This window comes from Ctenocephalides felis, unplaced genomic scaffold (assembly GCF_003426905.1).
Source record: "Ctenocephalides felis isolate EL2017-DRISC unplaced genomic scaffold, ASM342690v1 CF-g0.4_SCAFFOLD_01604, whole genome shotgun sequence".
NCBI classification, from domain to species: Eukaryota; Metazoa; Arthropoda; class Insecta; order Siphonaptera; family Pulicidae; genus Ctenocephalides; species Ctenocephalides felis.
Window position 1 is genome coordinate 42,815,358 of NW_020537758.1, and position 62,712 is coordinate 42,878,069.

Sequence of the window (62,712 nt, forward strand, 5' to 3'; positions counted from 1 at the left end):
GACCAACATTTAAATCTAGCAATGTAATTAATGAATAACCATGCTCTCACCTTACTCTATAAATGGCCAAAAGACTTACTAAAATAATTAAGACTCAGTTATAGTAATGGACCAAGAATAGAAAATATTTTTTCTGCATAACATTCTGAACGTTTTGGCATACCTTAGAAGAATTGGATGTGTGTGTACAATTGCATGTATGGATACAATTTTTTGTCGACGTTTTCGGGAGCAACCGGTTTGAATTATTCAAAAACCACTCGATTCCCTTTGATAAGGAGACGTGTTGATAAGTTTTTGACTGAAGTTGGTCCAGCCGTTTCGAATATACAATGCAAAGAGTGCAGAAAATTGAAATCAAGTTTTTGAGAGTACGGAGCGTCCAAGTTGAATGATTCAAAAAACCTTTTGCTTTTATTGACGAAACGATTATTTTTTGGAGAAGCATTTTTTTTTAATTTTCAAACATTTTTTTGAATATAGAAAATAATTTGGATTTTAATTTCAATTTTAACTAAAATTCCAAAGCTCACATATATTCTTGAGATAAATAGTTTAAACTTTGCAATTCAGTTTATATAATTCTTGAAAAAATTAGATAAGGTCCTTCATTCTAACTCCGCTTGATTAAGTTTTGTTTATTCAATTTTTATATAATCTTATAAAAACGTCCTCAATTATAAGCTCTTCTACACAATATAAAATAAAATACAAATAATGAAACTTACAGAATTTATAGTAATATATTTGAAAACATTTGATATTCTTCTAATATTTCATTACGGTAGGGAAAGTTTTAGCAATTTGCCTTAAGAAGGCACGGTGCCATACACCATTGATTTGTGTTTTTTTACTAATGCCAATTTTATCTACAGGAGCATCTACTCAATAAGTAAAATCGAAGATGCAAACTGCACGAAAAAAATTATTAGTTTGATATGAATTTTTTACAGTTAAATGAAAGCTCCGGCAAGTCTAAGAATGAATCCTTCTGCAGACTAAATATTTGAAACATAAATCAAGAAATTATAAAAATTGTTTTTTAATGGCAGTATTTCAAACAATTGAGTAAACATGCGATGCAGCATGCAATAATAAAATTCGTATGTAAATGCACTTAACATGCATTACCTCTCAGAATTCATAAATCGTATTTTAATTATGGCGGTATATTGTGTGTTTAAGAACAAGAAAAATGTTTATTTTCTGTTTAGAAAAAGATCAAATTAAATTCATTTTTGCAGTCGACAAACATAACATGAGAGTACAATATGCAGTACGCGTTTTATTTAATAACCAGTACGCACGAGTACTTGACATTGCAGGAGTTTATACTTTATAGTGTGTTTTGTGTAAACATTAGCGGGAGCGCGTGCTCGGAGCGGTTGCATGCTATATTATATTTTTCTATTTTACTAGCATGAGTTATTGCACCAGCTAGGAGTCCAAGAAATGTAAATTCATCTTAATCATATACTACGACCCAAGTGCTACGAGTTTTCCAAGGCCCTAATTCAATTTCATGTAAAGCACGAGTGCCATCTATGCTGATTTGAAATATATCCCAATTGGAAGTCCCAACTCATAGAAAACTCTAGATATCAATTGGGCCAACAGGCAAATAATATTAGCTCATATGGGGAAAGCTACCAAATTATGGACATTAAGTATATGCATCCATATTTTATATTTTTGTCGACTTTTACTTTGGGAAGAAGCGGACAACTACATTGATAATGATTTATACAGTCCCAGCATCATGTAGCTGATCTAGTTTTGTGTTTGTCTCAATGTACCTAGTATCAATCAGAGATTCTTTGCAGTTAATGTTGATTTGTCGTCTAGAGGTATTCTTGTATTGCACCATACTAAGGAACTCGTCTTTGCATCAAACTGCAGAAGAATATACTGTCTCTTGCTTCTTGAAATGCTTTTAGAAATAGACAAAAATCGTCTTAAAAAAGGCAGACAAAAATTGATCAATATTTGGATTCTTTCATTTTATTTAACTTAACATCTTGTTATTAGACTGCAATTAACTATATCAATTTATCAGAGTCATAAATTCTACAGAACATCGATATTAATTACCTACAAAATTAAGAGGAAACACCCTACTGGGCATAATCTAGAAAATAAAATTAAATTGCATCGGGTCCATGTTCAGGGTTAAAAGAATGACTTTTCCACAACGTCATAGGAAATAGAATAACGTGGCAAAATGGACTAGGATGCATAAGGATTTTAAAGATGATCGATGACTTAGCGCTAAAAGAAAAAAATTGAAGAAAACTGGGTGTCCAGGAACAGAATCCAAAAGTTCGAAAGCAAAAGTTTGAAAGTTAAATATAGGTAAGCATAGGAGAACTATAATCAAGCGAGAATTACCATACCATAGACCTGCTTTCGAGTTAAACACCAATAACAATAATAAAAAATGAATTATCAAAGTTATACTCATACATAAAAATCATAAAACACAAGAATGTAAAAATAATGTAAAGATTTGAAGTCGTTGGGCATTCCTAAAGATTGGTGTCTAGGGTTCCAATTCGAAACCCTTCTCAGACACCCTAATGGCAAGATAATTTTATTAAAAGTTATTAGGCATCCCTGAGGGTTAGTCATTAGTATTCCAAATTGACACCATTCTTGGAGAATCTGATTGCAAGCTGTCGTGACAATGAAAATATAGATCCACTTTTAAATATAGATTGAAATTTATTTGCAGGTAAAAATAGCTCTTTATCGTGTATATTGTACGCTGATTTAAATTCAAAATCATCACTATTAGAGGAATTATAATAATAAAAAAGTGTCAAATATAATTAGGCAAACCGTTTTGTTGTTGAAAACAAGTATATAACGTTTCATAGAAATTTTAAGTTCTGCAGTGCATTTTTTTGAATGTGTTTCCATAATCAGCACTTGGTTTTACCTGCTGTGCCTGCAGTCTTTTATTATAAATATTTAATCTATTACCAAATATCTTCACTAAGACAGATAATAATTTAAATGGGAAATGAAAAAAATATTATGGATATTCTTTATGATTGTCTCTTTGTTCTTAATTCAACAGTATCACGTCTATACTACAATCGAAGTCATCATCATCAGGGGAGCAACGAGTGAATTGGGCTAATTTTCTAATTTGTAATTATGATTAGTGAGTGTGTTTAATATATGTAAAGCCTTTAATATATAGCATAATCAAATCATCATGAAGAGTTGTATTGCTCACGTACCAAGGTGAACCTTTCATCATTCTAACTAGTTTTGATTGGGCTCGTTGCACCAATGCCACATTAGATTTGCTAGAGAAGGCCCCAAAGCTCTATTCCGTATGTCCAGATAGAAATTATTATCGTTATATAAAATATAAATTATATATTTTTGAGTGTTAATTTTGAATTATGTTAAATAAGTCAATACATGTACCTAACTCTGGATTTTGTTGTGATGTGGTGTTTTTATGATAGTCTGCAGTTTAGATGAATATCTAGGAATTTAACCTAATTAGCACTTGATATTACCTGCTATGCAATTAAATCAGTATTTTCTCATTGATATTTTTTACAAGTGTCTCTCCGACCATAACCCTTCATCATCATTTATATCTCACACCAAATATCGAATCCATCAATACATTACCCACAGTTTGAATGCATCTGATGCCCTCTTCTCAGCGGGTTCCTTTTGGTCGCGTGCGCATACGTTTGTCGGTCTGTAAACAAACGCTACTACTATTCCCAAGTTCAGGGGTCAAGGAGAGGCCACGCGGTATAAATAACGAAGCGACCTACCACAATATTATATACTACAGACATAATACCGCAAAGAACAAGAGAACCACGGATCACGGATGGTACGTGGCGCACGCATAATGTTCATGAAGATAACAATTATTGGAGAATAATAGTGTGATGATAATTAGTTGTCTGCCCAAAGGATAAGTCTATGATCTGAGCTCACTACAAATTAAATTATTCCCCGTCCTACTATCTAGAAAAGAAAATGAAACGGGATTGGACTCATGTTGGAGATTGTTCTTTTTTACTATAACTATTTTATTCCTACGATTTTTACACAATTTTTACACGTATTTTGTTCCAAACTTATGCTTCCATATTTCCTGGTTCAGCTTTCAGTTACCTGTATTTTCTGTCCTTGCTTATGTTATCAATCATTTACATTCTTCTTATGCTAAATTTACCTTTGGTGATGCTAATACTTTATCTTAATTACAATGTTTTTTACTTATAATATTTGCATATATTTGTATTTGCTTTTAACTTATTCTTATTCTAATATTATTCAACTATGCGAAAAGATTGATGAATGTGGTTATTTATCAATTTACCATATATAGCTGGACTTGAAACCAACAGCCAAATAACTAGTCAAAATCACAATTTTTAACAAGGAGGAGATTTAGCAAGGTATCACGCGTGTTTATTGATTTTTTAAAAAAATATATGCTTTTTGCAAGGTACTAAAAATGCACGTGACATAGTTTGGTAGGGGAAAGGGTATTTTGAATATCGCCATGTATTACCAAGGAGGAGGAGGTGAAGCATTTCAAGAGTCGATCACATGATTATTGAACGGCCCCTTTTTGCTTAGAGTAAAAAATTACCCTGTCATTTTGATGTATGAAAATTCTACAAGAGGGCTTAGTCAAATACCTGGGCAAAAGTTAAATTGGAAAATACACATAAAGCCAAAAATGAAAGTCAACTCAACTCAGCTTGAGTAATCGGTATCAGCTTTTAGGAACAAGAATTATTTTTTCAATTTTTGAAAATTTTAAATTTTAAATACTACGTAGACATACTATATCTCAGGGCTTCTTAAACTTTTTTATATAGCGACCCTCTTCAAGCCTAGGAAATTTTAAACGACCCCCTCCTCCATATAATAAAATATATATTAACCGTAGATGTAGATGTAATATCGCACTATTTTACAATGTCAATAAAATGAGGTTTAAAGAATACGTACCCAATCATTTCATACATATATAATTGGAAACGTTGACGGGATATCGGTCGTAATAAAACACAATAAATAGAATGACAAAACTATATATATATTTATTTACTCAATAGAAAAAATAAACTTTTGTAACAATTTTTTTGTAAGAAAACATAAAACTGTATCTATATATTCAATGTAAAAAATAAACTTTTGTAACAATTTTTTTAATAAAAACATATTATTAACTTCAAACAATATTAATATGATGGATATGATTGTTTAATTTCACACAAATAATCAAATTTAGGCTCAATTTGAGTTAGTGCAGATCGTAATAAATTTTCAACGTTTATTAAAATTGAACGGTATTTTAATTTTATGTAAGTTAATGTGGAAAAGGCTGATTCAAATAAATATGTTGTATAAAATGGCAGTAATTTGTTTATTGGCAGTTATTTGTATATTTATAAAAATTATATATATATATAATGATTGAAAAGTATCTGATCTTTGCGACCCTTCTACAGTAAGCCCACAGTTTAAGAAGCCCTGCTTTATTCAATTCTGGGTTTGCTTTAGTAAAACATATTACAAATATTTCAAAGTAAAATATTAAATATCTGTCTGACAATGCCTGAATATATCCCTAAAAAAACATATCCACTAGAATTCTGCTACGTAAAAAGATACTTAGTACTTTCATCTATTTTCTGATTGTTTATTCAGAAGTTGGAAGTTAACTTGCTGCGTTAAAATTAAGGTGTACCTAACATGAGCTCTGAGGTAAAAAGTTAGGAAGTCATTATTCTCCTCTCGTATATTCTTCATGATAATAAATAAAGTAAAATAAGATTGCAAAGCGAGAAGCACGAAAGATCAACGGTGCGCGGTCAAAGTATCAGAGGTTAATGACGTTATTTCAATCTAATCTCACCAGCGGTTTTCTTTGTTCTCGATATTTATGTAAGCACCATGTGGTTCATCCAAAGGTTTTCAATTTCTTTCATTTTTTTACCAACGATACATAATATAAAATCTTCTTCACTATCATAATAGTTATAGACCATATAACTGTTATATGTCTATTAATTAAAATGCAATGAATAAAAAAGAAACAAATCTTTGCCTCTAGAAATCTCACGATACATGCCACCAAAATTGCATTGAAATATTTTAATGGTTTTAATATAACTCTAATAACAAACTGTGTATTCATTGATAAATATTTAAACAAAAATATTACTTCAATATTTCAATTCATCGACACCATCCTCACATCAATTCCAATATTTGATATTGCATTATTGGAAATTTCATACAATCTTTTAAGTATAATTTTGTTTGTAAGTTTATAAAACAAAAGTAAATTTCTTTTTACTACAAAATGGTATTTTTAAATTTGCTACTGCAATTTACCCTTCTCACTCGTATGCCTCCCCGCTCCGGCAACATAGTACGTATTACTTTTCCAATGTGCGAGTGGAAAAGGTTAATATCAAGAAAGTGCTCTTTTGATTTTATTCAAGTATGCTCACATTGTCTTAAATTTCTGCAATAAAACAAAAACTGAAACCGTTTGATATATCAAAGATTCAAGCGCGGTGTATTATTATAAATTTGTTAGTGCAATTAACTCCTCCCTATGCCGCCGCTGCGGCGACATAGTATGTATTACTTTTGCAATGTGCGAGTGGAAAGGGTTAATATCAAGAAAGTGCTCTTTTGCCTTTATTGAAGTATGCTCACATTGTCTGAAATTCCTGCAATAAAACAAAAACTGAAACTGTTTGATATATCAAAGATTCAAGCACGGTGTATTATATATAAAACGACGTGGCCGTGTTGTCAGTCATTGCCAAGTCAGTGGAGAACCGAGTTCGTATTTTCTTTCCGGCTAATGTATAATCAACAGTCATTAATTTATATGTTCGCGCCATTATCTCGGAAGAAGACGGGAACAAAACAACGATTCTGAGGAAAGGCGCGCATAATATACCTCTGAAGTGAGAGAACAAAGAATTTGGACTGTTTTTTTTACAAAATATCGAAGAAAATGATAAGAAATAAGTTTTCTTTAATTGAAATTCATTGTGCTTTTTAGAAGAAATTTTCTAGTAGAATTTACCTCAAATGATAAGGCGAATGGATAGTAAACAAATCCAACTTTCAAAAATCGAATTTAGAGGGTCCAAACTCCTAATAAGTCTCCAGAATCATTCAATACAAGAGGATGAACCTTTTCATATCAATACCACCAGTTCGTTAATAGAAATTAACCATTAAATTTGTTTCTATATTTCGTATCGAAGGCATATTTGAGTTTTAAATATATGAGAAACTAATAATAACTAAAATTATGCTCAAGCTAATTGCACGACAAGAATTGTGGCCACTGATTTAACATAAATAACAGATAATGGCAATGGACCTTTCTACTCACTTTCCTTTAAACCCTCCGCAATATCCTATAATAATTAATTCTACAAATAATTCAATTGCTATATTGAATAGATGACCTATCAAAAATTTAGAAAAATGAGGCGGGTTCCAAAAATTTCCTGAAGTTTTGCATGAGCGCTTATATCTTCTAGACAAAAACTTGAGCTCCTCATCAAGTGCAAATTTTCTGAATATTCAATCATTGCTACAAATATTTTAATATAATAATATATATATATATATATATATATATATATATATCGATGATGCAAATAAACAATCCAATTGCATTATGAGGTGACTCATCAAAAATCTATCAACATGAGATGGATCCTACATATTTCCTAAAACATTGCATGAAAGCTTATATCTTCTAGACAAAAACTAAAGCTCCTCACCAAATGCCAATGTCCTCAAAATTCTTATACTAGTTTTGATCAAATAAAGCACACGATGTGCGCCTGTTTTAACGAGAAAATAAAAACTTGTAGCTTTTTCCGACGTGAAATGTGATCAATGAATGGAGGCGAGAGTTAAGGCAAAAATCTTTCATTTATTTGCCACTTGCCAGTCAGTCAGTCAGTCAAGTCTTCGGTCAAGTCATTAATTAGGCAAACGATAAGCGGCAGTTTCCTCCGAGATCGATTAGCAAATTTACACCTTGGAAATAAACTACTTTTGTCAAGACATTGTATTACTTAAAGGAATGTTGACTAAAGAGAATGAGATACATTAAACCACAAGTTACAATCTTAAGAAAAATACATTTATTATCAGGAATATTAAATTTTGAACATTCTTTTTTAATTTTAATAATTTTTATTTTTCTAATTTTCAACCTATAACACCTCCTACATTATGCTCCGAATAGAATCTATAAATAAAATTATAAAAGGAGTAAAATTAAATATTTTTCAAAAAGAAAATTTAATCTTATAGTTCTGAACAGAAACCATAATTTTTCTTATTTTTTATGATAATGGTTTTTTTCAGCATAAGAAATACGCGACTTGAACGATTAGGTCAATCTCATTTAGATTTCTAATATAAAAACAAAAACAAGTTGATGTAGCATTGAGGCAAGTTCTGAAAACTTTCCGATAAGTGTAAAGAATCAATTTAATCAAAATAAATTTTCTGGTTTATCTAAGAACTACTGGTCTACCTGTCTACCTGTCTACCTGTCTATCTATCTACCAATCTTCTTGTCTGCCTATTTCCGTATACCAGTTTATCTGTCTCTCACGACATGTTCTACTTTTCTACCTATTTGCCAATCTAATTGTTTAACTGGCAACTTGTTTAGTTTTGTCTGCCTGTTTACATGTTTATCAGTCTACCTGTCGACATGTTTACCTGCCAACCCATCTACGTGTCTAGTAGTCTAGAAGTCTAGTAGTCTAGAAGTCTATATGTCTACCTTCCTATCATTCTACCAATTGATCTAATTTTTTACCTGTTTACCTGCCTACTTGTATGTATACCTGTCTATTGATTCTATTTATATATTTGGAGTAAGAATGACTAAGTTAATTGTAGATGATACTTCTTATACCTTAATGTAAAAAATAAGAAGTAAAACTACATTTCCACATACAGTTACAGGTATGTGCCCCAATTTTCAAAAAAGCTCTTAAAAACAAATGACAAAATCATCACATAAATCATACCGTTGACATGAGCACAACTTGTTGTTCCTGTATAATTTTCGATGCGAAACAAGTCCACTAAAAATTATACAACAATTTTCGCTGAATAATAATAATGAATATTTTTGTCATTACACCGTCGATTTAACGCCGGTTAAAAAATCACAATTTTAGTTTTATTTTTGCCGTTATACAGAAGTACTGGCTTATTAACGGAGTGAACCAAATTAAAACGTATTTTATGCTTAACGAGCAGGCGTGTCCATTTTCGCTCGTTTTGCGCGAACGCAATTGTTGCCTTCATCAGGAAGTGTTTAGCATTTCAACAATGATGAAAAGAAGATTTGAACGGGATAATGGAAATAAAATTAGAATAGGACAACCATATAAAGTTATTGTCTAAAATCATAATTTTTTTTTGTTATATTGTTATTATTAATTCAATCTGTGCGAATCAAAGACACGGACTCTAAGAAAAGCTGGCCAAAACAATCTAGAAAACCTATAGAATGGACTGGCCAAAACTATCTGGAGAACTTATAAAATGGACATTCAAGATAACCAATGAAGAAGTGCTGAGAAAAGTGGATGAAGACAGAAATCTATTAAGCATGAATCTGAAAAAAATAGGAAACAGGTTTGGATCCATTCTGTAAAAAGAATGATTTCTGCAAGAGGTCGTCGAAGGAAAATTAGAAGGACTAATGTTAATAATGCAAATTATTAACCTGATAGGGACTTGAAAACCAACCAAGTCCAGAAAGCATGGAAGAAAAAGTTTGAAAAAAAAATTGATGAAAAAGTGATTATTTATAATAATATTGTGTGGGGAATAATCATCAAGAAAAATGGAAAGGAAATCATTGATTTGCGGTGCTCTCACACTATGAAATTGCCTTCGGGCAAGCTACTATTTGTGATCATTATTAAAATATGATTGAGCAATTATAGATAAAAAATTATTGAATAAATGGCAATTTTTTTCCTATAAAAAAGATAATTTAATAAAATGGAAACACGTCAGATACTAAATAATAATTAGTGAAAGTGAGGCGTATTATGAAGCAAAAATATTCAATAAAGAAAACCGGAATGATATTCTTAAAAGTTTTATCCTTTATTTACTTTTTGTTAAATTTTTAATAATATTAAAACGTTTTCAATTCAAAATAAATAAAAAAAATCTATTTAATGTTATCTGAAAAGCCTAAATATTATGAACTAAAAAAGAGCGTTCAATTTAACTTGATTCAAGTTACTTATAAAAATTCTAATATAGTAACTAACTTTTATTACTAATCTTATGTTTTATGCATTTTATTTAAAAGATTTTTTTAGATTGGCATACCATTCAAAATTTAAGCGACATAACATATTCTAAGGAAACGAAGAGCTTTTCATCCGTCCAGAATATTTCTCTAAAATTGATTAGTAATATCACCAAATTCCACGTTTACTTAGAATATGTTAAGTCCCTTGAATAAATGAATTTGAATGGTATATCAATCAAAAAAAAAATCATTTAAATTACACAAATCATAAGTTTAGTGATAAAAATCAGTTACTACATAAGAATTTTTATATGTTATTAAAATCAAGTTAAATTAAACGTTTTTTAGTCCATAATATTTAGGTTTTTCAGATAGACCTAATTAAAAGCATTTTTTTATTCATGCATTTTGAAGTGAAAAGTTTTTAATATAAATAACGTTAACAAAAAACAAATTAATAATTATTATTGAAATGATAATATTAATAATTATAAACAAATTAATAATTATTATTGAAATGATAATATTACCCACAATTATTACATTTCAAAAAATAATTTTGTAATTATAAATAAAAAGTATTTCAGCGTTATTTCTTCCGTCTTTTGGTAATTTCAAAATAAGCACCAGAATAATCTAATTGAGCTTTTTCCATCTTGGCGTGCTGCCTCAAAATACCGTACTTGATTATTTTCGGTTTTTATCACAATTATTTAAATGTTTGAATGAGAGAAATATTTTTTTCATTCAAAGAAACATATTTACTTTTTAAGCTAAAAGTTACACAGGGCTGGGTAAGTGAAGATTATGAGAAATAAGTCCAAGGAAATATACTCATAGGCCTAATTTTTCAGTTGATTTTATATGTTTTTTCTAAACTAAAAGCTTGAATGTTCTAATTTTTTATGATAATGTTTGTTTCAAGCTTGAGAAATCTACGATTAATTTTATTACGCAATATAATTCTCTTCTCATAAAAATCTCAAAAACCTATAAATATATAATAGGTGCGATTTGGTTAAATATTTACCTAATTATATTTGTATATTTTACCCAGTAATTAGTATATTATACTAATTACTGGGTAAAATATACAAATATAATTAGGTAAATATTTAACCAAATCGCTCATATTATATATTTATAGGTTTTTGAGATTTTTATGAGAAGAGAATTATATTGCGTGAATAAAATTAAGGGGAATTTAATAAATAAGTGGCACAGAATGCTTTATGCTTTAAAGAGTGTCAAAAACTTTGGAGTCACAAAATTTTGCATATTTCAATTTTAACGAAAAGTGTAACAGCGTTTATAATATAACTAATAATTTAGAAATAAACCTACTAAAATTCTTAAAAAAATAGTAATAAAGGGAGCTACTCCATTATATTTATCCCTATTAGGTCATCTTAAATAAATGAAATCAAACAATTGTAGTTGAACATGGAACCAACAGATACAAATTCCATGTCAATTCTACAATGAATATGTAATTTATATTGAATAATTATTCTTGTTTTTCATTATGTAAAATTTTATATAGCTCTAACTATAACTGTTTTTAAAAATATTTCCATCAAGTTCAAGCCCTTGTCTCCGATATAATTCTCATGGCAGAAATGCATTTTTAATTGTTTCCCATAATTACACCCGATACTCTGCTTCACATCAAAATGTTTTATATAAAACAGAATAAAAATAACATTTGATGTTCAAGTGCAATGTTTTTAATGTGTTTTTGTTTTTTTGTCGGTGCACGCGCTTCTTTAAGCTTTTTTTGAGCGCGAAATTCAGGAACGAAAGCCTTTAGCGAAGATTTATCCGGGATTAAGGTTTCAGGGTTAAATGTAAATTATTCGCGATTTGTTTGATTAATATATCCGTATTAACAAACGACATGTTTTCGTCTCGTCTTTGGTTTATTTACTTAAAGATTTGCGAAGTAATCGTACATGTGATTATAATAATATTAAACCACAAACAGAAGATCTTTTATTTAGGCGAGAAGTATTGTCATCAGGCTTTTGCAAAGATAAAGATAGTTTGAAGATTTGTTATAAATAAATTGAAACTACAAACATATACAGCCAACCAGCCCTAAATTTTCACACTCCTACCTCAAACCCATACTTCATAATAGAAAATTTCAGAAATCAAATAATTTTTTATTATGCCTTCAGTCAGTGTATGTTTTGTACTGAATTCTAATTCTGATTTATTTGAGCTCATGGAAAATCTATATATAATTAAATATATATTAAGAGAAAACGAACATTATATAAAAAATAGTTGTATATATGGTCAAATCCAAAGATATTGCTTAAGATTATTAAAGAATTTAATGTAATTAAAATAAAGCAACACTCGACTTATGATTTTGTTTAATATAAATACCTGCATACAATTAATATTGAAATAATAATTTTTCAATTGCAAATAATTTTATTATCTTATTAAATTTTCTCTCTTATGGTGATATAATTTGCAATTTAAGGCAATACAATTGACATTTTTAATCATCGCACGCAACGTTTATAAAATTAAATGTGCATAAATATTTTAAAATCAATAAAAATATTTATAGGTCCTTCAAGCAAAAATATTAATTTGAATTCGGCTAATTATTTCTACCTAATAATCTTTCCACGACGCTTTTTCTGATAATAATGAGAAGCGCGACAGGTAATTAGAAGTATGCTGAGAAATATATGAAAGCTATAAAAAAATTTAATAATTTTTATGGTTTTAATTTCGACAAATTATTTCGTGAAAATTTAAAATCAATATTAAATTAGATATAATTTATTTTAGATATGTGAATGATGAACAACTTATTCAAAGTGGAATAAAAAAGTGTAATTTTTAAATGGTACAGTTTCTCATAAATACTTTAAACCAGTCATTGCTCACTAATATTATAGAAATTTAAAAAATTAATAAAAAAATTACGATTATGAATGTTTTTTCTGAGAACATATATAGCTCAGCATATTTTATATATTGTTCTGGCATATTTATATTTCTATTTTCTCTTATAATATTTTTACTATCCTTACTGAGAGTAATAAAAAAGCACAAACAAAAAAAGACCAGAAGCGTAAAAATTGCATTAAGAAATTAAATTAAACAAACACGAGTTAGAAAAAAAATCACAATGCTTATGCTTTAATAATACCTTTAAGTAAAAAACATGTCTCAGAAAAATATTAAAAATAAGCAAAATGAAATGAAAAATAAATATGTTATATATGTACTTTATATATGCAGTGGTAAAATTTTAATACAATTTCCGTATTATAGTAATGACGCAAAAATCAAAAATTTGTTGCATTTTTTCACGTTTCAAAGACTTCAGAACATTTTGGCATATCTCACTCAGAAAAAATGGATGTGTGTGTGTATGTATGTGTGGATACAATTTTTCGTCGACGTTTTCGGGAGTATCGCTCAACCGATTTGAATGATTGCATTAATTCTGATTAGTTTTTGGCAAAGGATAATCTAACCGTTTCGAAGATAAGAGGCAAAAGTGCCACAAGTAATTATTTTAATTCATTTTAAATATTTAGCTCGTCGATTTGAGTAAATTTCTTCCAAACTCCTGTCGAATAGTAATTAAAAATTCTTATACGACCCGGCGCTTCTCATGACACTACTGCTCACATTAAACCAAGCGAAATTATTTATTAAATATGATTTTATTGCTATGATAATTATTATTCGGTCGCACGAGGAATATAATGCTTGGTAGTGCATTTTGCGTGAAATGAAACGATTTTTATTATGATTTCTGCAATAAATATGATGTTTTATAAGGCGCCTATAAAATTAGCGGCTCTTATCGGTTTGCAAAATGTAAAAAATATGGTATTAATATCGCGAATGAGTTCGGTGTTTGCAACAAAGTTGCGAATCCATTGTTATAGTAAGAAGTAACATGATTTTTAATTTTAATCAACTAACTGGTTGTTCCACATATTGAATATAGTGAGTTTATTTATTGATTCAATAAACGTTTTCTCCTGTGACCTAACAAATATCATTATGACTTCACACAAAATGTGATCCAAGGATAAGTAATTTAGTAAGAAAAAAATATGTATATTGTTATAATTTATAATACCAATGTTCCTGTTAACTATCGATTAATAACTATTTTATATATGTAATGATTAGGAATTGCAATACCGATAATAAACATTTAATCATTATTAATTCGATTATATTTACTTAGACATGAAAGCAATCAATATTCAGTTTAATTACGAGTCCAGATAATATTTTGACATGTTTATACTATAGAACCACTGAATATACCACTAAAAGATATATCTGTTTATGCGATTTTGAAATTCAAATATAAATTAGTTCTGAAAAATTTAAACTCGAGTTTAATATGTATCAACCAGTGCTTATTTAAAAATTACGAAAATTTTGGTATTTTTAGGGTAAATACCGGTATTTCAGTATACCGGTATACTGGTATTGCATTCCCTGTAATTACTAATGGCATAAAATTTTAGTTTGCTAAAGTCTTTTACACTTAGATGTCTTAAATTCCGTAATTTTACTTTCTATGTATTTTACTATTCAATGTTGATCTGTAGAGTCTACTCTACATATTAAATAGATTAGTATTGAATAGACTCTACTAATAGATTGCAATAGCAATCTAATAAGAAATATATTTTATAAAATTGCTGTTGCAAACTATTTGTAGAAACTATTTAATACTAATCTGTTATAGAGCAATCTCTACAGAGTTTGTAGAGATTGCATGTCTTGAGTTCATATTATTATAAAATCTTTGATATAAAATTTCTAAATTTCCAATTAATTATTATATGTGATACTCTTTATTTATAGTATTATTATATTTCAATAAAAAATGCATACTATTTTTGCAACAATAAGCAGATTTTCTTGACTGAATGCACTTCTTCGTCTAGTCTACATATTAAATAGATTAGAATTAAATAGACGTTAGAAATAGATTGCAATAGCAATCAGATAAAAAGTATATTTTTATAAGACTGGTATTGCATTCTATTTGTAGAATTTATTAAATACTAATCTATTTAATATGTGAGGAGCTTCTATAGATTTATTTGTATTGCAATCCATTTTTTTTTTAATTACAATATTTATTATAACTGTTAAATAATATAACATCTAGCAATAATGATAATAATAATAACATAAATTTAAATAAATAAGAGTACAAAGGATAGAATTTACATTAAAATGATATCCGTAGTATGATGATCTACTATTATTATTACTAATGATTTCTACTAATAAGTTCATAATTCACTATATAAGGTTCAAAAAATTAATTATTGATTAAATATTCAAATAATTTTAAGCAAAAAATGCTAATAATACCCTTCAAAGCGTAACACATATTTTAACACTCCATGTAATTGAACTAAAAAATAAAAAAAAACATTAAAAAAGCAATTTGCAAATTGAAGCGTAACATCTATTGAATTAAGCAATTTACATACATAATAAGTCATCGTACATAATTTTTGGAAATTGGAATACACCGTTAAAATTGTTTCAATAGCATACTCAGCATTTTTTTTTCAAAACTTATTTTTAATTTTCAAACCAGAAATCCGATCTGGTCAAAATTACAAGTCGATAATTTGAAGTGTTAATAATTTTATGTGTGCGCGTGTTGTTGTTGTTCTTAACGCTGTTCGTTTTTTAGCAAAGTTTTTGCTAAATCGAATTATTTTTGTTTCTTGAGTAATTTTCAACAAGAAACGTGGAATTAAGTGAAATTACGAAAGGCGGAAGAGCATGCGTGTTTTTTAAATCAGGAAAATTGAGATAAAGATTAAAAATTATATAGGTCATCTTAATAATGAGATGGGAATGCGAGTTAAAATTAAATCAAACCAGTTGCATATTGAGTCTAATGCATAAAAAAACAGTCTTGAAAAATTTTGTGGCAAGTTTAAAGATAAAGGGTAAAATAAAAATTCAAAAAAAAAATTCATAAAAAATATGGTTTTTCTGAGATTCCAAAAATTTTGCCCTATACAATATTTTTGAACTATAATAACAAACTTATTAGTGCATTATTTATTCTATTGAAAACATTTCAAAATTCTATTTTCATAGCATAAGAAAAACAAGTAGATACGTAATAAGAAAAATCTATCACTATTTTTTTTAAAGAAGTACTAATTTCAAATAAACCTCTACAAAATTAGATGAGACGACTGATATGAATGGTAAAAAACTCATGTTTACTTATATGAAATTTTTTTTTATCTTAATTAACATCTCGTGGGGTAAGTTATAGTAATGAGCCAAAAATCGAAAATGAAATATTTTGCATATCTTCACGTTTTGAAGGTTTCTGAACATTATGGAGTACCTCAGAAAAAATGGCTGTGTGTGTATGTGTGTATGTATGTGTGGATACAATTGTTCGTCGACATTTTTGGGGGTACCAAAACCAGGTCTAGCCATTTCGAAGATAAGGAGCTAAATGTGAAAAAATGCAGTTTTTGAGAGAACTAAACATCCGATTTGAATGATTCAAAAAACTTTCTGCTTGTGTTGACGAAGCAACTGCTTTTCAATGAAAAACTTTTTTTTATTTCAGAATTATTTTTTTTACAAAATTTTTTTTTTGAATATCGAAAACAATTCGGATTTTAAGTTAAATTTTAGCTAAAGTTCTAAAGCTCAGCTCTATTTGGAAACATTTAATATATTTCTCGAATATTTTGTTACAGTACGGGAAGTTCCAGCAATTTGCTTTATGGCACGATGTCATATACATCTAGTTATTTATTATTTCATGGGAACAATTCAGGTTTGCATAAAATGTACTACATATTTAATACATGAAGAAAACAATTAGTGAAAAACTTTATTGGATTTTTTGTGTGCATCATGTTGGTATAACAAAATATTTTATTATTTTTTTCTTATCCCAATTAGCAAAACTTTTAATAAGTCTGTTTTTAAGCCCGGCAGTCAAATATGTTTTATATCGATCGATAATCATTATTGCTTTTGATATTAAATCGAAGAAGATTTCTTACTTCCTTCTCTTTTGTCTGCAAGATCAATTCGTTCAATTTATAAAAAACGGTTCGCATGGTAAGAATTTAGACAAAAATACTATATGATGAACTAAAAAATAGAGATACTAAGAAGTAATAAACTTGAAATGCTTTTATTAATGATATACAATCTATCATAAAATCGATCATACTTATATATATTTTTTTGTTATATTATGATTCAGTGATTTCATATCAAAGCCAAATCTATTTTGCAATTTTGCGCATTTTTATAGTTATTTTACTTTAATTATCAGAAGTTCATACAGATATCTATGAGCTATATTGATATAATTATAAAATAATTAATTTTTAAAAGAGCGATATCTAAGAAGAACTCCAGTAGGATCTCCTTAGTTTGTTAATCGATATAATGAATTAAAAATGAAGCTAAGCTATAAGGCTAAGTCTAAAAGGCAATGTCATTTCAATCTCCAAATTTTTCAAAATCTAATTATCAGTATTTATTATTACAAACAACCTGATATCAATCAATAAACTTTATTCACTTTTATTAAAAAATATGAATCAAAATAAATTTCTAAATAAAAACAGCTCATCTCAGCAATGTTGCAGAAAGTTTAAAATATATCATCAATACGGCTGACAATTGTATATTCCCCAAATTTACTAAATGTTCTTAACTAGACAGTTGTAAATAAAATAGAGAATACAAAAAAATATTTGAAAAAAAAATGCAATAATAAGTTGCCATTTAACAAATAGACAGAACAACCACAAGGTCACCTTCTAAAATCCAAATATTAAGAAGAAGTATTGGCACAACAGCTTTTATATAAAATTGGATTTAAAAATTTCGAATGTGTGGACTCGCCTTAGAATTAAACCGTTATCCAATGCTTCCGATTCGATTAATTATTGTTATTAATTTTTTTATTTTTATAGGGTTATTATTCTATATACAACATTATATACTCTTTTAATCTCTTCTTAAAATACATCGATTCATTAAAATCATTTTTATAAAAATAATTGCAGTTTTTATAATAAATTAATAGTTTGATACAAAGTTGCTGCGTTGTTTTCGTTAATAACCAGCACTGTCATTTTTTATATTTTTGTTTAAAAGAGTTCAGAAAGAGCTTTCAAAACAGATATGTTTTAATTTTTCATCTAAGTTATTTTACAATAACTTAGATTATAATATTGCATCCAAATTATTTCCATCCAATTTATAATAATATTGCAAAAGATGAGCACCAATGTAAAGACTGTAATAATATATAACCGAATGTACTGTGTATAATTTGCTATGAACAATAAACCAAAAAAAAAAGATATTTAGGATTTTCACATCAAAATACGAAAAGTTCCAAACTTTTTGAAGCTTTTACTTTTAAAGCTCAAAAAGCCTTATGCAACTTTGAATATTAACACCTTGTACAAAATATTCCTACATATATTACATGGAATATTAAAAATTATGGAAAGGAATATAATGTAAACTATATAAAACTAAATGTATTAAAAAAATTATATAAATTATAGATAAAATATGATAATCTACAATTGTGAAAAAAGTGGAATAATCAGCAAAGAACATTTCTTTTTCTGTATTATTCCGAATGAGATACAGTTAAAAGCTTATTACAGATTTTATTATTATTTATTTTTTGAGTACGTTCTTGAAAGAAACTTTATATTTGTGTTTAGCCCCGAAATTGTAACACCGGGCCCGACTTTTATGTGTGTAAGGGCAGGTGCTTATTTTACTTGTATTTTTCATTGGTCCAGAACACGCGCGCGTTTCGAGCAAATACATATAAACAATGATATATATATATATATATATATATATATATATATATTCTAATGGCACTTTGCTGATATATCAAACTAATCTATGTACTGTCTTTAGCTGTATGTTATTAATAAACTAGTTAAGTTATATTACACATCATCTAAGTAACCATAAATTACATAGTTGTATCGTTCGATTACTTGAAGTAAATAGCTTTTATTAGATCTTTGAATATGTTATTTTCGATATCAAGTAGTATTTTGTTTGTAGAATTTTTACTACTCACTTGTTATGTTTTTTTATACAGCTAGTTAAAGGATCTAGTAAAATATGTTAGTTATATAATATTTTCTATCTTTGATATTGCTACCATTTTCCAGAAGAAATATAAACTATTTTAAAACAAAAATGAGGACAAACTGAGATGTAAGGATTCATAATTGAAAAAAAACTCAAAATACCATGCCCCATTATCCTCATAATATCGAGCTATAATATCATCAAATTTTACATGTTTCAATAATTTGTGGCTATTTTGTAAAATTACTAATTCAATTTAATATAATATTGAAGAATTCTTTATTCTCAAAAAATTAAATAAACCGGGCAAATACTCAGTTTAGTCAAAAATAAAAATTGAGGAGAGCACTAAAGAATCCTTTGGTTGTGATTATTTAATACGGATTTTTACCAATTTGTCAATCATTAATAATATGTATTATTTATCAACCAATCTACAATTTGTCAAAAAAATTGTTACGTTTTTCTACCAAATTTTTGTGAACATTTTATACAAATTTTATATATTGTATATAACCTTGATCTGCAATTTCGAAAAAAATATTCATCACAGGCTGTCGAATAACTATTAATTGAATTTATCTCTTGCAAAATTACTTTATTTTAACTTAATTTATATTTTCATTTACTATTTCTCATTCTTGTTACCTTTGCCAATGTTAAGGTTTAGTTGATCTTTCTTACCTCACCCACAGGTAACCTTCTATATGAAAAATTGTTGAATCTAACGTAAAAACTAGGTGTGCATGGCATTGTGCCTTAAGGCAAATTGCTGGAGCTTCCCGTAACGTAACGAAAAATATTCGAGAAATATTAATTGTTTTCATATATAGATTATTATTCTACTCTTTGCTCCGTATCTCCGAAACGGCTGGACCTGCATTTGCCAAAAACTAATCAGCACATCTCCCTATCAATAGGAATCGAATGTTTTTTGAACCATTCAAATCGGTTAATCCGTGCGCCTGAAAACATGGACGGAAAATTGTATCCATACGTACATACATAAACACACATCCACTTTTTTAGAGGTACGCCAAAATGTTCAGAAACATTCAAAACGTGAAATAATGTAAAAAAAGTCAATTTCGATTTTTGGACGATTACAATAACTTACCCTACGGGAAGTTAATAACAATACTTCTTACTAAACAAATAAATAATGTATACTTAAAAAATATATTCAAGTATTATAAACTAAACACCAGAAAACTAACTAAAGAAGTACCAACAAAAAAAAATACTTTTGGTATAAATATTGTCAAATTTCTGGCCGGTTGCACATATTTGGCCTTCTACTTTAAAATAGTATTTATAAAAGAAATTATTTTGCTCGGTTTTGAGATTATGGTGGACTTTTTTACCCAGGGACCATTAAGCTCCGATGTACCCAATTAGTTCTAATTCATCTATCTGAAGAAAATGAATTGAAAGTTTCCTTTCTTATTCTTTTTAATTACTTTCATCTGCCGTTACACATAAAACATTATTTGTACAAAATCCCATATTCGTCGGTGACTTTGAAATGACAGACAGTGAAAATGTACAGTTTCGAATCCGCGATTAAAAAGCTGCGAAAATGACATAATGTAGAAGTAAAGCGCCGCTTATTTCAACATCGTTTTAATTCTTCGATGTGGGATACCAGAATTATAATGACAGGCTGTTGCTGTTATACATTTGCCGCATAAGACGATCAACAGAGTTTTTTCAATAATCCAAGACATATTTGGAACACCAAAATAATCGACATTTAGACACGCGACATATTGTAAAAGCTGTTAACAAGCTAAGTTTATATTGGCAAAAATAAATGATCCTTTGAATAAATCAGGTAGGAGAGGCACGAGCTTATTGTAATAGGGGTAAATAGTAACAGGCGTTATGCAATAGTATCTTAAACGATAATAACATATTTTTTATCCCGATTGATCATAAAAACTCCCATACTGTCCCGTAGATCAACGTAGTGTACAGAAGTGTGCAGGTACGTCATTTTTAACATGTAATATAAAGTTGTATATAAACTATCAAAAAATTACGGTAAATCCTATTATAATGGACTAATTTTAAATTTTATTTATCATACTTAATCTTTAATCATATGCAACAATGTTTGAGATTGCTAAATTGCTTAAATAGTTATCTTAAATAATGTAAAAAAATCCACTCCTAGGGTTAGTTGAAGCAAAACCTTGTGGTTATTTATATCATGCAAAAATGGTATTGCTGGTATGTGGTGAAGCCTGCATAAATTCAAGTAATAAAAATATCTATTACAAGAGACACTATATCGAAATTGAAAATTTTTGTATATCTTCATGTTTTGAAGGTTTCTGAACGTTTTGGCATACCTTAGAGATAATGGATATATGTGAGTGTGTGTGCGTGTATGTATGTATGGATACCATTTTTCGTCCACGATTTCGGGCGCTAGGATCAACCTATTTTAATGGTCGATTCCTATTGTTAGGGAGATGTGCTGATTAGTTTTTGGCAAAGGTTGGTCCAGCCGTTTTGGAGTTACGGAGCAAAGGCAGCAGAAAATAAGAATCGAGTTTTTGAGAAAACAAAGCACCCGATGTGAATGGTCCAAAAAACATTCAATCCGTAATGATGGGGAGAAGTGGTGATTACTTTTTGGCAAAGATCCAGTCGTTTCGAAGATACGGAGCTAAATGTGCAAAAAATTGCAGTTTTTGGGAGAAATAAGCATTTGATTTTGAACAAAAACTTTATGCTTGTGTTGACAAAATGATTGTTTTTGAAAAAAGAATTTTTTTTTTAAATTTGACAACGATTTTCACTTGGAAATGTAGTTAGCAATATGTTTCTAAGTGAAAATAGCCCTTAATCCTGCATTTCTGCACGAATTAAAAGTCAGCCCTATTAGATAAATTGTAATGATAAAATCATCAAACATGGATGGATTAATCATTAGGTTACCATCTAAAAATACGAAGTAAGAAGAAGTTTTAGCCCAACAGTTCATAGGACATAAGGTTCTGATTGCTATTAAGATATAAGAAAAATAAAAGTCGATTTATTATAATATCTTAATTAGCAATTGTATATTAACATTTCCAGTTTTGCTATCAATTTTATGATTTTTTGTAATTTTAATGATGGAAGAAATGTGGACATGATGTAAAAACTCACTTCAGTTTAAGAAATATTTTAAAAAAATATTATGAATTGAAAAAAATGATTGAATATGTTGACTAGTCATCAGAAACAAACTTATATGAATCCACGTAGACGTGAATTATTTATTTGATGGCCAATAATTGGCAATAAAGTTGTAAAACCATTGGAAGTCTTGAAATTGAAGAATTGCGTTTGTGCGTTGTTAACGGATAGATCAGATACAAAAAATAACATATCCAAAGGATAATTTTCTCATACTAGCATAAACACGTATATTTAAAGGTTCTTAATATAATTATAGCGATCGCAAGCGCTTCGCTTCACTTTAATATTTCACAATTTATCCGATGCAAAACGGTAGCTCATGTAATTCGTATGTACGATAATGCATCAAGTTCATCTCGACATGGAGTTAAGTAGTTAAATTATGTCAAACGGGTCGGTTTTTGTTTTATTTCTGCAATACTAAATATATATGAAAGTCATTGACGGAAGATATATTCTTATTTGCAGAACTGGTTGCCTGTAATGAGCGAAATCGCGTTTTCAAAATAATACAAAAAGCGGTTTTCATTAATAATTCATAAGCCGAAAACGAGGCGAGTAATAAGCGTGGACAAAAGTCTCTGTACTGAAGAAATTGTGTCGGATTAACAAATCATCCAGAACCATAAAACCTACTGTACATTTTGGAATAGCTTAGAAAAATAAATGTGTGTATGTTCGGATACAATTTTTTGTCCTCGATTTCTAGACTAATTTGAATAATTCAAAAATCAGTCGACTCCTATTGCAAGACTGGTAAAGGCAAGTCTAGTAATTTTGGAGATACAAAGCAATGAATGCAGTTTTTGAGAGGACAAAGCATTCAACTACAATAATTCAAATAGCAAGTCAAATAATAGTTTTTGGCAAAGGCAAGTTCAGCCGTTTTGGGGATACAGAGCAAAAAGAACGAAAAATAGGAATTTTAGGGAGAACATTGAATTCTAATAATTCTTTAAAGATTATTTTTCTTCCTCGAATATTTAATTACGGTACGCGAGGTTAATTTGAATCTCTTTGTTTTTTTAATTTTAGATGATTTAGTTCAGAGATAGAATTATCACAGAAAAACGTGTTTTTTGAGAGGTGCTTCCAAATATCTCCTATAACTTTTTTTAAAATAAATATTTTTGCTTACAATTATTTTTAAAATATAACTAAAAGATGCCTTTATGTGTGTAAAATTTTTTGCTTCAATAGATGGAATAGTTTTCCAGAAAAAAATATCAAAAAATCGCTTTTTTGGTCTAGTTACTGTATATAACACCTTGAGGCACAATGCCATGCACAACTAGTTGATAATATTATGGACAATGTGAATATATCATACATTCATTTCAAATCACAAATGACACACGATGATTATTATACAACGCAATTATTTTAAGATGGTAATCTACTCTAATTCGGAATGTGACATCGCTGCTTCCCGATGCCATCCACACCGAATACAAGTAAATTATGCTATTTCGATAGATTTGAAACATATTGCTTGAAATTGATACTAATTCGATGATCTAATCGCATTGATCTACAAGAAGAAATGTTAGAACTGGTTTAATATGAATTAGAAATTAAATGTATAAATCTAACTTCCTTGATTCATTTATCAAGGCATCATATATATATATATATATATATATATATATTATAAATTTTAAATAAATATACAGCATATTAATATAAATTGTGTATAAATTTCATCTCGAAACGCCCTTTAATTAATCTCTGAAGTCTTTTAATCAGCATGCATCAAAATCAAACAAAACTCGTCTTGAGAAATGATATTTATGAAACTGAAAGTGTCAGGCAGAATTAATGAAAAGTCAACAATATTTATATGTAAATAAGCTCTTGCAGAGGATTGATATGGGAGAAGAGGACCTTCGTAATTGACATAAAAGGTTTTTCAATAAAACTTTTTCTTACATTTTTTCCTAAATGATTTAATGTTCAACTAATGTTCAAATTTCAGAATGCCATATAAATTCACAGCTTACGAATAAAATTACTACTTTTGTAAATGAATAATTCGCTGCAGACTTGCTCATTAATGACGCCGATCCGAGAAGGCTCGCAATTTACAGCATTCTTCCTATAGACATCTCAGTTATGTCTTGATCATTTACCGAATGAAATTCAGAATGCTTTGAATATTCACAACCTAATTGATTATATTGAATTAAAATCACATTACTACCGTTCGAGTGAAGCAATACAATTCACGCAATCGGTATCAAACAAAACACTTCGGAGGCGACTCTTGTCGCGTTTAAAAGCTTTCTTATCTCGCACTCGGATGCTGAGGTACCGAATTTATCAATTCGATCTTATTTGCTTCTTTACATTATATTATGTTATGCACATTAACTTGCATTTTTTCTCAGCATTTGTGCTTCTAATTATCGCAGAAAAATTGAGAATCTGAAAATATTTTTGAATTCTTGGCCAATTAAGACTTACGCCGCGACACTATTCACTTAGAAGGGATTCTAACAAAGATATTACATAGGAGAAAGTCTCCAAGTGCCGGACACCTGAGGTTATTTATGAATAAACCAAAAAATATTTTACGAAATGTTTATTAAATTATGACTTATGTTAAATAACAAAGTTAGAAATCAAACTAAATTAACAAAAACGCAACCTTTGCTAAAAAAATAATTAATACTATCAATCAAACTTTGGTAACAAGAAATATGATTTTACTCACAAAATGGCACCTAGCACCGGACATTTCAAAATAACCAGCATTAAACACATATGTATCTCCACACTTTGGAGTGTTTGCACATTATCCTGCACGTGATCCTGATCCTGTATCCTGTATTTTGATTTAAAAAGATTTATACACGCTTAAATAGCACGTGTTAAATAGTGTCCGGCATTAGGTGCCGTCCGGCGTTACAGGACTTCCCCTATATTTTTAAGACGCATCATATATTTTAAGGCATTCAATATATTTTAATTCATGCCATATATTTTTCAAGTAAAATGCATATGAATTAGTACGAATCCAAAGCAAAATAGCTAATTATTCAAGTTGGTGCTAAATTCAAGATCAGAAAAAAGTAACAAACATTAGTTAACTATTTAGTTTTATAGAAAGTATATATTTTCGAAAAATATTCAAACATGATTGTCTATTAAGTATTATTTTGCCTTTGCAGTAATTTGGTTAATTGAAAAATTCTTCTCTATAATAACTTTATTGAAAATCATCATAAAAGATGGTATAAGAATTTTATTCACTAGTGCAAATAATCTTCTAAAATTTATTTAAAATTAGATTATTCCATTTGAATAACAAAAAATGTTAATTCAAATAAGTAACGTATAATTAAAATAATTAAATATAATTAATTAATTAAAGTATAATTAAAATTAATCAATATAATAGTATTAATATAATAATGATATTAATTTAATACCAGTGATACCTATTAATACTATTAATAGAAATAGTAAAATTTCAAGCTTTACAGTATTAAATATTAGAATTCAAACGTAGATTATTTGTCACATAACATTATTTTTGTATGGTAAAAGATGGTAAAATAATAAGTACTGAAGCCGATACTTCCTAGTACAGCTAATTTTAAATCTGTTTTCTTCATAAAGATTTTCTAAATAATCCCAATAAATTAATATGAATTGTAATGTATTAGAGATGTAAAATATCCCACTTTTGCATACGATATTGAAAAGAACACTGAATTTTTATATTCAATATTAAATTCTTTGTTGATAATTTAATAAAATAAATACTAATTGAAAAGACAATATTGCACAATGCCAAAAATTAAAAAATAATTTAATAGTGCATAAATTAAAAGTTCATAAATTATAAATTTTACATAGTTGACAGGTATAGATAGTTGATTATTGTAAATATTATTTTTTTTAAAAAATTCAATAAAACGAATGCTATCGGAAAGACAATACTGCAAATTGCATTACAAATATTTTAAATTGTAGGTATATAACTATGTGAGCTTTAAAACTTTAGCTAAAATTATTAAAATTAAAATTCAAATTATTTTCAGTATTAAAAATAAAAGAAAAATTGGAAAGACAAAATTAAAAAAAAAATTCGTTTTGTCAACTCGAGCAGAAATTTTACCTCTAAAATTTTATCATCAATACTAATTTTAGAAATAATATTTTCATGCGAATTTTTTTCATTCAGATCATTTAATTAAATATTTTTATGTTGATACTTATTTTGCATAACGCCATTTATCAGATTATACTTCTTCAAATAATCATAATTTTGCAGCTAATTACTATTTTATTTAGCTTCAGATGACGCTTGCGATGCCATGCAATTTATTCATAATATGCAAAGTTTTTGTGATTCCTTAATACGTTTTAAGCAATTATAAACCTTAATGGACGAGCTCAGAAATAACAAGATATTAATAAAGAAGAGTCTCTGCGATCAGCTCCGCTTTTAATTACGTTAGGACAAGTTCTTATGCACTTGTATAAATATTCAGATATTATCTGCTGGATTTAAAGCTCTAAATTCGTTCAGAATAAATTTTATTCTCGACGTAATTGAATACTAAAACTTACGATCTCGAAACTAATATTTACTACTTGCGAGTTAATGTAATTAATAAATGCAAGTTGATACTGGCTTTATAACTGCTTTGGATGTGTTTAAATGAACCGAGATGTTAACTAGTGGTGCATGGCATCGTGCCTTAAGGAATTTGCAGTAACTTCCCGTACCTTAATTTAAAATGTTTGAAAAAGCTCAGAAATGAAAAACTAGAGTTTTTTGAGAATTGTTAATTTTTTGAACATTTGAAAAACTGCGATATCTAATACGAAATCTTTTGAAAAATGACAAGAAACACAAATCCTAATTCACCAAACAAACAAGTCAGAACCTAGTATTGCGAAAATTGTGCTCCAAATAAATTTCCGCAACTTCCACAAACACTTTTCATAAATATTATGGATATATAGAACTATACATGATATATATATTGCATAACATAACATATGGTAACATCATGAAATAAAAGTAGATATAATAATCATCAAAATATTTTTTTTGCTTCTATCAATATACAGTTGAAAATATATGAAATTATAAAAATGTGGCTTTCAAAGTAGAAATATTATGTAATGATATAAGATAAAAAATGTGTAAAAAAGATCTACTTTATGTAATATCTACTTTATATAATAGAATATGTGTTTTTGAACTTGATCTTACAAAGTAGAAAATAGAAGCAGAAAATAATATTTGAGATTATTAAATCTATAGTAAAAATTAAAACCACTTACTACTTATGAAGTTCAAACAGCAAATGAAAAAATCTTGAGATCACGATTACACTATCACTTACACTATCACTATCTGTAAAAAAATATGGTTAGTAAATTAAAATATTTTGCAGGTATTAGAAAATAGCATTAAAGTTTATCCAATTTACAAATATCGAAATTAAGTATTGTAACTTTATTTACTTTAATGATGTGAATTAAAAATCAATAAAAATTTTAAAGCATTTAAGCCAAAATATTGATCATTAGTATTTCAGTAATTACCTTTGATAAAAATCATATTGTAGAATAAAATTTGTAACAGCATGTTAATCAGCAACAGCAAAATTTTCTTTATAATATCTGAAAAAAACGCAAAATATTAATACAAAAGATATTAGAAATTATTGAATATTTAAAATAATTCAAATCAGAATATAGATCATTAGTATTTTATGTAGCAATTACCTTTGATAAAAATCAATCATGAATTAAGTCTGCTATAACGAAATAATCAGCATCAGCTAAAATTTTCTTCAAAATATCTGAAAATAAACAAAATGTTAATAAAAAATTCAATTTTTGCAAAAATAAATATTCAAAAAATACTTTGTTTATAGTAATTTACCTTTGATGAAAATCTAAAGTGTGGCGCGCATAGCTCACTAGGTAGCGTGTCTGACTCACACGACAGAGATCTTCGGATCGAATCCTGCCATTATCATATAATTGAAAAAAATATAGTAAATTTGAAATCAAATAGAATTTGATAGGAAGAGAATTTGAAAAAATGGAATAAAATATAATAAATAAAATATCGCAATAAGAAATCGGTTGTAAAAAGAAAAGAAAATGGATAGAAAAGGATATATGTATAATATATAAACAAGATAGTATAGAATATACGGAGATAGAATAAAATATCAAAATTAAAAGTTTTAGGAGACTAAATAAACTTTGCAAGCAAGGTCAATAAAGAGTAATAAATAAGTAAAAAATGTTGACTCAAACTTGCAACACCATGGAAATCAGCACAAGTCACATCATGGTAGTTTTCTTTGTATCTGAAAATACACAAAATATTGTTAGTAAAAAAATATACAATTATAGTATTCACTTTCATAAGTAAATGATACACAATTTTCATAATAAAATCAAATTAAAGATCATAAAAACTTACAAATGCGTACCAAACAATCAGCTATGAGCTATAGATCTATTTTAAATAATTTAAGTTTAAAATTTAAATATGATAATATTTTATGAAAGTATAAATAAAATTTCATTAATATTTTTGTCCATATATCATAATAATATCTAATTTGTATTAATAGAGTAATATTTAATTATTATTGTAGTAGTAGTACTAGTGTTGATATGAAATAATTCAAAGAAAATAAGAAATAAGTTTTGTCAGATAAATATAGTACCTGGCATGAAAACTGATTGAATCGTAATAGATTGTATATTACTATTGTACCAAATAATGAATTGTGATACTAGTAAGAACAAACTGTATATATAAACGATGTGAAGTAATATAAATAGTCTTAGGTGGATAAATAATCAAATATCAGTAGTTACACTATTGAGCAACTTATGCAAATTCATTGGCACGGATGAGTTTATTGGAGAGGGGAGATCGCACCGAAATATTGCGATTTCTGCCCTTTGATACGCACAGGTGGGTGCTATCGGAATAATTCGGCACAATTCGTAAATTTGCGTACGTGTTACATGCGAAACCTGTCGTAACTTGCACAAAAGTGTGATCTATCAAAATGCATAAAATTATTCAATATTACATCTAACAAAAAACTTCATATTTTAATTGATAATTATGCTGATTTTATCTATACCATATAATGTATTATTAATGTATATTATCTATATATCAAATGCTCAATATGATGCATTTTTAAAATACATGAATTTTGAACGTACCTTGTATTATAATTTCAATTATCCGAATATTCTTTATTAATTCTCGAGCGTCCTTGTCTTGTCCTTGGAGAATCAAATCACATCAAAAAGTCTTTTGCGGCACGTGCTGGATTTTAAAGAATATTTTGTCCATGAAATAAAATGAAATTCATATTTGTCACTGTATTATTATTAAAATCGATTGCTATAGTCATTCCTATAAATTAAAAATTATATGTACCTTTTAGGAGAATCAAATCGCATGAAAGTCTCTTGGGGCTCGTGTCGGATCCTGATGTGTATTCCTAATTTCGTTTCAGTACCACATGAAATAAAATATAAAAGCATTAAAAGATAATATGTTAATAATAAAAACGATTGCTATATATATTAACATATTCTTATATACAGAAATATAAGTTTCTTTAAAAAAATTCAAATCACATTAAATACTTTTGGAGCACGTGCGGGATTCTTCATGTATATTTCTTACACCAATAAATGCAATTTTTTGCCTAAAATACAGTGTTAATATTAAAACCTATTCTAATATTTGTTCTAAGTTGCACAACATTCCAAAAAATTACCAAGAGTATCGCCGATGCACGTGGATTTCTTTGCAAAATTCAAAAAATAAAATTACCAAGAGTATCGCCGATGCACGTGGATTTCTTTGCAAAATTCAAAAAATAATGTCTTGGACACAAAACTGGGTATTAAATTTAATAATAATTGCACAAAGTATTGCATCATCTTTATCCTCGAAGCCGATGGATTAAGATTTAACTTACATAAAGTACATACCACGAGGCGTGAAATTAAAAAAAAATGCAATTTTTATAATAAATGTAATTTGGTACCTTGTAATAGAATCATCAAAACTGATGGTAGAAGTCTTATACGGCACACGTGCAGGAGCATGATGATCTTCCTTTGTACTTGCAACACCACATGGAATAAAATAAAAAAGCGATTTTTTTCATAAAATATTATGGTAATATTAAAAGCGCTTATTATATTTGTTATAAGTTGCACAAGGTTCCAAGGAATTACCAAGAGTATCGCCGATGCATATGGATTACCTTGCATCCGGCATCCGGTGCCTCATGGATCGAAAAACGCACTAAAATATCCCAAATATTAAAATTTGGGTTAAAATGTTAAATCACTATCGATGCACTGTTAAATATTAGTTCTTTAACACAAATAAAACTATATAATTGACCGATGACTTTAATACATCGGGGTGCACAATTACTATAACTATTAAATTCAATTAGATGTTTACTCAACCAGACGCAGCCATCAAATGACCGACTTTCTTCTCGTGATCTTTAACACCCCCTCCCCTTTATTGAGTCCTTCGAAAGATAGATGCGAATTTGTTAACAACAAATTTAGATAGTAGCGCTGCTGCGAATAATTTGACCACGTACGAAAATTTACGAATTGTCCCGAATTGTTCCGATAGCACCCACCTGTGCGTATTAAAGGGCAGAAATCGCAATTTTTCGGGGCGAACTCCCCTCTCCAATAAACTCGTCCGTGCCAATGAATTTGCATAAGTTGCTCAATAGTATAACATAACTACTGATATTTGATTTTTATCCATCTAAGACTATCTATATTACTTCACATGGTTTATATATACAGTTTGTTCTTACCAGTATCACAATACATTATTTGGTACAATAGTAATATACAATATATTACGATTCAATCTATATTCATACCAGATCCTATATTTATTTGGCGAAACAAATTACTTAATTTTTTTTAAGTATTCCGTATCGAGATTACTACAATACTACTGTATACCAGTGCCAATCAAATTATATAAATGCTGATAAATAAATAGATAGCAATAATTTTGTTTTTTTTTTCAAAAAGTGGGCACATAGTTCATTCCTTGATAAGTTTTTTTTGAACTTTATATAATCCTTAGATTGTTCATTAATATTGTTATATGTATATGAAAATTGTTGTTCAATAGAAAATATTTGATGATGGAACATATTTATTTCCGAAACGTGGTTATAAACACTTCACAAAAAAATTATTTTTTTCGTAAATTCAGAAGGAGAAATTTGTTTTTGTGAATTTTAGGTTTTCTGGACTTTTCAAGTCATTCTGAATCGAATGAAATAAAATTTGGAAAATACGAAGGAGATACAAAGCAAAGATTCTTAACTTTACTGATTTTTTAGATAATGGTGGTGGACCTTCAATCCCCCTATGGATTATTAACTTCCCGTAGGGCGAGTTATAGTAATCGCAAAAAAATCGAAAATAATTTTTTTTACAGATCTTTACGTTTCAAAACCTTCTGAACATTTTGGCATACCTTAGAAAAAATGGATGTATGTGTGTGTGTGTATGCGTGTATGTATGTATGTTCGTATACAAATTTTCGTCACCGATTTCGGGAACACGGATCAACCGATTTGAAAAATTCAGAAAACATTCGATTCGTATTGATAAGGAAACGTGCTGATTAGTTTTTGGCGAAGGCAAGTCTAGCCGTTCCGAAGATACGAAGCAAAAAGTGCCGAAAACGGTAACTCAGTTTTTAAGAGAACGGAGCGTTCGATTTGAATAATTCAAAAATCATTTTATTTGTATTGACTAAATGAAGAACTGTTCAAATGTTTGGAAAGACAGGTCCAACGACTTTGCAGATATTGAGGAAAAAGTAAAAAAAATGAGCCATTTGACGGTAAAAAATGAACATTAGACATATGCACATCAAATTATCAGATATTTTATAGAGATTTTAACAATAATTATAAATTTTGTTTACATTCCTATGGGTTCCGTACCAATGTTTATCCATTACACGGCGACGCGGCGCTTACGCGCTTTGATATTTCGTCTTTATGCAGTTAAAGCAGTAGGATTGCTTTGAAAAAAGGTTCATAATTTCTAAAATATCTCAAAATAAATGATTTAAGACAGAATGATTTAATATGGTTCGAAATTCTATTAAAAGTTTCAAATCTTTGATCAACTTTTATTGATTATTATTATTGATTTTTTTTAATTACTCGAATTTTGAATTGCGGTACGGGAAGTTTCAGCAATTTGCCTTAAGGCAAGATGCCCTAATTGCTTTAAGACAGAATTCTACTTACAGCTAGTTTTAATAAATATGATTGCATCATTATGATGAATCAATACAAAGTTTTGAAGCCATCTTTGTCCCGAATCCAAAAATTACAACCACAATTCGTTATAACAATGCCAGTCCAAAAAAGCATAAGAATACAAAAATATAACTGCGAGATTTTCTTGGTATTTCTGCGTATCTCGGTGGCTGTCTTCTCCGGATTATCAAAGTGTCTGAATCTAATTATTTATCCTGGGTGTTCCATTAATAATGTCTTTATATCCTTTTACGCATATACATTAGCTGGTTTCTTTCGCCATGTCCTTTCGACAAAAGTAATTTATTCAAAAACAAACAATGGGCGCCGGTCTTAATCACGTACGAATTTTTAAATACGTGAACTAAGGTAAACATTTTTTTTAAACAAAATTTTGGGTAAAGGGATTGTGTAACAAAGGAAGTTATAAGGGTTTTATGAGTAGAATTTTATTAAGATATCATGATCTACGGGGTGGTTTTGGTATTATAAGGTAAGAATCTTTTAAAAAAATTGTTCAAGACAAAACTAAACAAATTGACTAATATTAATTCAAATTATCTTCTTTTATTATAAAATTACCATATTTGATAGCTTGATTTTGAATGCAAAGAATTTTTCGAACATACTTAAATAAAATTAATTATGAAGAATCATAAGCTTAATTAAACATTTGCTTCATAAACAGATTATATATGAATATATAGAATGCAAGGTAATGAAAAATTATTTAAATAATCTGCAAATGTATGCATTTAGAAAAAATACGAGATTCATATTCAAATAATTATGAGTAATGTAATGAGTAAATTAATGAGATTTATGAGTTTTATGCTATAATTTATATTTCAAATATTTTGAACATATTTAAGGGTGTGTAAGTTGCATTTGTTACCTTCATAGTTAGAACTATTTCATATACAAGAAAGCTAGGAGCTTATTGTAACAGGGGTAAGTTAAAACACAATCTTGAGGCTAGTTGTAAAGCCCATACCTATACCCAGCCTATATTTTGTGAAAGTAACTGAAAACAAGATATGCTGTTTATTTTGGCAATTTCAAGTTTCATACTCATTTTTATTTATTAGATAAAGTTATCATACAAAATTATGTTATTACTTTCTATATGTCCTGAGATAGAAAATTGATATTTTATTTCGAAATTGTGAAAATAGATAATCAGAATAGTAAACGTAGTTTAAGATAGGCAAAAATGGTAAATGTTAATATTCTTGTACTTAAAATTGCAAAGTCAAGACAATTTTTTAAATGACCATGACTTCTAATATATTGTATTTAAAGTTAAGGGCGCATAGATTAAGGGTGAAGAAAAACTTTGGCTCTTCTTTAAAGAAAGTAAAAAATTACAATGGTAAACGTAGAATCTTAAATTACAACATTAATACAATTTTCTAAAACTTTGCGTCTTTAAAAATCTTTTATGTAAGTTTAAGGACGCTTAGGTTAAGGGTAAAAAACTTTTCGTGTCGCAAAGTATAAAATTAATGTAAATGCTTTGACTCTCCTTTAAAGAAAGTAGAAAATTAGAATAGTAAATGTCGATTCTTAAATTACTATATTAACACAATTTTTTTAAATTTTTATGTCTTTAAAGATCTTACAGTTTAATTTAAGAGAGCTTAGGTTTAGGGTTAAGGGAAACTTTTCATGTCTTAGCATCATTAAAATAAATTGCTGTTCTTTAAAAAAAGTAGAAAATCAGAATGTAAACGTAGTTTTTTAAATTGCGACATTAACACAATTTTCTAAATTTTTACGTCTTTGGAGATCGTTTATTTAAATTTAAGGGCGCTTAGGTTAAGGGTAAAAAAACTTTTTGTATCGCAAAGTATAAAATCAATCAAATGCTCTGTATTTTCTTTAGAGAAAGTAGAAAATCAGAATGGCAAACGTAGATTCTTAAATTATAACATAAACAAAATTTTGTAACATTTCACATCTTCAAAGATCTTGTATCTAAATTTAAGGGCTCTTAAGGAAAGCGTAAAGGAAAACTTTTTATATCGTTTAGTATAAAATCAATGTAAATTCTTTGACTCTATTTGACTGAAAATAATGACGAACTAGTTACTAGATGATCTAAATTTTCTGAATCGTCGTGTCTTTAAAGTAATTAGTAATTAAAGTTAAGAGCGCTTGAGTTAAGGGTAAAGAAAAATTTTCATGTCGCTTGAGGTGAAGTAGGAAATTATTATAAATGCTTCAACTCTTCTACGATAATTGATCAAAACCAATCACAAAAACAACTCATTGATTAGGAAGAAATTCAATCTCCTTCATTAGTCATTCATAAACCGTTTATCTATCTACCATAACCTTGGATTTCATAAGAAGGCTTTATCTATCACTTGTCTAGCTTATGTATGTCTAGACTTCAGTAGATCTGATTTACCAGTCTCCGTTAAGTACACATGAACATGATACACGTGAACGTGAATGAAAGCAAAACATGAATGGAATATCTACGCGGACGTAAGATGCGAGATAATAAGAAAACATAAAAAATTTACGGCCGACGAAGATTCCGTATGATCACGCGCGCACGCGCTCGTACTTCGCAGAAGACACGTGAAATACGGATTAACATCCAACCGAAAGTATCACCTTCGATTGTAATGAATAATATGAAAGTTTGGTTAATATAAAGTAAAAATCTACTTACCTAATTTTCTGCTGGCTCGGATTTTCTGCTCACATTTTGATCAACAGATGTTCTATATTACACTATATTACAAGTAGCTGGAGAGTTGACTCTTAGCATCATTCGATTGAATCTGAAATGTAAATATGTAATTGTAAGTATTCTGAAATGTAAATATGTTCAAAATATCTAATAATTTGATGTACGAGGTCTGTTCAAAAAGTTTTCGTAATTTTCGTTTTTTCAAAAAAATATTTATTTATTCGTCTACATTAATGTGGTCCCCTTCAAAGTAGTCCCCCCCAGATATAATACACTTATGCCAGCGTTTTTTCCAATTTTCGAAGCACCCTTGATATTCACTTTTTGATATGTCCTTGAGCACTCTCGGCGATTTTCTTCAATCGAGGAAAACCGCCGTCCTTTCATGGGTCTCTTCAACTTTGGGAATAGGAAAAAGTCACACGGAGCCATATCTGGTGAATTTTTGCACTTTGCAACACTTTATTTCATTTTTTACGCAAAATTTAATACAAATTCTTTGACTTTTTCAATTCTTCCATTGTAAAAATCGCCGAGCTCAGAAAAACACGTCGAACCTTAGCAACTACCACAGACAAAGTAAACAGTGAATATAGCTGAAAATTTCATCATACTTTAGGGGCATGTATACCAACACAATAAAAAAAAATTTTGACAATCAGACACTCCAGACCCGCGAAATTTAATTATTAGTAATTCCGGGTACTTTTTGAACAGACCATGTACATCTGTCCAATAAACATTTTTGTACGCCAAATGACATTTTTTTAACTTATTTTTTTTGAGGGTCCATAACCGCTGGACCTGCCTTCCCAAAAATTGTATCAGTTCTGCATCTTGTCAATACAAGTAAACTGTTTTTTAAATTGTTAAAATCGGACGCTCCGTTCTTTTAAAAACCAAGTTTTTGTTTTTGGCACTTTTTGCCCCGTATCTTTGAAACAGCTAGACCTGCCTTTGCCAAAAACTAATCAGCACGTCTCCTCATCAATACGAATCAAATGTTTTTTGAAATATTCAAATCGGTTGATCGGTGTTCCCGAAATCGTCGACGAAAATTTGTATCCGCACACACACGCAAACACACACATATACATCAACTTTTATTTTCGATTTTTCGCTATTACTGTTACTGCTATTACCCTACGGGAAGTTAATTATAGCAAATTCAGGAGCCGATTCTGCCGTAAATTGGACCAAAGTTATGGCAAGGCTATGTTTTGTACCAGTTTTCATACAAAATAGTACTAAATACTGCCTGTAATACAGAATAATACTAAAATGTCCTGTATTTGCTGTGCAATTAGACGTTTTACACATAAAATGCAATTTTACTCATATGTTATCAAGCCCTATCTCAAATATGGAGTTATCATAACACCGTTTTTTTTATATTTGTTATATCTAGGTTAGGTTATCTAAAACGCTTGAATTTTGGCTGATTTTGTATGAAAACGGTGACATAACATAGCCTTGCCTTAACCATAAAATTGATCTATTTTAACGCAGAATAGGCTTAACTTAATTTCATTGAATAATAATCATGTTAACGTTTAACAATCAACATTTTATTTCTAATATTTCTAAACTACTACTGCTTCGGTGGAGCAACTAGGGCGGATGCTGAGCACGCCATTATGGAGTGCAAAAGATAGGAAAGGGGTAGACAAGAACTATTGAGGAAGATAGTAAAAAATAAAAAAAACCTCCCAACCAATCTTATAGCATTTACATAAGAAAAACAAGCCAGAACTTAAACGTTTTCAACAACATAAAAACAATTAAAAAAATCCGAAACAATTTAAAACTATGATTGCGTAGCATATTTATACTTTAAAACACAATATGGACTTTTCTAACAAAATTTATTCAATCGAAGAATTATAGAAGAATTTTTTTAAACTATTTATAACAATAAAACAACAAATAAACAAAATGAACTTAATACGCTGTGCGCTTAGATAGTATTTCCAAATTTCTCACTAAACAATAAAAACGTCGCAAATAATTCGCAATTCTTTCCACACATGTGTAGAATCTTGGTAAAAATATTTTTTAAAAAGTCTTTTCTCCTTATATCCTTATATCTATTTGTGATTTTTTAAATTAGTATTTTGTGAAAATATTGTGTAATTACAAGTACATATTCTGATACTATGAATTATTAAAATCTTCCAATTTAACACTAAGATTAACTAATTGTACTATTAACTTCTTTTTTTCACTCTAATTCAATTGATTTAGTTTTCAATTTTATTTTTAGTTTCCACTGAATGAAGGCTAGGATTATAGCCGAAACGTATGGATTTAAAATAAATTTTTGAAAGAAATTCATGTTTTTTATTGATGTTTTTCCCAATTACTAGACTTTGTTAATATATATATATATATATATATATATATATATATACCGAACTTTAAAAATTATTAAGTGATCCACCGGCCCCTAACGATCACCATGTATGTGGTCTAAATTATTTTGAAAGTTCGCCTCTCATTATCAACCATCGGACGGCTGCTGGTGAATATTATTAAAAACGCATTTAGTGCTGTTTTTTAAATTTTTTTTTAATTTCAAGTATAGAGAAAGTGTTAAATGCAACCGTTATTATATTTACGTTTTGATCATGATATAAGTGGTGTTAATGTTATAATTATGTGAAATAAAATTTAATGTATGTCAGGGAGGTAGTTGTAATACTGACAACTTATTGCTGACTGATTTTTTTTCACAGCACATTCAAATACTTGGAACATATTACTAATTAATTAATTAATAGATAGATATGTTAAATAAATACCCATTAATAATATCTCGAAGGCGTTCAGCCGAACTTCAAACGCCAAATTGTCATATACCGCATAGCTAATAATTTTTATTTTATTGTTACATTTATATCTTTTACGACAATCAAAATTCTAATTTAGAATCCGACTTAAGATCTTTTTTGCTCTCCCATCAGTTAGATGCAACTCTTTATTCCAGTATGGACAGAACAGCAATAACTCGATAAGTATCGATAAAATTTTAATACGTTTTTAAATAAAAAATAACTACCCGCAATATCATAATCTGATTCTTCCATATCGACATTCTCGAATCTTATCGAAAGTAATTGATTCGGTTTCATTTTAATTGCTTCGCAAGATAGTTACGTGATCGATAATGGAATTTTATTGAGATCAGTCTGTGAGATACTGCAGAAGGGATATTTTGATCTTTTTTGTGAAGGACGTTCTAAAGAAATGCTACAGTTTTATTTTAAACTTTTTAACTTCCTGTAGGATAAGTTATAGTCATCGCAAAAAAATTAAAAATGAAAGTGAAGTGAAGAAAAAAACTAAATACTCCACTAGTAAACTCTAAAATAATGGCACACCACGAAATATTTAAAACACAATGAATTAAAACTTTGTTGTATTCGATGCCAATATTTTTGGCTGTTTTGATTCATGTCCATATGGAGTAAAAATAACCAGGTGACGAATTTAAAAAAAAAAACTGGCAAAAAAACATAATTTTATAGTTGGCTGGGAGATTTAGTGAACATAGTCATATAGTTTTTTGTTCGACATGTGGTTATGAAATTTGTTTTGTTTTCATGCTCAAAATCAATTTGGAGCTTTGTGTCTTAGCCCCTCCCCCCCTTACTCTTATCGAATTTATAAAAATTCAAGCTGTGTATATTCCCAAAATTCTCATAAAGTTTATTTCAAAATTGTTCATGGTCTTACCAATATAACTTATTCAATAATTAAATTGAGATTGTTGAACTTTAAAATTTTAATTCGTCTAATATATTTAAAAAATATTTTATACTTAAAGAAAAATAAATTTTCTCAAGCTACAAATGCATATGCAAGTAGTTCCAAATAAATGATTAGTTTTGTATGTCAAGATTCAAATTTGCTAATAGTTTTGTATATCAAGAATATTTATATTAAGATCATTTGTCAGAGCCTCTGTCTTACCTGAAATTACAATTAATTTTTTTATTTTGATATCATTTCTTGCAAGGTCTCTTAATACATGTGGTGACTGGCGATTGTTTGTAAATTATTTTTACGAAAGATTAAATATAGCATTAATCAAACCCTCAGTAAAACGTTTTTTAATTATCTCACTTTGCATGCATGATATGAAAAGAATAATTCATTCTGAAAGGTCGAGGAATATTAATAAAAATTTTAGTTATTATACAAATTATTACTTATATCTAAATGAATAAATGTCATGTCATTTTGATATGTTTCGTAACTCAGAACTTGGAAGGATTTCAAAAGAGTAATAAATTGAAAATGAATTTAAATACATAAGTGGGACAGTGGTCGCTTTGAAATTAATATTGCTATTTATTCATGACTGAATCTATTTCTGAAGTGTTTTAATTATTCAATAGTATCTCAAGAATTAATTTTATTCAAATTATTTTTTATCATCATGTGGAATGCGTACATCATCTACACTGTTCATTCTACCTGTGTCGTTTTTACACAGTACTCTTAACCATTTTGCTAGGTTTCTGCAAAATTAATTTAAATTTTCTATGAATGAAAAAGAAATGAATTTGATTTTTAATAAATATTCTTTGTATAATACTTTTTGTATATAAATCTCAATTCCGTCCTCAAAACGTGTTCCTTATTGCACACGTCGTGACAACTTCAATTCTGCCTCCCACAATGCACCAAATCGGCTTTTCTTATAATACCTATATGACACCAAACTTTTTAATTCCCAAATGTGCAAAAAACGAACCAAACAAAAACTAAAAATCTCAACATTCAATAAAAACAAAAAATAAAATGATAAAAATCCTCGATGTACCGATATGTTCTTAACAATGAAGATGTTCTTAACGCGCATCTTGTTGACTGCAATTCGATAACTCAATTATGTACAAAGAGAAATGCGCATTCGATTATGCAAATTCGAATCGAGAAATCGACATTGACTTATAATCGATTCAAATTGGATCGATCGAGACGCTCCGAGATCGTATCGATATTGTTTTTAATTAGAAGTTACATCGTTTATGCATGTTTTAACTGAGATATCAGATATAACATTTTTCTCAGTTTGGAAATTCTTAAAACGCTTATATATAAAAAAATATTTATATTTTAGTAGATGATATCAGATTTAGAGATTATCTAAACTTTGCGAGATTCCTATCCATCTATCTATCATATCCAGTTAGCTGAGAGAAAACTAAATTCAATTGTAATTTGAACATTTGCAGAAATACTGAAAATTGCCCTTAAAAACGTCATAATAATAATAGTAATAAAAGGGCTACAACTTACTTTTGACTCTTTAAAACTAATGCAATCTACACATCATGTTTATGTTGGGGGCGCTGACCTACATTAGAAAAAAAGACAATTATGGAAACTTGTTCGCGGAAACATACTTTATCTTTCTCACTTTAGACACTTTCTCAAAATCAATATAGTTCAGCTGTTATGACTACTGTCATTACTATAACCTGGCACAACCGTACCCAGTCTCACCCGTTCATAAAAGTAGGATTAATTAGTTAAATAGTGGTGCATGGCATCGTGCCTTAAAGCAAATTGCTTGAACCAAAATTAAATATTCGAGAAAAAAAATTAATAAACAATAAATATTGATCAATGATTAATGGCAATTGTTCAACATATTTTTAATATAATTACGATATATTTATTTGTTCATTTAATATACAGTGACGATCTTATCGCTCAAAACACTTGAAAATGTTTACATTAAGAAGAGATGCGGAATGAGTCCATCTGAGGATATATTTCTTACGATTGTAATAACGCATATGAAATATATACATTTTTAAACTAAATTGTAAATTTAAAATTTATATTTGATGTATAACACTTTATATATTTTTGAAAATTTTGAAAAAAAAATCTGAAAATTTTGAAATTAGTTTGAACCGTATAAGTAAATTTGAAAAATTATAAATCTTGGTACTGAACTCAAAATTTAATAAAAATAGTGCTCGTGATCAAAATCTCTATAAAATATCTGACAATTGGATGTGAATATGTCTTATGATCATTTTAGACCGCCAAATATTACTTGTTTTACATTTGTCTCTGTATCTCCGAATCTGCTGGACTTGCCTTCCCAAAATTTTAAATCAATTTCAATGTAAACCAATATCAAGTGTAAAATATCCAAATATCATATATCGTTAACTCTTAATAATTATGCAAAACCAAATTAAACCATTCTCCAACCATTAACGACGAACTCTTTCTCAAATATCTCACATCCAGTCGTAAAGTGTCGAATGACAACAAAACCGGCGGCTTTTGGAAAAACATTAACTTGAATTTCAAAAAGATTGCCTTCGAAAATCATTAATAATCATTAAATTAACGAGATCAGTCCGGATAAAATCTTTTCTGTAACACGAAGCCGAATGTTAACAACCGGCCGACTAACCTGGTGCAGAAGTAAATGATACTCGAGGATCTATTCGAGGACATCATTAGCAGAAACATTAATTTTTCTTATTTTGCAAAACAAGTTGAATTTCAAAAACGTGTGTTAACAAGGCGGTAAATAAGGAATGAAAAATAAAGAAAATTGATCGTGACAAAACAAGCAGAAGAATAAAATGAATTTAAGAAAATTGTCACAAGACAAAAAAAGATATTACATAGGGTTATGACATTGTAGTTTAATATTAAAAAGTTAATTTATAAAACATCTTATTTTATATGAAATATAAAGTAATCTTAATTCGGAGCCTTAAGGCAACTGAAACTTCTCGTACCGTAGCGAAATATTCGAGGAATATTATATGTTTTCAAATAGATTATTATAAATAAATACTGTAACTTTGTCTAATATTTATAAGAATTATATTAACTGAATTACAAAGTTAAAATTATTCATTTAAAGTATATAAATGAGCTTTAGAACTTTATCCTGAATTAAAATTAAAATTCTGAATTATTTTCGATATACAAAAAAAAATTTTTTTTGAAAATAAAATTAAAATAAAAAAAAAATCCAAAAACATTTTTTGTTAACACAAACAGAAAGTGTGTAACTCTGTATCTTCGAAATGGCTAGACCTGCCTTTGCCTCTCCCAATCATTGAAAATTGAATGTTTTTTGGAGCAATCAAATTGGATACTCTGTTCTCTCAAGAACTTGATTTACATTTTCTGCACTCTTTGCTCCGTATCTCCGAAACGGCTGGACCTGCCTCTGCTAAAAACTAATCAGCTCTTTTCCCTATCAATAGGAATCGAATGTTTTTTGAACCAATTAAATCGGTTGATCCGTGTGCCCGAAAACGTGGACGAAAAATTGCGGACAAAACACACACACACACATTTATTTTATCTAAGGTATGCCAAAATATTCTAAAACCTCTGAAACGTTAAAATATGCAAACATTTTCATTTTTGATTTTCTGCCTATTACTATAACTTACCTCACTGAAAAGTATATAAATTCTAGGAATCAAATTACATAATGTTTAAATCAATTGGCTTGATCTCCAGTGTAATTAAATATCTTATTATCTTACAGTAATAAAAAAATTATTACCTATAAAATATGAAATCTAAATTTCAAAATTGGAAAATAATTTCAAAGAATTCGAGTTGTTAAGAGGTGATACCTCTCTAAAACATGGGCCCAAATCAAGCCCATACAACTTTTGTACTCGGATAATTCTTTCGCGTGTACGGAACCTAGTAATTACAAACTCATTCACAAAAATACTTTGCCGACAACAATATTATAGTCCAAAAATAACATCATTCTTTTTTAACAAAAGAACATTACATGTTACTTGTAATCGCGCAACGTTTCAACAAGCTCAAAGAACTAAAAATGCTCTGTCAAAAACGACTCTTGGTGATGTTCCCAACATTTGTATTGGCCCATGATATTCAGCCCGCAAATCAAAACCGTTGGAACAAACATATTGGATCAGAGTTTTTCGCTCAGTGTTTTCGGTTTGCCAAAAAAGTCAATTTTTTTCACTAACGAGGCGATAAACGCAAGGAGCAGACGTTTGGGAACGCCCAAAATATTTTTTTTATTCTTAGATTTTTTTTCATTTTTGTTGGTTCGTGCAATCCTGTGGTCGATATTATCATTAACACCTTGCCATTGCTATTATTGCAATCGGTAAGACCAATTAAGAAAAAATCGATTGTACGAGAATATACCTATGTTTCATTGCAGGTAACACATCGATGAAAAACCAGAGGCGTACAAAAATACAAAAGAATATTCTAACTTGTCCAACGTCGTACAAAACACATATTAAAAACAAAATTAAATTTTGGAATAAAAACATAGAATATTATATTAAATTGATTCTGAACTAGTCATGACTCAGTATTAAAAATGTACATCCATATGCTCCAAATCCAATCAACCAACCCAGCTCAGCCAGCTTGATATGAAGCAGTAGAATTTTACTTGAAATTATGAATTTCAAACATGATAAAAAATATAGTAGGTAAACATAGCTTTTCGCAAAATGTTGACCTCCATAATTGAATAGAAATCAGAAAAGGAGCAGTAATGATATTTTTATGTGATGGACATACGCTCGGACAAAATACTTAATAATAAAAGTTTCCATTTTCTGCAAATCCATTAAAACACACCTTGCAAACAAAACACTATATTTACCTCAATTCCCAAACTTTCAATTATCTCAAATAGACTCTGTTTAAATTACTATATATCCACTCCACCAGTTTGACCCCAAAATTCGTGCGGTTTGCACAAATATTTGATTACTATGAATTAGGTGCGTAAAAATGGGAATATAATTCAAAAATAATGGCATCAGTGACACTAATAAATTACACAGAAAATAAATGGCAAATCAAAGATAGCGGTCAAGCTGCCTTTGGAAATTATACAGGTAAATTTTTGGGACCTTTAAATATGTACCTATGAATTTGGCTATTTAAAAAAATAATGAATTGTTCTTGCGGATTACCTCAATTGCGGTGAGAAATAATTTGTACCTATAGGTGAATAATGGAAAAATTTCTTGTTAAGTTAAAAATGAATTAATCCAGGTTGCAAATAATAGAGGACTAATTGTAAGTTTAGTTAAGAGTGCCGTCTATACGATACGATAGATATTTGTTCGTGCAGAATTATTAAAGTTTTTCTGAAAAAGCGAATAAAGTTTGCACAAAAGAACTGATATATATATATATATATATATATATATATATATATATATATATATCGAGGCACGCTTGTACAATAACAAGGCCCTAATAAAACCAATGTTAGATATGTGTACAACATTACAATGCCCTTTGGGTTCACTAAAGCTCATTACAACTAAAGTTCAAATAGTGCCCTAAAGTACAGAACCGATTTAAAGCTTTAACTAAATTATATAAAAAAATAGTTATGCTAATAAAATAATATGTTATTATTATTATTATTAATTTATTTAGTAACTAACACTAACTGAGGAAAAAAAGTCTTTAAATCATATCACTGAGCACTGGTGATTTCAATTATTGATCATCAATGATAATAATAACCAAAATTATTAATTTCTAGTAAATCTTTTTTGCTACTTTTACGGTTATTTTTTTAAATCTTGATTTTGCTAATGTTTTATTCAATTTCAAACATTATTTTCGATATTTTTATAACTATTAAGTAAATATCAGGAATTGTTAATTGATATCTGAATTGAGATCAGATGGAATGTATGCCAAATTCTTGAAGACAGTATATCTAATAAAGAAAGTTTTTTTTTAAAATCATTATCTTTCAAATTTATATAATTAAAATATTAGAAAATTATAAATATTAACAATGGAAATTAATTAACTAAAAATATTCTTCTTTTTTATTTAATTTAGGGTGCTGAAAATCTTAGTACAAGAAATATATTAATCAATAATACATATATATCCTATACTAGGTACTTGATTCTACAGAAACAAACAACTTCAGGATAATAATATAACATTATATATTATTTTTTTAGTTGCCCATTTCGATTCTGAAAATCTGTATCCATTTACAATGCATACAATTTACAGTTTAGCATGTAATTGAATATACTGTTTTACAACACTATTCATTATCATTCATTGTATTTAAACTTTTATTTTGACTCATAAAGCAGTATATATAACACGTGGAAAATAAATACGATTGTTTGGATTTACAAAATAATGAACATTTCCTGATCGAACAAATAACCAAATGTACAGTTATTTATTGGAAATATACAGACTTGCAAGTAGAATTAGGGCGCCATGAGCCCTGTACCGTTATTTTGATAAAGTATGCTAAGTTATCCTGATTATGACAAATCGAAACGTCAAAACGTCAATATATATTTAGACACATTATATATATATATATATTAATTTGAATATTGAGATAAAGGTAAACGACCAGATAAAGGTAAAGAACCAGGTAAAGGTAAAGGACCAGGTAAAAGTAAAGGACCATGTATAGGTAAAGGACCAGTTAAAGGTATAGAAACAGGTAAAGGTGATGAAAAATTAAAGGTAATGTACCAAGTAATGGTAAAGGACCAGGTAAAGGTAAAGGACCAGGTGAAGGCGAAAGACCAGGTAAAGGTAAAGGACCAGAAAAAAGACCTGGTAAAGGTAAAGAACCAGGTAACAGAAAAGATCAGGTGAAGGTAAAGGATCAGGTAAAGGTGAAAGAACAGGTAAAGGTAAAAGGTTTAAGTAAAGCAGCAGGTAAACGTCAAAGACTAAGTAAAGGTAAAGGACCAGGTAAAAGTAAAGAGTCACATAAAGGTTAAAGACCAGGTAATTCCAAAGTTCCAAGATGGCTCTGTGATATCTTGAAGTACATTTACATATATGTTTATAAACGGTTATGAAATTGGCCATAATATGTGTAATATTTGTGAGTTAGAGTGTAGTGATTTTATGTATATCGTTCATTAATAGATTCATGTGTGGCAATATATTGAAGCAAATATTGTGGTATTAGTAATAGTTAGAAAATACTCTTCAAATAGACCCCATTTTAATATTTTTATACTGACCGAAAATGATAAAGGCACCAGTTACCCTTATATTTTATATAACTGACCCAAATAAATTTAAATTTTTAAGTCAAAAATAAATGTCTAGCCCTTCCACTATTCCTTATACAATCTCAAGTTTCCAGAAAAAGCCGTCGGTCAGCCCAAGAAGTTATAAAACGAATAAATCGGTCAATAATCCTTTGTTTTACTTTTAGAAGTGTTAATGTCCTACCATCTACGGATGATATACAACTAATATATGCTTCCACGCATAAAAACTATTCTTTTTTCAGAGCCATAAATTATTCGTGAACTAGAATCATGTTTAGTCTATAAAACCTTGTAATAAACGTTCCTTAATTGGTTTTCCGATTGTGGGCATCTTCTAATCAAAGATAGAATAGTAGCGTCTTGATTTTTATATTTTTTTCAAGATTGGAAGATTTTATTATTCTGTGGTTTTGGCTGATATAGATTTGATTTCTATACGACTGGAGTTTATTGGTATACAATGGGTTTAATGGGGTATGTATTTTGATAATTGGTCATAACCAATTTCGTGCGTAAAACCCATACTGTTCTTCAAATCATGCATTTTGGTCAAAAAGTGGTTTGGAATGAAATACATATACAATAGATTTTCTATATTTTATTGAGACCATAAAACCTCTAGAGATTTCTAACTAAAACTACAATATTATTTTCCAAACTATATTTAAATTTTATAATACGTATATTGAATATAAAACCTCTAGCGATTTATAACCATTTACTCCATTCTTCAAATATTTTAAATATTGGTTTAAAATTACATATTGCATTCACTGTGAGTTTATATTTATCATAAATTAAATATTTAATGATGATGAATTAAATTTATTTTTTCATTTATCTAAATTACCATACAACAATTTGAACTTTTCATGGTTTCTAAAAGAGCCAATTAAAAAAACGACTATCTATATTATAATTTGCTGTTATTAAAATATAAATAATAATTTTATAATTGATAAAAAGAAAATTATTACTACAATTAAAAATTCTTTATCAAAAAATACAAAATCAAATAAGCCTTGTTATTGATGTGGCTTGCTTTGCACTTAATTATTCTTTATGGATAAACGATTTTTTTTAAATATAACGGAAGGATACAAATTCTTCCGTAATAAGTTTCATTGAAATAGCGCTACCCATATCTATTAATTAGATAAATATCTTAAAAACTTTAAAAAATCGGACCGTAAAAGCCCTTAATTATACAACACCACCATACGTATATACGTATATATATATATATATATATATATATATATATATATAAAGGTTCTTTTCCAGAAATAATAATTAAAACATGCAGTAATTATGGCCATCAATGTAATAAGCGGATATCAAAATATGAAATTTAATGGAGTACAAAAATGTGAAACTCATCTATTTTATATTTCAGAAAGAGGTTTTTAAATCCTAAGGGACGATACTATTATAAGAAAAATATATATATTTTAATTTATAATATAACTTTATAAAATATTTAACTTTTCATTAACAAATATGATATAGATTTGACATACTAAACGAACCAGACATCTAGAATAGATAAAATAAAATAATTATTTTTGTATACAGAATTTTTGGTGAAATTTGGCTTAAGTTGAAGTAGTTATTGAATTCTTGCAAATTATGATTATTTATCAAATTAAATATTTTATCACTTTGAATATAATTTCTATGAGCAATCAGTAAAACCAAATGTTATGAGTAGAATTGTTTATGTAATTATTACTTAGATTTATTATTTATATTTATATTTGTGAATGAAATTTAAGAGAAGTATCAATAAAAATTTACATTTACAAATTTACAAGGTGCGCTAAAAGCTCCATGTATAACTTTCACTATTATCTATTTATATGCATCTGTATATTAGTCATTATTATTCTCTTCAATACTAAAAAAGCCACATAATCATCTAAAAACAAAAGTACCAATTTGGAACGTGCAAAAAATATAAGTCGAAGGTGCCAATTACCGCTAATCCAATTAGAAGAGAGAAATATTTATTGGCGATATATGTTCCGAAGGTGATATTTCATAATGAAAATATGGCTTTGCATGCAGGTGATCACCTCAACAAATGTATCAATAGGTGCGAAAAAATAAATTTAAAAATTAGAATTTCAACACGTTAAAATTAAAGATATGATGTAATTACATAATTATATGTTTGCATTCCTAAAAGTATAAACTTCATACGTAATTGGGCTAAAAATTTGACAAAAATGCTTTTTGTAGTTAAAATAAAACTTATCAAGATATGTATCACTTTGTAATCAATTTAAATCGGTTTTCATGCAAATGATATTGATATATTTTTTAACAAACTAGTTGGTATTGGTATTTTGCCTTGAGGCAAGTTACATGAACTTTCCGATATGTGTGAATAATCGACTTAATCAATAAAAACTAAATTAATTTATGAGTGATTAAAAGTATTCCGAGTGGATTTATTACACATAATTGAAAAGGAACAAACATGTTAATCTAGGTATTTTCTAAAAGCAAATTTTCAAAAATCAACAATTTTTATAATTGAACCAGTTTCCGTAGGACTTTAATGGTTTAGTATGTTCTTTAAGATCCAGTACTCTTTTGTTTTACCAAGTAAATCGTGTAATTTTAATTTTAACAAACGTCAAAAAAACTACTAATTTTCTTAAACTTTGATTAATTATTAAAATTGAACCACTTGTCGTAAGGCATTAATTTTTCAGTAGGTTCTATAAGACCATGATATATATCGCCAAAGAAAATTCCATAAAAATCGGCTCAAATTTAGTTAATTAAATTTTACGATAATAAAACAAATTAATTTCTGATCAATCGCACATATAAAATATCAATATAATATAATAAATATTAAATCAAGCTTTTGTCAAAAGTATCTGAAGCAATTTTTTTTACTATTCTCCAGTAAAATGATCCATCGATGTTTGCACGTTCATAAATGGGTTCGTCCAAGGCAATTTTTTCCTTGACGAACCAGTTATGATTTTCATAACTTAATTTTTATAATTGTGAAAGAACGAGAGGAGTAGTAGTAAATCATATTTAAATAATATTTGCGCTGATACTCTAATGCGAATTTAATCACTTAATTCATATATTCATTCATTCTAACCGCAGTAAACAGTATGTGCTGTTAATTATGTAATTGCGATTTCGTGCTATCGGGAAATTAGTCTGAAAAAAACACTTTTGTTATTATTTCTACATATGTCTATTTCTTGGATGGGTTTACCAGATACGCATCGGATATGAATCATATATTTTATATCATCAATTTATACTACAGATAAAAATAATTAAAAAAAATTAAATAAAAATTAGAAATATCAAGGGTGTACATAGTTATAGATTTTTGAGGATTAAGGGACCAAAATAGACCAATGTTATATCAAGGCTATGTTATGTAGCAGTTTTCATATAAAGTGGCACTAAAACTTCCAAATTTCTATGTGGCTCTGTGCATTCAGATGTTTTAGATAGAAAACCAAATCTAGAAAATGCATAAATGTCAAGAAAACTGTGTTATCATAACTGGATTTTTGAGATATGGCTTGATAACATACGAGTGAAGCTGCATTTTATGTGTGAAACGCCTGATGGCACAGCAAATACATAAGTATTTTGAGAGTATTTAGTATGATTTTGTATGAAAACTGGATCGTAACATAACTTTGACAAAACTTTAGTCTATTTTACGTCAGAATCGTGAATTTAATTTCTGTTCTAAATTTAATAAAAATTTCTTAAACTCTCAACTTAAAATAGCTATAATCACCAAGATGGTTAAGAATGACTTTTATTGTCAGAAATATGTAACACAACACAACATAATTATTTAGGCAAAGTTTATAAATTTTTTTATAATAATATATAATAAAACATATTTTTTAAAATAAAATTAACAAGAAACTTTTGTGAAATCTTTATGCTTTTTTTATTGAATTTTATTTTTATTTTTCTTTCGCATTTTGTATTAGTTAAATTAGAATTTTCTTTCAAAAAAGCACACAACCACTAATTAACATAATTAACTATTAATGTTCAATTTAGAGCAAAATAACAAACAAAATGATCTATTTGTACACAAGTTACAGTTATTATTAAAAAAAATCAAACAAAGAAACTTTTCAGCGGACCCAAAATCATTACTTTATTGTTCTTTTTAAAATGAGCCTAAAAGTTCACCTTTATTAGCTGTTTCAATAATTAAGAGAAAAGATATACCGTTATTTTTGCGATAGCACTTATATGCTAATTATTTAACTTACCCAATTTGAATTTAAGCACATATTGATAAATAATATCACACGTTTTTATAACTTCATTTATTACATCTTGTTATTTTAGAATAATAATATAAGAAAAGGAAGAGAGTTTTAGGATTTCATATAAATGCTTTTTGTATCACAATTAGTTTAAGATATGTACTCTCTGATTTTTTACTAGAATAATGATTATTTGTTATAGTTTATTTTCGTTAATCAAGACTTTAATGTCTTATTTAATTAAAATAATTAATGATAAAAATTAAACAATTCAGGTTGTGGTAGAAAATTATATATTTTTAATGTAAGCAATATAGTAGATTTTGTTATAGTTTATTTTTGCTAATCAAGACTTTAATGTCTTATTTAATTAAAATAATTAATGATAAAAATTAAACAATTCAGATTGTCGTGGAAAATTATATATTTTTAATGTAAGCAATATCTACGATCTACTGTGTGTAAATAAATTACAATTATTTATCATTTTATCTTATTCTATGTAATTAAGTGATATTGATACATTATGTATTATGTAATTTTGTGTTATTAGGTGTATTATATATTATATTATATATTGGAATTTATATGTATAATAATTGTATTTTTAAGTCGTCTGGGAACTAATCTGTGGGCTAATTAATTTCAGTGTACTGATGTTTTTTAAGTTATTTGTGCCGATTTTTCGGTCAAATATATAGTAATGTATTTGGAGGAGTATAATTTAATTTTCTTCCTGGCCCATACTTTATTCGTGGACTTTTAATAAAATACTTTTAATATAATTTCCGTATAGTCGATTCATTAGGCAGAAATAGCGTGTTGATTTTTAACCAGTCCAGGTGGTTTCTCCCTCTCAACACAATAATATAATACCCCATGGCGCTAAATTTTGTTTTGTTTTTTCGCCTTCTGCCTTACTGCGTTTTTATTAAATCAAAATATCCGACTAATGGCCAAAAGTTAATAATACAATCTAGTGTGAGCGCCGAGAATACATTCGGTAAAATATTTATTTGAAAATCGCAATTTATAAGTAAGTAAAGTGTAACGATTTCACTTCGGAATCTTCTTAAAACAAAATTTATTAAAACAAAAATATTCTTTTGGGAAGTTTTAACTGTGGCAATTTATAATTTGCTTCGAATTTTAATATATAAATAATTTTTTCGCTTTTGTCAAAGAAAAACTGCAATATGTACAGAATTTTCTCTTTGTTCACTTCCATTTTGAACACCATATAACAAAATACCAAACAAAAAACAGCAAAAAAATTTTTTTTACTACAAAATGTCACCTTTCCAATGAGCATAAATCTGAAAATGTTACGAGTTAATTACGAGAAAACTATCAGTACAGCCATCTAAGCAATGTAAAAGTAATATTTTTAATAGAAGCATAAATTTTTACACAAGCTCTGTTTCTATTAATCTTATGATGAAATGCAAAAATTAAAACGAATGGTTTAATTTCGGTGTCTAGTTTGATGATGAATATCACTGTAATTAATAACGAAATAAGTTCTCTTCGAATCGGCCGAAAAGCTGCTAATGATATCATCAGAAATTTGCTTCCTGGGCTTTACGCATTTTTTTGCCTATTTTGGTTATAAATTCGCGGGCGTGGTTGTTTTTAAAAGGCAATTATATAAAAAGGCGCAGTAATATAAATAAAACATATTTTAAAAAATACACACACACACACACACACATATATATATATATATATATATATATATTATTAGGGTTTATACAAAAACCGACATTTCAGAAAACCGGTTTTCGAGTTTCAATTTTACCAAAAAACCGGTTTTAACCGGTTTTCGAATTTTATATGAAAAATAAATTTTTGCTCGAATATTCTGTAATTTATCCGCAAATTTAGTGTAATTTAGTATAGTATTTGACTGAATTTATTTATTGTTCAATTTTATAGATAGTAAACAAAATTATTTTAATTTTAATTAGTAGAACTAAAAAATAATAGTTTATCTTGATTAAATAACTTTGAAAATAATTATTCGTCATTCATGCATCATTTTCACATATAAGAATGAAAATATTTTTATGATAGTGAAAGGAAAGTTTTCGAATAAATAAAAATAATACATTTTTACATAAAAAAAATTCATTAAATAAAAAAAAATAAAAATATATTAGATACATGTTCATACATACTTTTTAATATAAATTTTAATTTTAAAAACAATTAAGCTAAACTTTTATTTCTGTTCCGAGCAATTTTAATTAAATAATTTTAAACATTCTAATTGTTTTTTGTTTAATAAAATATGATTTACGTGTCCTTTGTTTACTCACAAAATTTCCTGAAATAGAAAATACTCGAGACCAAATTATGCTTAATTGTTTTTAAAGCCTGATATAATAATTCTAAGTTTTTTGTTCTTTAATTTGTGCCTTCTATAGTTTAAAACTCTTTTTTTAAGTTTGAGGAGAGGAAGTTACTTCTTCAAGAAGAAGTCACACTGATTTAAATTAATATATACACTGGTATAAAAATCTAAATTATTATATACAAAACATTTCTGGGAACCATTGCAGACTGATAAGATATCAAATGCTATTTAAAAGATATGATTTCAAGAAACAAAACGCTTTCATGTATCTTTTATATTTGGCTAATTTGTCATTTTTTCATTTATACAGTGAAAACCGACTTTTTTCACTAAAAAACCGGTTTTCGAATTCCATAATTTTCGCCAAAAAACCGGTTTTTAAAACCGGTTTTTGAAAACCGACAAACCCTAATATATATATATATATATAAATATATATGGCATTTCATGTATATATTGTACATATCGTATGTGGTGGTCCATAGAACTAACACATGTAGTAAAATGTTAAGTAATTTGTTAACTTGACAAAATTCACAAAAAACTCATATTTCCACTACATCCAAAATATATCAAAATTGTTAATCTAGTAAACTTCAACTTTGTCATTTATTTGAATTCAACTACATATATAAAAAAATCACTTCAATTTATATAAAATTATACAGAAAATATATAATACTTATTTTATTTAAAAACATAGTAAAATATTTAGTTACAAATTTTGTAAATAAAATAATTATGCAATTGGTTACAAGACTGATCTATTCATTTCTAATTTATATTTATGCTCAGATTTATAAGTAAGTTCTTTATTTATATGATCTATTATTTTGTTTAAATTAGTTTTATTATTATGTGAGTGTAAAGTTTAGCCGATTGGTAATTTGTTTAATTATGTAGTAAAACATAAACAATAAACATTTAAAAAAATTGTTATATATGCACATAATAGCTAATCAATTACAAACAATTAGTGATTAGCGTTTATATACAGACAACAAAATTAAAATATTTTAGAGTGATGTTTTACTAATTTTGCTTCCACGAATTGAATAATAATTTAAATTATGCAATTATACTTTTTTTTTAAAAAAAAGTGTTTTTGCTAAGGTAGGATAAATGCTAGGACTGTATTTAGCCTATTGACAAGATGCAACAATGTGAAAATTAATGTAAAATAATATAAATGTGACAAAAGTACATTTTTCAATAAGGAAAGGCTTATTGAGATAAAAGGTAAAATCAAATTTTACAATAATATTAATTCATCATAATGACATCCGAATGAATCCTCATTGCCAATGCAAATTAATTAAATTCTAAGGATTATGTAAAAAGGTAAAATTTATTCTCAGTCAATGTTACTATTAAATTAATTTTAATCCGAAATAATTAAAAATACTACAAAATCAGTCGAAGAAATATTGAATAATTTTGTACCTGCTTCTACATGATTCTTAAATTTTGAAATCAATTTAAATTTTACTGTATAATTTAATAATTTTGTCATTTATATTGAAATATCCAAGGTGCAAATCAGTCTTTATAAAGAGCATTATCTTGTCTATAGTCAGACATATTGTCCGGTGTAAGATTTTATCTGAAACAAAGGCCAAGTAATATGTTTTTAATTAAATCCATTACTATCTAAAATTAAATAGAATGAGTACAGTTATTTTTTAAAAATTGTGGACAAAAGTATGAATTTTCAAGGAGCTGATGCAGAGTAAGCACATCATAACACAAAAACCCCATTTCTTATTCTAAGATTGTTCCGATTTAAAAATAATAACACAAATACATTGATTATAGGCTACGCACCATATAAACCCTTTACTTAGGTATAATCCAAATCAATTACATAACATAATAAAATATTTTCTGAAGATTTTACCCCACCATTTAACAATTAATCAGCCCCATTTTTATTTAATAGAGTATTACCATTATCACATTAACGAGTACCAGCTGATTCTATCTAAAATAATTATGTTTATAGGCTCTTAACACTTAACACTTTGTAATGGCACCTAATTTGTAAGCGCCCTGAATCTTATTAAAAGAAAAACTTACTTAATCGTTTGGCCAGGAGCGATACTTAGAATACAAAAGGGAATGCATAGCATTTCATTACTTATAATTGGACTTTAACTGAATGCAGTGTTAAAATTTGAATCACAATTCACATAATTACCTGTTAGGTGTTGAGAAATGTGAGAACAGGACGAGATGTTGAGGTACATCGATGGACGTGTTTAAGGTTTAATCGTTAAGAAGAAGAATCTGATTTTAGAAGAAATAAAATGATAAGCCTATCAGAATAAAACCATAATAAATCTATAAAAAATGAAATATTAAGGATGTTGTACATCCATTTTTGATTTGAACAAATGACTTTGTGAGTATGGTTTGGTATAGATCAACTATGATTTAAGAATCATATTAAAATTTTATATTTTTTATAAATTCATATATAATCACAAAATATTCAGGATAAGAATAAACTTAATAAAATTCATTGCCAATAAACCATTTGCCAATTTTACCATTTATTATAAAAGTAAAATAATTTAAGTAAAAATACTACCTAGGAGAACCTCAAGTTTACTCTTCTAGGGTTTTGATGAAACGTTGCATGTCGATAGAGTTAATAGTCAAACCGAACACATTAAAATATTAGGTTTAAATATAAAAATTAATTTAAATTTGAAAACGCGGCCAAGTAATATTAGTAATTCTTAAGGTAATATTACTAGTCTCTCCTCGGGTACAGACAAAACCTAAAAAATCAATTGCTATTTTTCAAATGGAGTTTTAGTATGTCTAGTCATATTATAACAAGTTATGAAATAAGTGTGATGTATATAAATGCATGTCAAATACAGTGTGTCAATTTGTAAATATAACATTAAAAAAATTTATTCATTATTCTTGTTAATAAAACTCAAATCTATTAGATTCATGAGCAATTTTTTGTTAGTTTTTAAACCTAGCTGCAATATATTAAAATAATAAAAAAATTAATAAAAAAATTATTAAATTATTATTATTCAAATAATAAAATTAAAATAAATTTATTAACAAATTGTAAGAAAGTTGCAATAATTTGGTAATTTGGTTAGGTATATGTTCATAAAAATTTAAACCTAAAATATAATTAATAAATTGCTAGATTCTTTTAGAAAGGATGAATAATAAAATCGCATTTTCATCATAAATAGCTTTGAGCTATTGTATGATTGTATTTAGCTGTATATTGTTTTGAGATTATTGATTTCAAAATTGGGTCTAATTATGTTGTATGTATTTTGGTTCCAAATTGAATTTTCAATGTGTGTATTTTGCGAAACAATCAAGTTCTTGAACAAAATTCATGAATTTGTATTCCAAGTTTTACCAAGTGACAATTACTGAGTCCACAATAAATTATTACAAACTAAATTCTATCAGAAACAATTTTTATGAAGGGTCAATAAAGCTTTTTTTATTAAATATATATATATATATATATATATTCTTATTTAGAAACGCAATATGTATCCTAATACATAATCATAATTCATTTCGTTGAATCAATTATTATTGATGAGTCACAGGATGATAAAAGTTTATTAATAGTTCCAGGTGCGTTTTTCATCGAATATAAAAATAATCGGAAGTGTTCATTAAAGGATTATATATATATATATATATATATATATATATATAATATATACATACATTTTTTAACTTATGAATGTCATATTTTACCTTACTTCATTAAATTATTTCACAATACAAAACAAATTTACTTATTCAAAAAATCATGAGTACAGCCTATAGAAATTCTGACTGTTTTGCAAAAAAAAATGATATCAATTCTTTTCAATCTTATAAAACCGAGAACTTCAATTTAATCAAACATACGACATGTTATTGATCATTTCTATTATTATAAGTTTTTTAGTCTGATCAAAATAAATTATAAATATTATCAAAGTACTGAATAATATGTATTACCATGTATCAATTTCTCATTTCTAAGAATTGAAATCTTATCATCAGATATTTGCTCAATACAAATACTTTTTCTAAGAGAGTCCTATGCGCGAGATCCTTGATCTGAGAATTATTTTATATCAATATAAAGAGCTTTGTTGTAGTTTGTCGTATTTGTACTCTTTATCCTGATAAATGTCGCGACATCACTATAAATATATCTAATCGAGAAAATATATTCAGATAAAATATTATGTATACGAAAATAATTAAATGTGTATTGGAATTTTATGAATGAACCCTGTTATAGAAGCTTATCTTCGTATTATGTAATGCAGGTTAGATGCACACCTACGACGGAAATTGTAACTTTAGATAAATTTTCTGAAGATAAAAATTATATTTTTAGCAACTAACTACGTGTTAACGCGTCATTGCCAACCCTGGTATAATAATTATATTTTATTATCTCCATGCAGGATAGCGACAATAAACCCTCATTCATCCCTTTCATTGTTACGCGTCCTGTCGCAAAATCAGTAATCCATTTTTCCTAGAATTTTTATCACCTGTCCCTGACTACATCATACAATCATCCTTATATTTCCAAGAAATTCGCACTACCTGTATCCAGTTTAAATTCTTCGTATCATGCAATTTATCAACCAATACCTGTTCGGTTGATAAATGTAATAACCACTGATTGGTTCCAAAATTGTAATGGGGTGTCCTTAACTCCACAAAATGGGCCAATCAGAAAAATATATAAAATTATAAAATCTACATAATTTAGTATCAACCTAAATCTCATATAGCTAAGATCAGTCGTAAATTAACACTCAAATCCAAAACATCTAATTCAAACCTCTATCTAATCATCTATAAATCTTAATATTTTAAATACACAATAATCAAACAGTTATTCAACATCTTTTATTTTTATTCAAACGGTCTGATATAGCCAACAACAAAATATATCTGGTCCTTCGGCAAAGTGCAAGTGTTCAATAGAGTTCGGCAGCATCCAGATAGATCACGAACTTCTTAAACACTTTGAACCTATCTCAACAAATACTTATTTGGCCATTTAAACGAATGGTCATTTAATAAACATTTTTGGTCCTTCGAACCGGATCAACCAGTGAAAGTGAAAGAAACAATCTAAACCTAAAACTTAGTGCACAGTGTATTATTTAAATCTTCATCGTCTAGCGTGATATACTGCATCGCATATTAAGTTAAAAACCTTTATCTAAAATCTAAAATCTAAAACTTAGTGCACAGTGTATTATTTAAATCTTCATCTTCTAGCGTGATATACTGCATCGCATATTAAGTTAAAAACCTTTATCTAAAATCTAAAATCTAAAACTTAGTGCACAGTGTATTATTTAAATCTTCATCTTCTAGCGTGATACACTGCATCGCATATTAAGTTAAAAACCTTTATCTAAAATCTAAAATCTAAAACTTAGTGCACAGTGTATTATTTAAATCTTCATCTTCTAGTGTAATACATTGCATCGCATATCAAGTTAAAAACCTTATCTAAAATCTAAAATCTAAAACTCATAGTGCACAGTGTAATTAGTTAAATCATCTTTTAACATAATGCACTGCATCGCATGAATATTAATCTAAAATCTAAAATCTAAAACTTATAGTGCACAGTGTAATTAGTTAAATCATCTTTTAACATAATGCATTGCATCGCATGAATATTAATCTAAAATCTAAAACTTATAGTGCACAGTGAAATTAGTTAAATCATCTTTTAACATAATACATTGCATCGCATGAACATTAATCTGAAATCTAAAACTTATAGTGCACAGTGTAATTAGTTAAATCATCTTTTAACATAATACATTGCATCGCATGAACGTTAATCTAAAATCAAATTTAAACAACGATTATATCAACAACAATTCAAACAATTAAATCAAACTAACATCAACATTAACAATAAATCTCAGTGTAAGTGCCTTGTGTATTATCGTGAAACAACAAGAAGCATAATTATCAAGGACTGCAGCGCATTATCAAGGAAACAACAGCTGAATCCAAATCAGCTTAACATCAAGCGAGGACACGGAATGCCGACAACAAAGGTCAGTCTAATTTAAGCACTCCTTTTTCTTAATCCTTCCTATTCATTATCTTTACCTATCGTTATTTGAATTTTGCGTAGTAGATCTGTGTTAATATGGATTCTTTAGAAAATTTAAATATCAAAAAAGAGTTTATGAAATTTCGTTTGACGCAAATCCATAGCTTTTGTAAAAGAATAAGAGAAAATGAGAGTAGCAAGTTAGATATATCAGAGCTTAAACAAATATTAGAAATACTAAAACCTTCTTTAGATACTTTTCAAGAAATATTAATTCAAATTGCAAATCATTTTGATGACGAAGAGTACATTGACTTTTTGATAGATACAGAATTTTACGATTTCAATGATACTTATACTAAATGCTGTGTAATTTTAATAACAATTATTAAAACATTTAAAACAGATCCTAGCTCAAATAGTAGCCTTGGTGACAAATCATATCAAACAAACAATAATAAATTTGCTGTAATTAATTTACCTCATTTCGACGGTACAGATATTAACTGGTTACAGTTCTATAATTCATTCTATACAATTCATATTGACCCAAATATTAGCAATTCTCAAAATATTCTTACCTAAAATCTTGCTTGAAAGGCGAAGCAGGTAACATAATCGATTCCTTACCTGCTACCGCGGACAACTATATAAATGTTTGGGAATTGCTAAAATCGCGGTACGAAAGTAAAACTATTATAGTAAACAATCATATAAAAACATCAAACAACTATATTTCGATTCCATCTGAATCAATAATTTTCAATGAATCTAATAATAATAAATCTAAAAACGTTGCGCATCTTGAAACTATAAACGTCATTAAATCACATACGGCAAAAAGAGGAATTACCTCGGTACTATTATTAGATTCTAATAATCAAATAACAAAACAATTAACAAATGAGAATATTACTCAATATCCAAAAAGCAATGTTATTAAAAACGTCTTCTGTAATCATAACTTATCAACTAAAGCTAATACGACAGAAGAACTAGTTTTAAATAAACAAATTCTAACAATTAACTTAAATCAAGCTAATTATAACGCTGAACATCTTGAACCTAACAACAACATTGAATCAAATACGGTAATAAGAGACACTACCTCAGCACCATTATTAAAATTCAATAATCAAATAAAACAAGTAACAAATAAGAATCTTACTCAAAATCCAAAAGCGATACTATTAAAAACATCTTCTGTGACGTTGACTTATCAACTAAAGTCAATGCAACAGAAAAACTTATTTTAAATAAACAAAATCTAACTACTAAACATAATCAAGCAAAGTACAACGTAAATTATTCTAATGCTAACTATCAAAATCTTTTAAACAATCAGAATACTTGGCTTAATATCGGCGATAAAACAATTACAACTTTAGCCAAGACAGGGTTTGAATTTAATTCTAAAAATATCACTATAAATCAAACAATTAATAAAAAATCAATCTTAGCTGCAACAGTGCAAATATTCAATCTTATGATATTAAGAGATCGCCATAGCTTTGTCCATAAAAAGTATAAAGCATATACATATTGGTTCGTGTGTTTTGTCACCAAAGCTATCGACATCGAAGTAATATACGATTTGATCGCGGAATCTTTTATATTAGCTTTAAAACAATTTACCGCAAACTCTAGCAAATCTCGCGAATTATTAACACAGATTGAAACAATATTGAATTTTAGACTATTATCTTTACAAGGTTCCAATCCAAATAATTACAATCCTTCAAACCCCTATCATTTCCTAATTGACAAACCACCAACATCAACCCTAAATCCATGCGTGCTTGAAATCTCTGACAACTATCAACAGCTATCAACTTCATCAGAGAACAAGGCAACATCATCAGAAGCGGTTGTGCAAGAAAACGCACAAAAATGCATCAAAACTTATTGTAAGCTAAATTCGGTAGTATGGTACTATTCCTCGATTAAATTCTAAAACCACTACGACCGCGATTAGGCATTATCACAAATCTGCACCCTAAGGACGGCATCATCATTCGAGTGGGTAAAAGCAAAATTAAACAAAGACATTGTAAAATCTAATAACTAACTTTTGTGTGATTACATTGTGAAACAGTGAAAATGATCAATATTAAACATAAAAAACAATTGTGTATTACCGAATAATCAAAAACTATCTGAAACATTAAATAATTATAGTGTGGTGAAGTGTCAATTATCAATAATCATGCGAAACATTTAGGCATTTTAACGACTCTAGTGAAGTGTCAGTACAATCATTTTGAACATTTGGACAATTTTAAAGACTTAGTAAAGTGTCCGTGAATAATCTAACATTATATCCATTATCATTATCATTAATCAATCTATTATCAATATTATCATCACATGTCATGTGTATCTATAAACTTTCAAAACATTAACATTGTTATAAGCAATGGCATAAAACTATGATTAAGCAACGTTAAAAATATTCATAATTAATTCCTCATAATTTTTTAAGTCCGGGGGCATGTTAACGCGTCATTGCCAACCCTGGTATATAATATTATATTTTATTATCTCCATGCAGGATAGCGACAATAAACCCTCATTCATCCCTTTCATTGTTACGCGTCCTGTCGCAAAATCAGTAATCCATTTTTCCTAGAATTTTTATCACCTGTCCCTGACTACATCATACAATCATCCTTATATTTCCAAGAAATTCGCACTACCTGTATCCAGTTTAAATTCTTCGTATCATGCAATTTATCAACCAATACCTGTTCGGTTGATAAATGTAATAACCACTGATTGGTTCCAAAATTGTAATGGGGTGTCCTTAACTCCACAAAATGGGCCAATCAGAAAAATATATAAAAATTATAAAATCTACATAATTTAGTATCAACCTAAATTTCATATAGCTAAGATCAGTCGTAAATTAACACTCAAATCCAAAACATCTAATTCAAACCTCTATCTAATCATCTATAAATCTTAATATTTAAATACACAATAATCAAACAGTTATTCACATCTTTTATTTTTATTCAAACGGTCTGATATAGCCAACAACTAAATATATCTGGTCCTTCGGCAAAGTGCAAGTGTTCAATAGAGTTCGGCAGCATCCAGATAGATCACGAACTTCTTAAACACTTTGAACCTATCTCAACAAATACTTTTTTGGCCATTTAAACCGAATGGTCATTTAC

General features: G+C 28.0%; 1 protein-coding gene across 1 annotated transcript; it reads left to right on the plus strand.

Moving 5' to 3' along the window:
* Positions 1 to 44,546: 44,546 nt before the first annotated feature.
* Positions 44,547 to 46,524, plus strand: LOC113373802 (elafin-like). Its single transcript, XM_026614077.1, has 3 exons — positions 44,547 to 44,631; positions 46,137 to 46,238; positions 46,292 to 46,524. The coding sequence occupies exons 1-3, from the start codon at positions 44,547 to 44,549 to the stop codon at positions 46,522 to 46,524; spliced, it is 420 nt and encodes a 139-aa protein (XP_026469862.1).
* The last annotated feature ends 16,188 nt before the right edge of the window (positions 46,525 to 62,712 follow it).

What these genes read in the sequence shown, in the direction of transcription:
- LOC113373802 (XM_026614077.1), top strand. Translation starts at nt 44,547, where the DNA reads ATGGCATCAGTGACACTAATAAATTACACAGAAAATAAATGGCAAATC. An exon ending in TGCCTTTGGAAATTATACAG is followed by an intron (nt 44,632 to 46,136) that starts GTAAATTTTTGG and finishes ATTGAGATAAAG; the next exon opens with GTAAACGACCAGATAAAGGT. An exon ending in AGTTAAAGGTATAGAAACAG is followed by an intron (nt 46,239 to 46,291) that starts GTAAAGGTGATG and finishes GTAAAGGACCAG; the next exon opens with GTAAAGGTAAAGGACCAGGT.